The sequence below is a fragment of the Vipera ursinii genome, assembly GCF_947247035.1.
Source record: "Vipera ursinii genome assembly, chromosome: 2".
Classification (NCBI taxonomy): domain Eukaryota; kingdom Metazoa; phylum Chordata; class Lepidosauria; order Squamata; family Viperidae; genus Vipera; species Vipera ursinii.
Window position 1 is genome coordinate 269316240 of NC_139513.1, and position 72089 is coordinate 269388328.

General features: G+C 40.1%; 1 long non-coding RNA gene across 1 annotated transcript; it reads right to left on the reverse strand.

Moving 5' to 3' along the window:
- Positions 1-31257: 31257 nt before the first annotated feature.
- Positions 31258-38080, reverse strand: LOC310636810. The gene is made up of 3 exons (XR_014491798.1): positions 38035-38080; positions 32692-32740; positions 31258-31364 (listed from the first exon to the last, which is right to left on the reverse strand). It is a non-coding gene; the product is annotated as an uncharacterized lncRNA (long non-coding RNA).
- Positions 38081-72089: the final 34009 nt, after the last annotated feature.

Below are 72089 nucleotides of genomic sequence, written 5' to 3' on the forward strand. Positions count from 1 at the left end.
TGTTTTCCTTGAGCATCCTGTCCTGATTTTAATTGCTGTTCCTGCAGGATCAAAGTGGTGGGTTTTTTTTAAGGGTATGCTTATAATAATTCATCAGCTCATAGGAATTTCATGTGAAAAGCCAATTTCAACAAACTTTATATGTGTGTCGAATTATACACTGAACCAACCAAGTCAAAGGGATGTCATTCTAATTTTATCAGTTCCATACAGCCCCCAAAATGACCTTTAGAGAGCATGAAAATAGTTTCCTCCATAACAGAACAGAGAATGATACTGTTGCAGATTTATCCGATAAATTTTTTTGAGGCATAGAAATCTCACTAACCACTTTGTTTATCATTCTTTCTCATAAAAACATAGGAAAGAAATATGATATGATGCATCTGATGAAGAAGGAAACCACAGTAAAATGTATATATTTTATTAAATGCAGATACAAACTCCATTTTGTCTGATTTAGTTGTTATTCCCTTTCATTCATTGGTTTCTGTGGCTTCCTCGACAAACTTTAAGTATGGATGAAATGGCCATATTTTAAAAAAGATCTAAGAGTACAGCTATAAGGGAAGGATAGAAAGATTGTTAAAGCAATGATTCATGGTAAGAACTTGGCTAAGCCTGGAGATGAGAGAATAATGTAACATAGGCAAATATTTCTGATTCCCTTCTTTGCAATTAAAGATCTCTCTCTCTCTCTCTCTCTCTCTCTCTCTCTCTCTCTCTCTCTCTCTCTCTCTCTCTCTCTCTCTCTCTCTCTCTTTCTGGGTGTGTGTGTCTGTGTTTGTGTGTGGTGTGTGTGTAAGATGTGTGTGTATGTACATATGTTGTTATTGTTAGTTGCAAGGCTTTTTTTCTCATACAACGCTCAGAACGGAGTTCCGGCACCTTTTTTGGATGGAACCTTGCAGGGTAGGCAAGGCGGGTTGTATGACATGTGTGAGTTCCGGCACCTTTTTCTTTTACAAAAAAAGCACTGGTTAGTTGCGAAGTCATGTCCGACCCATCATGACCCCATGGACAACGTTCCTCTAGGCATTCCTGTCCTCTACCATCTTCTGTAGTCCATTTAGGCTCACACCGGCTGCTTCAGTGACTTCATCCAGCACACCTCATTCTCTGTCGTCCCCTTCTTCTCTTGCCCTCAACCTTTCCCAGCATTAAGCTCTTCTCCAGTGAGTCCTTCCTTCTCATAATGTTCTGTACCAGCCTGCTACTGGCCCTGCAGAAAAGGCAGGGACAACCCCTCCACAAACGGCAAGAGGCTGGAATACGCTTGCCAAATTTATTGCAACAAAAACAAACAAGACACGAACCAAGAAACAGAAGCTTAAAGAAACATGAACCATCCAAGCGGTTGCCTTCAACACCCCCCTCCTCCTCTGAGTCGTCCGACCCAACTGCCGAACCCACAGGCTGACCCTGAATCACAACACATAAGGTGGCCAAAGTATTTGAGTTTCAACTTCAGGATCTGGCCTTCTAAAGAGCAGTCAGGGTTCATATCTTCTACTGTAGGACTGACCGATTTGATTGCCTTGCAGTCCAAGGGACTCGCAGGAGTCTTCTCCAGCACCATAGTTCAAAGGCTTCAATTCTTTGGTGCTCAGCCTTTCTTATGGTCCAACTTTCACAGCCATACATTGCAACTGGGAAGACCATAGCCTTGACTATAAGCACTTTTGTTGGCAGGGTGATGTCTCTGCTTTTCAGTGTGCTGTCTAGATTTGTCATGGCTTTCCTTCCCAGGAGCAAGCGTCTTTTAATTTCTTGGCTGCAGTCCCCATCTGTGGTGATCTTGGAGCCCAGGAAAATAAAATCTGTCACTACCTCCATTTCTTCCCCATCTATCTGCCAGGAATTGAGAGGGCCGGATACCATGATCTTGGTTTTCTTAATGTTTAGTTTCAACCCAACCTTTGCACTCTCCTTCTTCACTCGCAAAAAGAGGCTCTTTAGTTCCTCTTCACTTTCTGCAATTAGAGTGGTATCATCTGCATATCTTAGGTGGTTGATATTTTTCCCAGAAATCTTAATTCCAACTTTTGATTCATCTAGCCCTGCCTTTCTCATGATGTGCTCTGCATATAATTTAAAAAGGCAGGTGACACTATACAGCCTTGCCGGACTCTTTTCCCAATTTTGAACCAATCAGTGGTTCCGTGTCCAGTTCTCACTGTTGCTTCTTGACCTGCATATAGGTTTCTCAAGACACAAATAAGATGGTCTGGTACTCACATCTCTTTAAGAACTTGCCACAGTTTGTTATGATCCACACAATCAAAGTCTTTAGCATAGTCAATGAAGCAGAAGTAGATATTTTTCTGGAACTCCCTAGCTTTCTCCATGATCCAGCGTATGTTGGCAATTTGATCTCTAGTTCTTTTGCCTCTTTGAAATCCTGCATGTACTTCTTGTAGTTCTCGATCCACATAATGCTGGAGTCTAGCTTCTAGGATTTTAAGCATAACTTTACTAGCATGTGAAATGAGTGCAATGGTGTGATAGTTTGAACATTCTTTGGCACTGCCTTTCTTTGGAATTGGAATGTAAACTGATCTTTTCCAATCCTGTGGCCACTGTTGAGTTTTCCAAATTTGCTGGCAAATTGAGTGTAGCAATTTTACTGCATCATCTTTTAAGATTTTGAATAGCTCAGCTGGAATACTGTCACCTCCACTAGCTTTGTTGTTGCTAAGATTTCCTAAGGCCCATTTCACTTCACATTCTAGGATGTCTGGCTCGAGGTCAGTGACCACCTCATCATGGTTATCTGGGATGTTAATCTAGTTCTTGTATAGTTCTTATGTGTAATTTTGCCACCTCTTCTTAATCCCTGCCTGTTAGGTCCCTGCCATTTTGGTCCTTTATCATGCCCATTTTTACATGAAACATTCCCTTCATCTCTCCAATTTTCTTGAAGACATCTCTAGTCCTCCCTATTCTATTGTTTTCTTCTATTTCTTTGCACTGTTTATTTAAGAAGGCATTCTTATCTCTTCTAGCTATTCTCTGGAATTCTGCATTCATTTGGGTATATCTTTCTTTTTCTCCATTGCCTTTTGCTTCCCTCCTGTCCTCAGCTATTTGCAAAGGTTCCTCAGACAGCCATTTTTCTTTCTTGCATTTCTTTTTCTTTGGGATGGTTTTAGTTGCTATTTCTTGTACAATTTTGTGAACCTCTGTCCATAGTTCTTCAGGCACTCTGTCTATCAGATCTAATTCCTTAAATCTATTTGTCACCTCTACTGTATATTTGTCAGGGATATGATTTAGTTCATACCTGAGTGCCCTAGTGCTTTTCCCTACTTTCTTCAGTTTAAGCCTAAATTTTGCAACGAGAAGCTCATGCTCTGAGTCACAGTCAGATCCTGGTCTTGTTTTTACTGACTGTATAGAGCTTCTAAATCTTTGGCTGCAGAGCACATAGTCAATCTGATTTCTGTGTTGACCGTCTGGTGATGTCCATGTGTAGAGCCGTCTCTTGGGTTGTTGGAAAAGAGTGTTTGCTATGATCATCGTATTCGCTTGACAAAATTCTATCAACCTGTGCCCTGCTTCATTTTGTACTCCAAGGCCAAACTTGCCTGTTATTCCGGTTATCTTTTGGCTTCCTACTTTAGCATTCCAATCCCCCATGATGATAAGGACATCATTTTTGGTGTTGATTCTATAAGGTGCTGTAGAGCTTCATAGAACCGGTCAATTTCATCCTCTTCAGCACTGGTGGTTGGGGCATAGACTTGGACTACTGTGATATTGAAAAGTTTGCCTTGGATTCAAACTGAGATCATTCTGTCATTTTGGGGATTGTATCCCAGTATTGCTTTTCCTACTCTTTTATTGACTATGAAGGCTATTCCATTTCTTCTGAGGGATTCTTGCCCACAGTAGTATACCTGATGGTCATCTGAATTAAATTCACCCATTCCTGTCCATTTTAGTTCACTGATTCTTAAGATGTCAATGTTCAATCTTGTCATCTCTTGTTTGACCACGTCTAGCTTGCCTTGATTCATGGATCTTACATTCCAGGTTCCTATGGAGAAAAAATCTTTACAGCATCGGACTTTCCTTTCACCATGATACATCCACAGCTAAGCATCCTTTCGGCTTTGGCCCAGTCGCTTCATTCTTTCTGGCGCTACTAGTACTAGCCCTCTGCTCTTCCCCAGTAGCATATTGGACACCTTCTGACCTGAGAGGCTCATCTTCCAGTGTGCTGCCACCACATGGCTGTGTGGAGAAATCACCATGTGGGCAGTCAGACCCTCCTACCCTATGATGTATTTCCTTTTCCCTCCCCTTTCTGGGATGGAGTTCCTCCTCCTTTGTCCCTAGAGAGTCCATTCTCTTTTAGCCTGAAGACATGGGGTAACTTGCAGACTCAATATGCACTTCCTGGGAATACTACCATTTTTTAACCTTAGAGATACCTTGGAAATATCTTGGAAATGCTGTACAAAGGTCATCTGAATGCATCCACCTATTGTATTCAACTCTACATGCAATAAAGGTATTTCTATATGATAAAAGGTGTCTCTACAAGTTCAAAACTATCTGGAGAGATCTGTTAATGTTAATGATATCTGTTTATATAGACCATAGAAGTCTTAACAAGAGATTAATTAAAGTACAACAGTTTCGATCCAGAATATCCAGTGTCATATCTTTTTTCCTTTTTTCCTTTGCTACTGTCCATGGGGTTTTCATGGCAAAGATACTGGAGTGAGTTGCCATTTCCTTCTCCCGTGGATCACGTTTTGTCAGAACTCTCTGCTATGACCTGTCCATCTTGGGTAGCCCTGCAAGGCATAGCTTATAGCTTCATTGAATTACACAAGTCCCTTCACGACGACAAGGCAGTAATCGATGAAGGGGGTATGTACATATATGCATACATAAATAAATATACTAGTTTGATGCAGTAGTGAATGGCTTAGAAACCAGGAGATGATAAGTTCTAGTCCTGCCTTAGGCATGAAAGCTTTCTCACCCCAACCTACTTCACAGGGGTATTGTGTGGTGAAAAAGAGGAGGAATGAGTTTTAGGTATGTTTGCTGCCTTGAGTTACTTAGAAAATAATAAAAGTGGGATAAAAAATGTTTGTGTCCTTTCTTACATATCCTGCCTGCTCATTTTACAAAAAAATATGAATGGATTTTGATTGCATGATTTAATATCTTTTTTGACACCTTCACCCACCCCACCCCAAGACATTCTCACATACTAAACTTGCAAAAGCTATGATTCATTTGCTTCAAAATGGAATTAACATAAAGGGAAGTGCTTATTGCATAGAAACATATAGCTGGTAATAAGAATACCAGACTTTATTGTGAACTTTTTTGAAAGGAACTTAAGACAACCAGATAAAATATATATCACATTATCAGGTGTTCTGGGATTCAGCCGGTTCGCACCAGTTCAGCAGAACTGATACCTAATTTTTTGTTGAGTTCGGCTATCCTGTTAGCATAAATCTGTGAGGCATGTCAGACTGGTGATACCGCCGCCACCATGAAGAGTGTTGTTGCAGTGATGTCAATGCGATGTGCATCATGCCGGTGATGACATCAATGTGACGCACGCCACACTGGTGATGACAAATATGCAAGGCGCATCGCGCCGGTGATGACAATGTGGTGATGACGAATATGCAAAGTGAGTCACGTGGGTGATGAAGATGAACAGAATGTGTTGTTAAATTATTTGAATCCCACCACTGATTTTCAGGCAATTGTTAGAATATCACTGTGTATTTGTTGGAATATAAACATATACATCTTGTCTTCTGAATTTTAGATGATGTATATCAGCCAAGAGTCCTATTTTTATGGAAAGATCAGTTACACTTTGGCAAGAACTCACAGAATAATAACAAACACCTAGGTTAGCAGCAGCAATAGGTGCCGTCTTCTGATAGCTACCAGAATCACTGAACTCCATGTCCGAGATCCATCAAAATAATGCAATTCCACTCACTACACACCCCAAAGAAATCCCAGACTCTTTTTTAACTCAAGCCCTATATTCTTCCAGGTACATATCCAATGTTTTCTGGTGCTATCCCTGGATCCTTTAAAATATTAATCCTAAGACTTCTTGTTCCTTCTGTAAACCTCTTAAAATACATGATATCATGGCCCCTGGCTCAATCCCTAGATCTCTTCAAGAATTCCATGGTAAACCTGGCCTGACAATTGTATCATGTTCTATGAAGCTGATATTAGCTGTTAGAACAGGACCATACAGCATGTATTGTAAATGGAAGACAACTAGCCAAGGGTCACAAGAAAAGCCTCCATCAGCAGCTCTGCAGTTCAAATCCATTTTCTTCCCTATACAATTCTTCAGGTCTTTTCATTTAAGAGAACTAAAGGAGATCACTTTTAATAAGATGATAATTGCAAGTCAGCATGAGATGAAAATACAGAGGTTAAACTGTCAACTGTGTCAGAACAAAGCTTTAAATAGATCCTTCTAAAAATCACTATAAACTGTTTTTTCACTTTTCAAAGTCTTTCTTCATATACTTTACAAAGACTGATGCACAGATCAAATTTTTCAGAAGCACAGGATGTATTTCTAAGGCATTTAAAAAATAAACGAAAATAGGGGGAGTGGATCTCTAGAGATCCAAATAACAGGAGAGAGAGAGAGAGATTAAGTTTGTAAACAGCACACAATAAGATGACAAAACTTAATTATTCATATTCAAGTAATCTGTGAATCATCAGCAGATCTGCAAGCATTTCTCCCCCCCCCAACTCTCTCTCTCTCTCTCTCTCTCTCTCTCTCTCTCTCTCTCTCTCTCTCTCTCTCTCTCTCTCTCTCTCTCTCTCTCAACAATTTGAATGATTGATAATGTTTATGTTGATGGTGACATTACAGTCCCTGCTTCTACAATTGCTCTGCAAAAAGCAGAAAACTGGCATGATTGGTATCTTGGGACATGTCAATGTTTTTAATACTTGCTAAGCAAAAATCTGTCTCTTAAAGCTGGGCAGGCAGGCTTCATTAAATATGAATTATTCATGATAGAAGTCAGCAAATCTGCAGGTCAAAGCAGACTCACTGTTTCAGAGTAGGGATGAACAGACCTCTTCTAGAATCCCTATCCAGCAATCTCTGGATCCTCAAACAAATCAACACAGAGCTTCTTACTTGACGTACAAATGATTAGGTTCAAATTTTCCTGTTTCAGACACATTAAACAAAGGAGTAGCTCTGTGGAGAAGACTTTAATGCTGGGAAAGATACGTTTACGTTTACGTTTACGTTTTATTTAATTTATATACCGCCCTTCTCCCTGGGGACTCAGGGCGGTTCACAGGGCATATAAATAAAAATACAGTACTATACAAAAGTTAAAACAAAGATTAAATCAGTGCCCAATTAAAAAAACAATAATGCAATCTAAAATGACAATTTAAAACCCAGCTCCCCCATCAGGCCAGACCGGCCAATTCAAACAAATGGGTCTTCAGACCACGACGGAAAGTTCGGAGGTCCGATGCCGTCCGGAGCTCCACCGGCAGTTGGTTCCACAAAGCCGGGGCACCCACAGAGAAGGCTCTCCCCCTGGGGGCCGCCAGTCGGCATTCCCTGACCGGAGGCACCCTGAGGAGGCCCTCTCTGTGGGAACGCACAGGGCGGAGGGGAGTTGAAGCCGGCAGCAGGTGGTCCCCGAGGTACCCCGGACCCATGCCATGTAGGGACTTAAAGATCATAACCAAGACCTTGAACCTCACCCGGAAGACAACTGGTAACCAATGCAGCTCGCGGAGCAAAGGTGTAACATGGGAGTACCGGGAAACTCCCAAGACAACTCTCGCGGCCGCATTCTGTACCAGTTGGAGCCTCCGAGTGGTCTTCAAGGGAAGCCCCATGTAGAGAGCATTACAGTAGTCAAGGCGAGAGGTCACGAGCGCATGAGTGACCGTGCACAGGGCATCCCGGTCCAGATAGGGCCGCAACTGGCGCACCAGGCGAACCTGGGCATAAGCCCCCCTAGTCACGGCCACTACATGATCTTCTAGGGTAAGCCGTGAATCTAGGAGGACTCCCAAGTTGCGAGCCCTATCCACGGGGGGTAAGAGCTCACCCCCCATAGAAAGAGATGGAACATTTTGAATGTCCCGGGATGCCGGAATGCACAGCCACTCAGTCTTGTCAGGGTTGAGCTGAAGTCTGTTCCTCCCCATCCAGACCCGAACCGCCTCCAGGCAACGGGACATCACAGCGAGGGCATCACTGGGGTGGTTTGGGGTCGAAAAGAAAAGTTGGGTATCATCGGCATATTGATGATACCCAACTCCAAAACCACGAATGATCTCACCCAGCGGTTTCATGTAGATGTTGAACAGGAGAAGCGAGAGAACCGACCCCTGAGGAACTCCACAAACGAGAGACCTAGGGGCCGATCTCTGCCCCCCTGCCAACACCGACTGCGAACGTCCCAGGAGATAGGAGGAGAACCACCGAAGAACTGTGCCTCCCACTCCCAATCCCCTGAGACGCCGCAGCAAGATACCATGGTCGATGGTATCGAAAGCCGCCGAGAGGTCTAATAGGACTAGGACAGAGGAATATCCCCTGTCCCGAGCCCTCCAGAGATCATTCACCAGAGCGACCAATGCCGTCTCCGTGCTGTACCCGGGCCTGAAACCCGATTGGTAGGGGTCCAGATAATCCGCTTCATCCAGGACCAGAGGGAGCTGATGCGCCACCACACTCTCAACAACCTTCGCAAGAAAGCGAAGGTTGGAGACTGGACGAAAGTTGTTCAATACAGCTGGGTCCAAGGCAGGCTTCTTGAGGAGAGGTCTCACCACCGCCTCCTTCAAGACGGTGGGGAAATAACCCTCACTCAAAGAAGCAGATATAACCGCCTGGAGCCAGCCTCGTGTCCTCTCCCTAGCTGCATAAACCAGCCAGGAAGGGCACGGATCCAACAAACATGTGGAGGAGCTCAGCCTCCCCATAATCCTGTCCACTTCATCAGGGGTCACAGAATCAAACTCTTCCCAGATAACATTGACAAGACCGCCCGTGTCCTGATCGCCTGACTCTGCCCAGCTGGAGTCCAAACCGGTCCGAATCCGAGCGATTTTATCCGACAGATGTTGACTAAATTCCTCGGCACGACCCTGCAAGGGATCCTCCCTCACCTCCTGATTAAGAAGTGAGCGAGTCACCCTAAACAGGGCGGCCGGGCGATTATCTGCGGACGCAATGAGGGTAGAGAAGTAATTACACCTCGCCACCCTCATCGCTGCGAGATAAGACCTAATATAGGTTCTTAACCGCAACCGGTTGGGTTCGGATCGGCTCGACCTCCAACAGCTCTCTAGGCCCCGTTTCCGACGCTTCATCTCCCGGAGCTCCGCGGAGAACCATGGAGCTCGCTGGGATCTGCGCCGGGTCAGGGGCCGCAAGGGTACAACCCGGTCAAGTGCCTCAGTGGCTGCCCTTTCCCAGGTTTCCACTAAGGCATCCGCCGAGCTGTGAGCAATGGAGGCAGGTGGGGACCCCAGCGCCGCTTGGAATCTATCAGGATCCATTAAGCGTCTGGGGCGGTACCATCTAATTGGTTCCGTATCCCCACGGCGGGGGGTGGCAAAACGGAAGACCATCCGCAGGAGATGATGATCGGTCCATGACAGGGGCATAATAAATGGAGAGCCCCCACCAAGATCATCCAATCACCGTCTAGATAAAAAAAATCAGGTCAAGAGTGTGGCCTCCCTCATGAGTTGGTTCAGAAATTACTTGCGTCAGGTCCATGGCCGTCATGGAAGCCATGAACTCCCGAGCTAGCTCAGATGAGCCTCCCAGGGATGGTAGATTGAAGTCTCCCAAAACTATAAGTTTGGGAAACTCAACCACCAACCCTGAGAGGATATCGAGCAGCTCGGGCAGGGCTGCCGCTGTACGACTAGGCGAAATGTACGTCAGCAGATAGAAGGAAAAATAAGAAAAGGACAACCAGCAGCATGGTGAATGATTCAATTATAACAGCAATGAGTAAACCATTGGAAGAACTGAAAGACCAGCCAAACAACATATTACCCTGGCTGAAAAAAAAATCTATCTATGTATTTGCTAAGAGTCAAAATAACTTTATGGCACATAGTCAATCTATCTATTTTTATTGCAGTTTTCTGTTAAAGGTCAGATCTTTTAATATTCAGGAAAAACTCCTATTTATCTTGGGATTCTGATCATTTTTAGCCCTGATTACTTTTGAAGTAGGAAAGTGGCTATCTACACATGATAAAAAGCAGCTTCTCTATGAACTTGCAACATGCTAGAATTAAAATATGGTGTACCCATTAAAAGTTTGCTTCAAACCCGGACAATTGTCTGCAAATGCCAAATATATTGAAATATAGAGCGAAAGAGCTGCATCTAACATCTTCGCTTGGGATCAGGTTGTTCAGTGGCAATGGCTTATATAAGCAATTAACAAAATAGCTCAACCATTGGAAATGTAATTTGTATCTTTTTTTTTGTATTGGCCAATGATAGCATGTGCTTTGACTACAATATCTCCTGCTAGATTCATGCCACCAAACAAAAAACAAAACCCACATCAAATAATTCAACAGGTACAGAGGTGAGCTGGCAGAATAAAGGTGAAGACCCAATAATCCTTACCCCACTGCATCAGAATCAAATGTCATATTATTTAAGAGAAAAAGAAAAAGAAAGGAAAGGATTTGAACAGAGCACTCTAATCTTAGAATGCAAATGATCACCATCACTGACAAATAACATGCTTTCTAAGATGTCTTGCTAAGAAAATGTGTGTATTTTAAAGGAAGCTGTTGGCAGCAGCAGATGTAGCAAAGCAGGGGGTGTCACAGCAGGAAGTGTAAAGTCTATCTTGAGGGGGGGCTGTCAGTGTGTGATCTGCAAGGATTAGTGAGCACATTCCAATTTCCACATGATTAACCTTAATTCGGAGAAAGAAGCAAATGATCACACTTAGAACCTGGCATATCCACCCACTCTGCTCACTGGCTATCTGCCTGGAACATGCAGAAAGAAGTATAAAATCCATTAAAACCACTACAAGATCAGCGGAGCAGAATAAAAATAAAACCGCAGTAAACATTACACAATATCAATAAACTAATGTATAAATTAACTAATTAATTACAATTTAAGATTGTCTTCAAGGTAGACCAGTTCAGGAAACAAACTTCATAAGAAATGCTGGAATTCTGTTTTGTTTTATATAGAGTATAATAACAGATTCTTGGCAGCCTGATAGTGTAGACCAGGGGTGTCAAACTGCCGGCCCACGGGCCGAATCCATCATAGCAAAACCACACCCACCCCATTGCCAGCAAAGGCAACAAAGTCACAATATGTCATGACATGTCATGTGACATTGTGAGTTTGACACCCCTGGTGTAGACCAAGAAGAGTCAAGGCAGGGCCATGTTAAGCTTCTTTCTAATGCCTTCCCTTCCCAGGCTTAGGTCATGTTAGCTATCATTATGTGCTTCTCCAAAGTCATTTCTATAGTTCTCTACACAGATAGTGCACAGTTATTCCTCAAAGACCCTTAAGAAGACATTGCTCTTCACTTTCTTTCCAAAAGACCATCACCAAATGGGCTGCCATAAGTTCTCAAAGTTCCACATATGGGTGCCACATTCTGGTTTAATTCCCCCTCCCCCATCCTAACTAATTTGAGAAATCACAAGCAGCTTTTCCTAGAAGAATACCTTTGGATGGTGATTTTAGTTGGAGTGGAAAGTTCTAATGTTACCTAGTGTCAATCTAGACAGATCATCCTTGCTTAATGACCAGTTGTTTTATAACTGTTCAAAGTTTAGACAGCCACGAAACAGCTTCATAGCCTGTAAAGCCTGACCACACATCCTATTGTCACACAACCCTATGTCAGGCAGGTCAGCTTTATGACCAGTTGTGACATTCCACAGTCATCTGACTGCAATTCATTATTTCTTTTTATGGTTTCCAGCATTTTTCTAGGAAAGAACACCCACTCAAATGAATGGGTTTATTTAACAACTGCTACATTTGCTTAACAATCACTGCATTCATTTAACAACCACCATGTTCACTTAACAATCCCCACAAAAAATTCCAGAAAATTACTTTTGATCACTTGTGTGCCTTGACATATAATTAAAATGACTTACAAACACAATTCCAGCGTTAATTATGGTTGTAAATTGAGGATTACCTGTATAACATTTTGAATATCAAAGCTGGCAGAATGAAATTACATCATTAAGCTAATTGGTAAATAATCAAAGCAGGCACACAAGCAAGTATATGAGCTGTTGTGCTTTAGAACAATTGTATGCTTCAAGGATAGTCTCATGCAAAATGCAGAACTCTAATGCTTTGCAGAAATCCAACGCAATTCTTAAAGTACTGGCCTTTTTTTTCTTTTTGAGCTTTGTATGAAAGCCTGGAAAAAAATCAGCATGTTATAATAAATAACAGCATTTCTTCCAATTCTTTTTCGAAATATGCATGGGCATTATAAAGCTCTTTGCTGTAAAATATCTTAAGTTTTTTTTTAAAAAAAATGGAAGCTTGTTTGGAAGAATATACCTTCCCTGGATATTAGTAAGCAGCAACATAAGCAGCTAAAGGAATAATGGGTATCATCTTATCAGCTCACTTTCTGGTAAATTGGTGCTTTGTGACTGGTCATATAATCTCATTATCCTGTTCTACATTAATCCCAACCCATAGCACTTCTTTTATTCAAGTGCCATTAGACCTTGTTAGATCTGCAAAGGAATCACAAAGGAGTTACCAACCTTAAAGTGTTCAGCAGTTGTTCCTAAGATTAGAAGTATGGAGCGTGTTATTTTTGTTGTGGGTCAGTTTATATCTTCTTCATGATCTGATAGACATCAGTTCACCAGGTTTGTCCATTAGTAACTGCTTCTTTGAGTAAAGGTAAAGGCAAAGGCTTTCCTTCCAGTTGTGTCCGACACTACGTATGGTGCTTGTTATGTACTGGGCTCTTGTGTTACACCACGTGGGTTGCTGGAGCAGCTAACGGCTCTCCAGCAACCCAGACTAACTGTCTCCTGTCCTGCAATTGGCTAGTCCCAGGCAGCAATGGTTGGTTCAAACCTATTGGCTGCCGCCTAGGGGCTAGACTATATATTGTGGCTGGTTGCAGCCCTTGCTTCAGTACAGTTCCAGCAAGAAATAAAAGTATGAGTTATCCTGTACTCAGCCTCGCATCGTCATTCCTGCACCCAAGAACCCACTATTTAACAGTGCTCATCTCTGTTTCTTGGCCTAAGGAGCCAGCATTGTCTGAAGACATTTTCCATGGTCATGTGGCCAGCATGGCTATAAGCCAAAGGTGCACCGAATGCTGTTACCTTCCCAGTGAAATAAAAGCTTCTTTGAGTACTTGGAAGCTTTTCTTTATGTCCTCTGTAATGGTATATGGTCACTCAATCTTTTGTCAGGTTAAATTATATTTTTGCCCCTGCATTAAGTGTCCAAATATATAGGATGTAACTTCATTACTTCACTGTACAGTTTGGTTTTACTTTACCTAGTATTGAACAATTGGTTATTCTTGCAGCCAAGATATTCTCAGTAGTCTTCTCCAGCCGAAAGGCTTCCATTTTTTTTCTTCATTCAATCTTTCTGTGATCATCAGAAATTTAAGAGCCACATACTGTACTACCATTGGATAAAACATGACCTGGACAATATGTATTTTGGTCATTAGTGTGATATTTCTGCCTAATATTATTTTATTTAGATTTATAGCAGTCTTTCTCTCAAGTGGGAAACATCTCTTGATTTTTGCCTTTAAAAAATGATTATTCTCCCCAATCTTTTATAACACTTAAGTATTGCTACTAACAACCATCATGTTTGCTTGATGATCACTGCAAAAAAAAGTTGTAAAATTGGTTTGATCACATGAGGACCTGCCTAACAATCATTATGATATATGACCGTAATTGCCAGATTCACTTACAGTCATAAGTTGAGGACAGGTTTCCTTTTTAAAAAGACTGTTTGGGGTGAGGTTGCCAATAGACTCTAGTTTCTTATTTATTTATTTATTTATTTATTTATTTATTTATTTATTTATTTATTTATTTAATTTGTATACCGCCCTTCTCCTGAAGGTCTCAGGGCGGTGAACAGGGCAATACATAATAAAAACAAGATACAAAAATTAAAAATTATTAAAAAGTAATTAAACAGCAATGCCTGTAATAAATTAGTACAAATTAAAAGTTAAGACCAATTTATGAAACCCAACCCCATCCCATCAGGCCAGGCCAGCTCGTTCAAAAAGGTGGGTTTTAAGATCGCGCCGGAAGGAGCGGAGATCAAGCGCCATCCGGAGCTCGACCGGAAGATGGTTCCATAAATCCGGTGCGCCCACAGAGAACGCCCTCCCCCTGGGGGCCACCAGTCAGCATTCTTTGACCGGTGGCACCCTGAGGAGGCCCTCTCTGTGGGAGCATACTGGGCGGAGGGAAGTTGACGCCGGCCGCAGGTGCTCCCCAAGGTATTCCGGACCCATGCAATGTAGGGCTTTGTAAGTCATTACTAACACCTTGAACCTCACCCGGAAGACAACTGGAAGCCAATGCAGCTCGCGGAGCAAAGGTGTGACATGGGAGTGTCGGGAAACTCCCAACACAACTCTCGCGGCTGCATTCTGTACCAGTTGGAGCCTCCGAGTGGTCTTTATATGAAACTGTTTCTTCTATGATTTTTGTATCTCAGGACTCATTAATTACTGCTAAGAAAAATGCTATATTGCAGCCAGTTTGAGGCCCCGGGATGGAAACCTTTATAGTTTCACTCTTTTGAAAAATGACAGGAAAAACAGCTTAATTTGCCATAAGGAAGTGGCTCTCGTAACAGTTTCCTTTTCTTGTTTTAATTTTCATGCTGTTTTACAGAGTCTCCAGATTTGATCAATGCAGGAAATGGGGTTGAGGAAAGCAACTTAAACTTTATTTTGCAGGCTACGTCTCTGCTAAAAACTGCTCTTGTCAAATCCTGCTGGGTTGAGCTCAGAACAAAGGGGAATAATACATTGCATCATGTTCCTTTCTTCTTTTTCTTTCCATTCTGCTTTTGGCCTCCTGCTATACTTCCAAGCTTATCCACAGGAAGATAGCTAATCCCTGGAGATGTCTGGTTATCAGACGAAGACAGAAGTTCAAATACTTTTCAGTTTGCATCTATCAGACTATCGCCACAGTGGGTGTCTAATGTTGGCAAAAGGTTGTTTAGGTTATAGGCATTGAGTTATGAGCAGGTTTCATCTCTGCAGGTACTGTGTATTTGATTTATAGTAATGGATCTTCTGCACGTTTCTCTTGGTAATACATTCAGAAAGTCTGGTTAAGGCAGAAATAGAATTCCAGACATTATAGGTTGTACAACTTGTATATACAGGATGTATGAAGATATAAATACCAAAGCAGAGTACAAGTTTGGGGAAAGTATATCAATTTGTGCCAATAATTTTACATTAATTTACAAATCCAGCCTTCCAGATATTTTTTAAACAGAATCTTGTACCACCTTCAAACACTGAATATGTGTGATGATGATCTTTCAGGCATAGTTCAGCAACAATTGGAGGACTTCAAACTGTGCACTTATTACTATATAGGATTTCAATGGCTACATCTTCTGTCCAGAAGGATACACTTTTATACATCATAGCATTTTTTGAACGTCTACCATATAGTTGAACAAATTGCTCAGAAATGTATAAATACATTTTTAAAAAGGTATTGCTATCTGTATTGTTACAGTGTGAAAGAGTTTTTCTGTTATCTTCCTAATTGTAATAAATGTATTTACTTACTAGCTAATGTTCATTTACCCAATATTTTCCAGGATTTCTCCTTAATAAGGCCAAGAGAATGCGAAGAAATGAAATACATAATGTCAGCATTCTCCCAGAGCACATCAGTAAATTTACATGCTCCAAGAAGTCATTCCTACATGAACTAGTCAAAAGCTAAAGTCATTCCTACATGAACTAGTCAAAAGCTAAAGCATCTTGGAGTTGATATAGATAAATAAGTTATTTTACTGCATACAAGAAAGAAGCTTTATGCAAAAGTTCTGCTCATTATAGAACACAAGCCTCAAGCCCCTGTTTCTTTCTTATTCATCTTTGATGTAGTTGTGGATGATTTCAATAAAATTAAAAAATATATTTAAAAAAAGAGAATATGAATGAAGATCAGGAAAAAAATATTTTTATGTTGAAATCAATACATGAAACCATTCTTTCAGCATGTAACAAAATAAGAGGCAACATAAAGGAATAAGATGCCAGCTTAGATGTACGAACCCAGATCTTAACTACAACCAAAGAACTAACAATGCAGCAAGTAACAGGAGAAGTGGAACAACTAAATACTAAGACAGAAGACCCAACTGAGCAACAGATCCAGCCAACGGGAAAATTAGAAAAGAGAGTGACAACATTGAAAATGGAAAATACTTTTTACATAAACCAGAAGAAATTTGAGGAAAAGGAAGAAGAACAGATTGAATACAAGATAAATCTATCAGGACAATTGTGGGACATTGGAGTAATAGGGAGGAGATTAAATGAATATAATTGGGCTAGTCCTTCCAAAAAACCTGTAATTAAATGGTCTTTCTTATTTCAAATAATACATATAATAATAGAGGGAGAACTATTTGAGGATTCAAAAGTATTGACATGGAAGGTTAGTTGGCAAAGGAAAAAAACCAGAATAAGGCTGAAACTAGGGTTTTGATCTAGTAGAAGGGATTTTATACTGTTGATTACTGGGTTGAATATGGTGGAAAATAGATAATTTTTAGAAAATAGAGTAACATTATAATTGAATTGGTAAGATGTATAATAAAATTAATAGACTTTTGATTTAATATGGTGAAAAATAGATAAGTTTTAGAAAATAGAATAAGATTATATGCAAATAGACAAGATGTGTATTTAGAATTTTAGATTTTGTTATAAAAAGGGGAAAATGTAGAAGTTGAGATAAGGGAAACTCTGGTCACCTAAAGCATGGAAATTATTATATACCAAATGCTAAATTGAATATTGAGGGGAAATTAAAGCCTGGGGAAAAAGCAAAAACAGGACATTGATTGTGTATAAGGATTGCATGCAAACATAATTAAGATATGTATAAGCTAAAAACTATTGATAAATGTAACAAAGATGGTTTTACTTAGTTGATAATAATAATAACTATATTAGCTCAATATGAGATAGTAGGTATTAAGGGAAAAAGAGAATAAATATTTGATGTTGTAACTTGAGATTTGTGCTAAAGATTTGTGTATGTTATTGAATTATTGACTACCCAGCCATCACGTTGCTTTTTAAATGTTTAACTGTAAATTAGAAAACTAATAAAATATTTTATACAAATTACCCCACAAAGAACAATTAATATCATTACATCCAATTTTTCACATCAAACAGCAGAATTTTAAGAACTGTTGACCAAATGACAGAGTTTCTCCCTAATTATGTGAATATAGTTAATCTGAATGTTTAAAGTGGAACACCACCCTTGGAAAACATTGTCCATCTAAGGAATGCTAATAGGGATTAACACCACGCCCATTCCAATAAAAATTCCTTTTCCAAAATGTCAATATCCATTAAAAGGGAAGCTTCTGGGGATGTCCAAAGTTGTCCTCCCAAAGTACAATAGCAGTTTCACAATTGTATTTATTCCTTCATTCATTGAATTTATTTATAGGGCCACCCAACTCAAACTGTGTGACTCTGGGAAGCATGCAGCAGCAAAGAAACAATAAACCAAAAATAACCACATAACATTTGAAACATACCCAATATATAAAATGATAAGCCAAATCCATAATCAAACAACCAAATAGAGACTTCACTCAACTGGACCAAATGTCTGCAGATGTCATGTTCATAAATTTCCCTTTTAAAGATACTCAGGTCCTGCTGTGTTTGCATTCACACAATTAACATTCTATCACAAGGGGTCACAAAGGCTTGAAGAAATGTTATGACTGAAATCTTGAGTTACGTCTTGGGGATCCATGGCCATAGTTCATGGCCACAACAGGTATTTAAAGGGGGTCTGTGGTGAAGAAAAGGTTGAGAACTACTGATCTATCTCATTTGACTCTAAACAAAGAGTCTTGATACTTCTGAAATGAATAAATTATTTGCTTTGCAAACCTAATAGCATCTTAAGCCACAAATACATGGACTTTTTGGAGAGATTAAGGCTTTGTTTCTCAACCTCAGCAATTTAAAGATGTGTGGACTTCAAATCCCAAAATTGGCTGGCATGGGAATTTTGGGAGTTGAAGTCCACACATTTTATAGTTTTTGAGGTTGAGAAAAACTGGATTAAGGGGAAAGCTCCAGCACTGATAGTTTGAGTTAGATAACACAAGAGTCATCTGCTTGGTATGAGATAATCACCATGAAATGTGAATGAGTGTTTGGAACAGATTGCTTAGAATAACATGCCGGTTTCATGAAAAACCATCTCCCTTTGAATAAAACAGTTAATGAGCATACAGAAATATTTCACAATGAAAAGCAGAATTACGGCAAGAAAAATTCATTAATTCAAAACATTCCAAGCCCACCCTTCCTCTCCATCCCATCCTTACATAAATCCATGTGGAGCAAAAAAAAATGGAAGATTGGACAAACAAATGACTCTGTTCTATGACAGGTTATATGGGATCTAGTCCATAAGCTCACTAATAGAGAAAGACATTTGAGACTTCCACTGAGCAACAAGTCTAATAAATAAAGAGATTTTTTTTTTTGCTGAATGCATGGCCATTTAATTCAATAACATCCTGTACATCATGAGATCATCACATAAATGAAAAATGAATATGTGGAAAAGTTAAATCCACATAGTACATCACAGCCTTTTTTTCCTCCCTCAGGAAAATAGGCACTAGGGCTTATATATGCCATGTTTAAGAATGCATAAGAGCCAGGGGAGCATTATAATCTGAAAATTGCTTTAAAAAAGCATCATGGAAATAAGCATTTCCTTATTTTTAGAATTAATTAGAAGCCAATCAGTGAGTATTTATGTATGATTTATACAATGTTTAGAAGATTTTCCAAAAGGATACATTAATTTAGAAACACAGCTATACCAATCTACTTTAAAATAAATATTACATTTTTGAAGTGAATGTTTCCTCACCATTTCCTTTACTGCAGCCATTAAAACATTTTTAATATTAAAATTAATGTTTCTTTTTTTCCTTTTTCAGTCCAAATGCAAATCTACACTCTGGCTTTATCATCTGTTTTGCATTCAAGCAGGAAGCAAAACCCGCCAAGATTTATGCCCTTGATGGAAGAGTAATACGCTTCCATTTTCTGTCTACCACTCAACCTCTTTATGAAACAAAATAATGACACCCTATCAGTGGTTTGGCAAACATATCCTTGACTTATGGTAAATAATCTATTCTAGGATGATTAAAGCCCTAGAGACGAAAACACATGAAGAACAGTTGCACAATTTGGGAATGGCCAGTCTAGAGAAAAGAATAACTGGCGGGACATGACAGCAGTGTTCCAATATTGAGAGGCTGCCACAAGGAGGAGGGGGTCAATTTGTTTTCCAAAACACTAGAAGGTAAGAAAAGAAACTATGGATGGAAACTAATCAAGGAGAGGAGCAACCTGGAATTAAGGAGAAACTTCCAAACAGTAAGGACAATTAACCAGTGGAACAGCTTGCCTTCAGATGTTATGGGTGCTTCATCACTCAAGGTTTTTAAGAAGAGACTGGACAGCCACTTGTCTGAAATGATATAGGGTCTCCTGCTTGAGCATGGAGCTGGATAGAAGACCTCCAAGGTCCCTTCCAGCTCTATTCTGTTCTGTTCATTAATGAAGAATTTCAGTGGATCATAAATAGAAGATGGTGTTTGACAGATTTTATTTCAGATTTTGATAGTGACCAATTTCATTCCAGAATCAAGGGTTATCCACTATGGAGTCAGCTGCTTTATCAAAAATTTGTATGAAACAAGAGCATCTCTAGGATTGTAAGCCTTCTTTAAAATGATGAAAACAGCAATACATTGTTGTAGTGCAAACTCTTCTGTTCTGTTTTTTTCTTCTCCTCCATTTATTAGTTTTCCATTAAAAAAACCTCCCTAACAATCTCATCAGATACTGTAGCAACACTGTTTTTCTATTTAGCCTGGACTTAGCTGGAATAACCATGTTGGGAATTTTGTTCTAATATCTTCCACTCCCCCTTCATGGATTACTGCCTTGTTGTGGCGAAGGGGCTTGAATAACTCAATGAAACTATGAATTATGCCACGCAGGGCCACCCAAGACAGACAGGTCATAGCAGAGAGTTCTCACAAAACGTGATCCATGTGAGAAGGAAATGGCAACCCACTCCAGTATCTTTGCCATGAAAACCCCATGGACAGTACCAAAAGGAAAAAAAGATATGATGCTGGAAGATGAGCCCCTCAAGTGGGAAAGTGTCCAATATGCTACTGGGGAAGAGCAAAGAACTAGTAGTTCCAGAAAGAGTGAAGCGACTGGGCCAAAGCCGAAAGGACACTCAGCTGTGGATGTATCTGATGGTGAAAGGAAAGTCTGATGCTGTAAAAATTTAGTCTCCATAGGAACCTGGAATGTAACATCCATGAATCCAGGCAAGCTGGATGTAGTCAAACAAGAGATGACAAGACTGAACATCGACATCTTAGGAATCAGGAAACTAAAATGGACAGGAATAGGTGAATGACCATCAGGTATACTACTGCAGGCAAGAATCCCTCAGAAGAAATGGAGTAGTCTTCATAGTCAATGAAAGAGTAGGAAAAGCAATACTGGGATACAATCCCCAAAATGACAGAATGATCTCAGTTCAAATCCAAGGCAAACCATTCAATATCACAGTAGTCCAAGTCTATGCCCCAACCACCGGTGCTGAAGAGGATAAAATTGACCGGTTCTATGAAGCCCTACAGCACCTTATAGAACTAACACCAAAGAATGATGTCCTTATCATCATGGGGGATTGGAAGTCTGAAGTAGGAAGCCAAAAGATAACCAGAATAACAGGCAAGTTTGGCCTTGGAGTACAAAATGAAGCAGGGCACAGGCTGATAGAATTTTGTCAAGCGAATACGATGGTCATAGCAAACACTCTTTTCCAACAACCCAAGAGATGGCTCTACACATGGACATCACCAGACGGTCAACACAGAAATCAGATTGACTATGTGCTCTGCAGCCAAAATGGAGAAGGTCTATACAGTCAGTACAAACAAGACCAGGAGCTGACAGTGGCTCAGACAATGAGTTTCTCATTACAAAATATAGGCTTAAACTGAAGAAAGTAGGGAAAAGCACTAGGGCACTCAGGTATGAACTAAATCATATCCCTGACAAATATACAGTAAAGGTGACAAATAGATTTTAAAGAATTAGATCGGATAGACAGAGTGCCTGAAGAACTATGGATGGAGGTTTGCAACATTGTACAAGAGGTAGCAACTAAAACCATCCCAAAGAAAAAGAAATGCAAGAAAGAAAAATGGCTGTCTCAGGAAGCTTTGCAAATAGCTGAAGACAGGAGGGAAGTGAAAGGCAAGGAAGAAAAAGAAAGATACACCCAACTGAATGCAGAATTCCAGAGAATAGCTAGAAAAGAATACCTTCTTAAATGAACAGTGCAAAGAAATAGAAGAAAACAATAGAATAGGGAGGACCAGAGATCTCTTCAAGAAAATTGGAGATATGAAGGGAAAATTTCATGCAAAGATGGGCTTTGCATGAAACGAGCTTAGCATCCCAGATAACCATGATGGGGTGGTCACTGACCTCAAGCCAGACATCCTAAAATGTGAAGTGAAGTGGGCCTTAGGACAGCTGAGCAACAACAAAGCTAGTGGAGGTGTCAGTATTCCAGCTAAACTATTCAAAATCTTAAAAGACGATGCAGTAAAAGTGCTACACACAATTTGCCAACAAATTTGGAAAACTCAACAGTGGCCACAGGATTTGAAAAGGTCAGTTTACATTCCAATTCCAAAGAAAGGCAGTGCCAAAGAATGTTCAAACTATCACACCATTGCACTCATTTCTCATGCTAGTAAAGCTATGCTTAAAATTTCGAAGAGGCAGAGGAACTAGAGATCAAATTGCCAACATTCGCTGGATCATGGAGAAACTAGGGAGTTCCAGAAAAACATCTACTGCTTCATTGACTATGCTAAAGCCTTTGATTGTGTGGATCACAACAAATTGTAGCAAGTTCTTAAAGACCATCTTATTTGTCTCTTGAGAAACCTATATGCAGATCAAGAAGCAACAGTGAGAACTGGACATAGAACCACTGATTGGTTCAAAATTGGGAAAGGAGTTTGGCAAGGCTGTATATTGTTGCCCTGCCTATTTAACTTATATGCAGAGCATATCATGAGAAAGGCAAGGCTAGATGAATCAAAAGTTGGAATTAAGATTGCCAGGAGAAATATCAACAACCTAAGATATGCAGATGACACCACTCTAATGGCAGAAAGTGAAGAGGAACTAAAGAACCTCTTGTTGCGAGTGAAGAAGGAGAGTGCAAAAGTTTGGTTGAAACTAAATGTTAAGAAAACCAAGATCATGGCATCCGGCCCTCTCAATTCCTGGCAAATAGATGGGGAGGAAATGGAGGTAGTGACAGATTTTATTTTCCTGGGCTCCAAGATCACCGCAGACGGGGACTGCAGCCAAGAAATTAAAAGACTCTTGCTCCTGGGGAGAAAAGCCATGGTAAATTTAGACAGCACACTAAAAAGCAGAGATATCACCCTGCCAACAAAAGTGCTTATAGTCAAGGCTATGGTCTTTCCAGTTGCAATGTATGGCTGTGAAAGTTGGATGATAAGAAAGGCTGAGCGCCAAAGAATTGAGGCCTTTGAACTATGGTGCTGGAGAAGACTCCTGCGAGTCCCTTGGACTGCAAGGCGATCAAGCCAGTCAGTCCTAGAGGAGATCAACCCTGACTGCTCTTTAGAAGGCCAGATCCTGAAGTTGAAACTCAAATACTTTGGCCACCTTATGAGAAGGAAAGACTCACTGGAGAAGAGCCTAATGCTGGGAAAGGTTGAGGGCAAGAGAAGAAGGGGATGACAGAGAATGAGGTGGCTGAAAGCTGAAGCTGTAGGCGTGAGCCTAAATGGACTCCAGAAGATGGTAGAGGAAAGGAAGGCCTGGAGGAACGTTGTCCATGGGGTCGCGATGGGTTGAACACAACTTAGCAACTAACAACAACATCTTCCACTCAGTTTTTCTAGTAGTTCAAAGAAGAAAAATGGTCCGAATTACTATAATGCCAACTTAATTACTTAATTGTTCAAGTATCATACAAGAATTCAATAGAAAAGCTCAATATAGAACTCAGGGCAATGTCAGATAAAATAGGTAATGAAATTAGGAAAGAAACAGACATTGTAAGTAACACCAGCTGCCTGCAATTAGTGCAGGTTCGCATTCCACCAGGCTCAAGGTTGACTCAGCCTTCCATCCTTCCGAGGTAGGTAAAATGAGGACCCAGATTGTTGGGGGCAATAAGCTGACTTTGTAATAATGCCGCTGGGGGGGGGGCGAAAGCCCTAATAAGCAGGCATATACATAGAATGAAGGCTATTGCTAAGCACATTGGTTTGTGCTTAAATTGTAAGCCGCCCTGAGTCTTCAGAGAAGGGCAGGATATAAATGGGATTAAAATAAAAAATAAAAAAAAAATTGTCAGAAAACCTAGAATAGTTCTATGATCTTTCTTTACTTTCAAACATGTATCCTATTGATAGTGTATTATCAATTAATTAATTATATGTGAACAAAGTTTAGATATCATGCCAAATCCTTATAAAAATCATTATGCTATAGTTGTAGATGTAGAAATTGGTCTGGTGAAAATATAGAATACTTCCTGAAGAAGAACAAATTGCAGCACACATGGATACAACTGCAATGGAACTTGCAGTTGAACTCTACAGCCTGGGGGCCAGCAGTTTTCTAGCTGTTGACTAAGTTCCTGTGATATCAGAGAGAACATAATGTGGAAATGGCTCACCAAAACCATTGCCAGCTGATCAGCATATCAGTATAGTGCTCCTGAATAAGATCTGTGCAAAAGATTACTATTGCAAAGCCACAATTGCCAACACATATCTAAACAACACTTTCTCTAATTGTTGCAATTTTCTCTTCTTATGTTAAAGTCTTGTGCTTCATTCAGAGTGAGGCTTACAAAACAGAAACAGAAATCTCTGTCTACTGGTCACAGAATTTTTGTCATGATCCAACTCAAACCACATTTTGGTCTGAGTTAATAATGTCAATGTTATGGAAAAGGACTTTATTTTCCACTTCTTAGCCAGAAGCAGATAAATCTAAATTGTGTCTCCAAGCCCATGATTAGGTTGGAAGTTCCTTGTCTATGATTTTATTAAAACAAGTCCTTTACTAAGCCAAATTTCTATACTCAAGAAGCAGCCCTGTTTCTATAGTAGAGTTCTGTCCTTTATCTAATACCCAAGAAGGAAATCTCAATCATCATAGATCTATGAGTTATCTTGACAAGGCAAATAGGTGAAACTTAACATTTGTGCAAGGGATAAAGATTGATGACCTTTTAGGTAGCAAGTGAAAGAAGACAAAAGGTACAAGAAATATTGTTCTGAGAAACTAGTCCTTTCCCTCTCTAGTTTTTCCCCAATACTGACTGTTTATGTTTATAAAGAGCCATTTATACGGTTACATAGTATCCTGTAGATCTGGTATGAGGAAAGTGTTATATCCCACTCTTACTAGACCGTCAGGAACCTCTGATCTCACCACCACCACCACAAATATCACCTTGAAAGCTGATATTTCAAGTTTAAAGAGGAAAGAGATTCTCTCCATCACCACATTTATTTGGCTATACCTCACTAATCCAATGTGGCATTGCATTTACCCAACCTGGTTTAAAATAATTATCAGTGGCATCATAATACACGAAAATACATTTCCCACTTGCCAATTAAGTGGTAAAATGCCTTTTCTTTCTTCTCTCAGTCCATTAGTAATTTGTAATGTAATGTAATGTAATTTATTTTCTGCATTTGGGCACTAGGGTTTAATTTGTTTTCAATTTCTGTATTTTGGGCATTTTGATATTTATGTCCCTGTTCACCGCCCTGAGTCCTTCGGGAGAAGTGCGGTATACAAATAAAATAAAATAAATATATAAATAAATTAGTAAAGAGTCAATTCCATACAGTCAAGACATGCCAACTCTGAGCTTTACATATTTAGCAGCCAATAAGCACATATTCTCACTGGGAGTTCTGCCAGCTACTGTCAAACATGATTAAAGATTAAAAAATAAAAAACAATCATTGCTGTCGCTTGTCCCTTGAACTAAAAGGAGAAGGTGACAATGACTGTCCTATTCCAAAGCAATGCTTTAGGTAAGAGCAGGTCTGTCCTTGCACTTAAATTCTTGAAAATACTATTTATATGCACTGAATTCTATATTATTATAGACACTCTGTGCTTATGGAGAAATATCAATTGGGATGGGATGTTCTCTTATTTCTTCATTCTACTTGCCTAACTAAAATTCCATCTTGAAGTTATTTATTTATTTATTTATTTATTTATTTATTTTATTTATATGCCATCCTTTCCCGAAGGACTCAGGGCGGTTTACAGGGTGATTAAAACGAAAAATACAAAAGTTAAAAACAATTTAAAAAATTATATCAATCCCTGAACAAATAAAATCCCCAGTTAAAATTAAAATTCTCAGCCTGGGCCAGAGAGCTCGAAGAGCCAGGTCTTCAGGTCCCGGCGGAATGAACGGAGGTCAGGGGCAGTCCTAAGCTCCACTGGCAGCTGGTTCCAAAGGGCAGGCACACCCACTGAGAAGGCCCTCCCCCTGGGTGTTATCCGCCGGCAATCTTTTACTGGCGGCACCCTGAGAAGACCCGCCCTTGATGCCGGCAGCAGGTGTTCCCTCAGATATCCCAGACTCTCACCATTTAGGGCTTTATAGGTCATCACCAGCACCTTGAATCTCACCCGGAGGGCAACCAGGAGCCAATGCAGCTCGCGGAATAGAGGTGTTACATGGGAGTATCGGGAAACCCCCATCACAATTCGCGCGGCCGCATTCTGCACCAGCTGAAGCCTCCGAGTGGTCCTCAAGGGCAGCCCCATGTAGAGAGTGTTGCAGTAGTCTAAACGGGAGGTCAAGAGCGCATGAGTGACTGTGCGTAGGGCATCTCGGTCCAGATAAGGTCACAACTGGCGCACCAGGCGAACCTGGGCAAAAGCCCCCTTGGTCACGGCTCCTATATGATCTTCAAAGTTGAGCCAGGAGTCAAGGAGGACACCCACATTGCGAGCCCTATCAATGGGGGTAACACCTCACCCCCCCATCGTTAAAGGTGGAATGGTCTGGTTAACCCGAGATGCCGATATGCACAGCCACTCAGTCTTGGCAGGATTGAGACGAAGCCTGTTTCTCCCCATCCAGACCTGGACCGCCTCCAGGCAACGGGACATCACGGTGAGGGCATCGCTGGGTTGGTTTGGGGTGGAAAGAAAAAGTTGGGTATCATCAGCGTACTGATGATACCCCACCCCGAAACCACGAATGATCTCACCCAGCGGCTTCATATAGATTTTGAACAGGAGGGGCGAGAGAACTGACAAACAAGAGGTCTTTGTCCTCCCGTCATCACCGACTGCGAGCGGCCCAGGAGATAGGAGGAGAACCACCGTAAAACGGTGCCTCCCACTCCCAACCCCCTGAGACGCTGCAGTAGGATACCATGGTCGATGGTATCAAAAGCCGCTGAGAGAACTAATAGGACCAGGACAGAGGAACAACCCCTGTCCCGAGCCCGCCAGAGATCATTCACCAGCGCGACCAATGCCGTCTCCATGCTGTACCCGGGCCTGAAACCCAATTGGTATGGATCCAGATAATCAGTTTCCTCCAGGAACAGAGGAAGCTGATGCGCCACCACACTCTCAACAACCTTCGCCAAAAAGTGAAGGTTGGAGACTGGACGATAGTTATTTAAAACAGCCGGGTCCAGGACAGGCTTTTTGAGGAGGGGTCTCACCACCGCCTCCTTCAAGTCGGCAGGGAAGACACCCTCCTTTAAAGAAGCAGTTATTACTGCCTGGAACCAGCCTCGTGTCTCCTCCTGGGCTGCATAAACCAGCCAGGAGGGGCACGGATCCAACAAACAGGTGGTGGTGCTCAGCCTCCCCATGATCCTGTCCACATCATCAGGGGAAACAGGATCGAACTCAGTCCAGATAACATGCTCAAGACCGTCCGATTCCTCCACGTCAGACTCTGACCAGTTAGAGTCCAGACCGGCCCGGATCTGAGCGATTTTGTCTGCCAGATGATGACTAAACTCCTCGGATCATCTCTGTAAGGGATCCTCCCTCACCTCCTGGTTAAGGAGAGAGCGAGTCACCCTAAACAGGGCGGCCGGGCGATTATCTGCAGACGCGATGAGGGCAGCGAAGTAATTAGACTTCGCCGTCCTCATCGCCACAAGATAAGACCTTAGAAAGGATCTTAGCTGCAATCGGTCAGATTCGGATCGGCTGGACCTCCAACATCTCTCTAGACCCCGTCTCCGACGCTTCATCTCCCGGAGCTCCGCAGAGAACCATGGAGCCCAACGGGATCTGCGCCGGGTCAGAGGTTGCAAGGGTACAACACAGTCAAGTGCCCCGGCGGCCGCCCTTTCCTAGGCATCCACCAAGGCATCGACTGGGCTGTGGGTGAGGGTGATGGGTATAGACCCAAGCACCATCTGGAACTGTTCCGGGTCCATTAGGCACCTGGGGCAGAACCACCTGGTCAGTTCCACAGCCCAGCAGTGGGGGGTGGCATAACGGAAGACCAGCCGCAGAAGATGGTGATCTGACCATGACAGGGGAACAATGGTTGGTGAACCCCCTCCCAGATCATCCAACCACTGTCCAGACAGGAACACCAGGTCGAGAGTGTGACCCCCCCACATGAGTCGGGCCCTGAATCACTTGGATCAGGCCCATGGCCATCATGGAAGCCATGAACTCCCGAGCTAACTCAGACGACCCTCCCAGTGAAGGCAAGTTGAAGTCCCCCAGAACTATAAGCCTGGGGAACTCCACTGCCAACCCTGAGAGGGCGTCGAGCAGCTCGGGCAGGGCTGTTGCCACACAGCTGGGCGCCAGGTATGTGAGCAACAAGCCCAACTGAGCCCGAGGGCCACATCTCAGGAGGAGGGACTGACTCCCGGCCATCTGGACAATGGTCGTCTCCCGCGGGCATAAAGTCTCCCGGACAACCACCGCCACCCCACCACCGCTACCCTGAGCCCGTGGCTGGTGTAGCACACAGAAACCTGGAGGGCATAACTCGGTCAGAGGAACCCCTCCCTCCGAGCCCAACTAAGTCTCCATGATGCACACCAGATCCGCACATTCTTCCTCGATCAAGTCCTGAATGAGGGGAGCCTTGTTAACGATGGATCTGGCGTTAAAATAAGCCAGCCTAAGCTCAGGGGCCTGATCACCCTCATCCCTGGACAAAAGGGTGCTAACCGGAGGGTCAGAGTGCGCCACTGCACGCAGACAGCAGGGGCGCGATCCCAGATGTTGATGTGGCCCTCCATGCAACCACCTGCTGCCATTCCCTATCGTCGTGGGGATTTGAAGCCCCACCCCAACATTCACAGAACCAGCAACCACCTTCCCCAACCCCGTCTCGTCGGGACCCCTAACAGGCCCAGACTGAGCGCCGGTTAATAATTCCCTCCCCACCCTACTATCCCTCCCCCTCCCTAACCTTTTAAAATAACCAGCTAAAAAAGTATCAGGGGCCTCTTAACGTGTCTCAACACAAGGCCCCTGTCTAAGCCCAGCCACCTCTCGGAGTCCCAACAATTGGGCTCGTCATTAAGGGGAGTGTGGAAACAGGCGGATGGTCGTGCCCAAGAGGGAGGAACCCCCCTGAGGGCATACAGATTAGCTCCAGAGTAACGGTAACAAACCATGCAACAATAAAATGTCCACATAGGGCAAAGATTACAAATATTTACAATGGGTGGTTCGATGTAATGATGGTATTCAGATGGAATAATATTGAGTCCGGTGGGTATGTCTCTCAATCCACTAGTCCAGCTCAGCTCTCACCTGGTAGATGGCGGTCAGGAAGGAAGCCCCAGCCGTCCTCTCACTCCGGCTGAGGAGTCCAACCTGGGGTGGAGAGAGCAAAGAGTCCCGGGCCAAGCCTACCCCAACTGGTCTCTCACACCAGTGGGGCGTTCGATAACCAATCCAAGACCGTCCTCCCACCACGGTCAGGTCCAGGCCCAAACCAGACTGTCAATGGGGAGGTCTTGATCCAGCCGAGCATTAAAACGGCCATAATAGCTGCCTGCCAGCACAGGAAATAAGCCAGGCCGCTGCCGATCTTCGGGCAGCCGGCCACTGTCGCCATTCTAGAGGGGGGGACAGAAACAGCCTCTCCCACAAGCGTCCACCCGCTAGTCCAGATGATGTTCCAGTAGCGAGCAAAAGGTGAGCAAAAGTCATTCCCAGCAATGATTTAAAATCCAGGCATTCCTCAACAAGTCCACCGCAGCGGGGCAGAAACCGAGGCCAATGTCCGGGCCTAAAAGCCACTGTCACCATCCGGAAGGAGAGGGAGGGCTCCGCGCTGCTGAAAACGGTGCCAGCCAGCTGACAGCTCCCAATTGAGTTTCCAACTAGTAAAGTCGGTGAAATCGTCGCTGCCGCCCCTCCGTACAAGCGGAGGGTATCCACGGTGAAAAAAACAGAGGAAGGATGCCTGCAGCAGCACAGCATTGTTCTCCAGACCGGTAGGCCAGTAAAACGCCGCTCTCCGAAGGGGGGAGGGGGTAGTATTGTTGTGAGTAGTGTTATCCTGCTTCTCAGAAAATCAAAATTCCTTTGAGTCATAGTTCTTAATGTGGACACCCCATAATCCAGATAAGATGCAGCTAGAAATCCTGGATTTCAGCAGGGCAAGAGCAGAGGCCCTTAGGACATTATTCAACTGTTTGGTCAAAGAAGTGGAAAGTTGAGTTCAGATTCAGAAAGAACAATTGGAGGCTGTAGAGCAGTACTCTCCAAATTAGCAAATTTAAGATGTATTCCCAGAACTGTCCAGTCTGTGCTTGAGTTTGAGAAACGCTGCTCTAGAACACAGAAGAGGGGTTTATGTATCCACAAGGTGTCTGTTCAAGGCTTTAATTTATTTAGGATTTTTTAATTTATTTTTATTTAGAAGACAAAACTTTTAGAAAATTAGACTGCATTCATTTGACAGTCACTTTTAATTTCCATTATTGTAACAGAATTAATATAAATTTCTCAAACACCAAACTCAACATGAAACTTTACTTAAATGTATACAGTTAATAAATCATTATATCTAAAACTAAGAGCAGATTGTTTTAGCTATGATGCAAAGACAGCATAGGGTAGGATTTATATATAATTCAGGTAAATGGGACTTGGGACTTGTTGAGGACAAATGTTTATTATCAGGACCTAAATAGCTGAGTCAGCAGTTGTGAGAAAAGCTCTTCTTTCTTTTTATACGCTGTAATCATGATTAATGTCATTTGAACCAATAATTATAGCAATTTTGGCTCCCCTGAATTTTTTTTTTAAACATAGGATTTGTCCAAGTGCTGGCAAGGATCCCAGCCTCTTTCATGTGTATTGCACACTTTTGTAATCTAAAATCTAGATTGGATTTAAAGAACTATTTTGCAGTTTCTCAATTCTCATAACAACAGACTTATTATATCATTTAATATCTTGACTGTACTTCAATCAGTATTATATATTTGCTCAGAGCATTGCAGAAAGCAGCAGAAGTAATTCATTTAGAGAGGAGAGGAAAAGTACGAAAGCAGAAGAATAAGAGACCAGCTTCCTTGAATCCATTATTTTCATGTTTCATATGTCACTGAAATGATCTGCCCTTGCTGTTAAATTCTGGGTTGTTGTTTTTTTCTGATTTAGATGCTAGGATTAATTTGTGTTTTATTACATCAGCCTTCCCTAACCAAGGGCCTTCTGGTTGTCTGGATTCAGTTCTCAAAATTCCAGCAGAGGAGTGAAATCTAATATATCCAGAAGGCCTCAGTTTGGGGAAGGAGATCTTAAACATGATTTAAAAGGCATGAAAGATCTATGGTAACAACCAGAAATGTTTTGCTCCTTCTCCAGTAGTTCTAATATTAAAGATCTAAGAATCTAGAAAAGAAAGGTTACATACAGTTACTAAAATAGCCTGTATTTAAGCAATCTGAACTTACAACTGACTAAGATGAGATGGAAAACAGCTGCTAAGTACAGCTCTTCTTTTTTTGAAAATAAGACTGAAATAAAAAAATAAATGCAAATTCCACGCACACTTTGCTTGTCTGCAGTTAGAAGAGCTCTCTAGGTCAGGGGTGTCAAACTACAGCCTGCCGGAAGCTGCGCTCACCCCATTGCCAGCAATGGCGAAAAGGCTTCGATACGTTGCGGAACGTTGCGGAATGTCACGTGATGTTGCGAGTTTGACATGTCTGCTCTGTTTGTTATGTATTGAATATATATAAAGTTGTGTTGGTCCATGCTAAAGTGAAACTAACTTAACTCCAACTGCTTGCAAAGCTAAAATGAAAGTAACCTTTAGATGACCCTGACTGTTAACTCCAATTGTTTTGGAGGGAAACTGAACATATATATTTGGGCAGGTTTTTCAAGTATTATGATTGGTTAAGGCCCTGTGGGTTCAGAGTATAAATTGCAGGCAATTGCCTGCAGTTCTCAAGTTCTAGTTGGAGTCAATAAATGATGTTGTAATTATGCTGGTCTGCTCCTTGCCTACTGAAGCCCACTACACAAAACTGTTCATATGTTTTATGCCAATTTGGACTTGATGTCCAGAAAAGAATGTTGAAAATAAATATGAATGTTTAGTGATCTAGTGGATAGAGAAAATTTGCTGGTGACCTGAAAGTACCTCCAAGGCACTGGGGTTGCCCCAAAAAACAACATGCATAAGAAAAGCAGTTGTGGGGGAAGGCGGGTGTTGTTCTGTTTTTTTGTTTTCCAGCTGTTTGCATAGCCCGCAGTTTGATACTTTGAAGCTGCTACTATCTAAGGAATATTTTGAAAGGAAAGGGGGAAATTCCTAGTCTATTTTATACTTCATGGCATTTTCACATCTGTTCCCCAACAAGTCTGTCCTATTTTTGCACAGGTTTATGTACTGCGTAGATATGACATGTAAGCCTGTGTTTGAAAACATGTACTTTATCAAAATGCACATGTCAAATGGTATGAATTATAGAGGTTTTGTTCTTGAACAGAGGAGCTGTTCTCTAAACATTTTATCAATAAAACATTTTCTGAGACATGTGGGTCAAGTAAGTTCTGATCAAAATGAGCAAAAAATCAAATTTCCTGAAACTCTCTAGTCAATAGTTTGGATTGTTGATAACTTATGCATGATACATCTACATCAGTACTATTGTGACAGATTTACATATTAATGAAAAAAATTCAACCATAGAATAAATATGTTTAATACCCATTATACTTCATATTTGCTTTCTTGGTAAACTATATTATGCAGAGCACTGAAAAGGAGAAAAAACACTAAAATTAAAAAATTAAAAGCAAAAGGAGAGCACAGGAGATTAGTTTATGTTCACAGCGGTTTTCTGTTCCTGTAAATAACCTATTTCTCATCTGTCTGTCTATCTATCTATCTGTCTGTCTGTCTATCTATCTATCTATCTATCTATTCATATATTGCCTTTTTCTTCTGTTATTTAAACTTTTCAGCTCTCTTTCTGAGGATCACATCAACTCCATTCAGCATTGACTTTTTCAGTCTTCCCTTTTCTTACAACCGATTAATTCTTGCTTCATATATTCAAGTCCTCATTCATCCTGCTTGCATAACCAAATCACCTTGATGACCCTTTTTCATACTGGTCACTCATTTTTTATTGCATCTCTTTCAATCCAGCATCCATTCATTCTTGACCCTACATTTCTTGTTTTACCATACACTTCGTAGATTTCTACTTCATTCAATTTATTCTTACATTTGCATTTGATCTACCCAACTATTAATAGAGATGCAGTCAACATTCTGGAATTATCCCATTATTCAGTTTCTGACTTTCTATTAAAGAATTTTATTAGGATAGTTCTCTAAGTAATACATGTAATAATGATGCTGAACACATATGAATTGTTAAGTGCCATCTCAGTTTTTTTTAACAAAGTAGGCATTCTGATAAGTGAATTTATGAGATACAAAAATGATGCCTGTGTGTCCAAAAACTTTAAGTAGAAGAGGTTAGCAAAAACTAATTATATGTTACAAATAAATAGTCTGGAAGTGTCACAAATGGAAGAAACCAAATTATCTGACTTGAAGATTTATGAACTTTATGTGTGAAATCTGATTGAGAGATTCTGGGACAATTAAACCAAGTCACATGTTTTATACCCATATTATAATCCATCTGAATTTCCTTCACTATGTTGTGCTTTAAAAAGTATAAAGGAAGATTTGCTAAGAATTTACTCTGAAGTGTTTACTGTTTTTGTTCTGCCTATGTGGCTACAACACATTCTCATTCCTTGAGAAAAAGAAAAGCTTTTTCTTTTACTGACCTTCTGTACATTTGCTTTTAACTTAATGAAATTTACAGCCAATAATCCAGGATCACTGTGGCTCTAGGCTGTGACAATTTATCTGTGCTACTTTTTGGCAATAGGAGAGAAATGCCTTTCACACATATATTATTTTAGATCAGCTCAAGGTATCCAGAGTTATATTTTAGACTTTAAATAAAAGTGAGATTTTGATAGGAAGGGGAATGTTAAATTTAACAAAGCCTAAGAGCTCATTTTAGATAAATTCCTGGTTTAAATCATACAAAAATAGGTCAATATATTTAAAAGAGTTAGTTCTGGTAATTATGGATTGTTTGATTCAAATTTAATGCTCTTTCATGGAAGGCAAATTTCAATTGCACAAGGGCCTTTTACATTCTAGAAAGAGTACAAAGAAAAGCAACAAAGATGATCAGGGGACTGGAGGCTAAAACATATAAAGAGCAGTTGCTGGAATTGGATATGTCTACCTTAATGAAGAGAAGGACAAGGGGTGACATGATAGCAGTGTTCCAATAACTCAGGGGTTGCCACAAAGAGGAAGTCAAGCTATTCTCCAAAGCAGCTGAAGGCAGAAGAAGCAATAGATGGAAACTAATCAGGAGAGAAGCAACCTAGAACTAAGGAGAAATTTCCTGACAGTTAGAGCAACCTGCCTCCAGAAGTTGTGAATGCTCAACACTGGACGTTTTTAAGAAGAGACTGGACAACCATTTGTCTGAAATGGTATAGGGCACGGGTCGGCAACCCGTGGCTCTGGAGCCCCATGCTGACAAGCTTATTGGGCCGGGCTCCTACCTTTGCTGCGTCTCTACTGATTCTTCTTATTTCTAGGCATTTGATTATCCAGTCATGTGGCAGAGAGTCAAATGCTTTTTTGTGGTCAATCCATGCCACATTCTGGTTGACCTTCCTTCTCTTGCAGTTTTCCAAGATCATTTTGTCTATTAGGAGTTGATCTTTTGTTCCTCTGCTATTGGGGCAGTTTCCTTTCTGCTCAGGTGGAAAGAGATTGTTTTCAACTAGATGCTGTTGGACTGCATCAGCTACCACACCAGTTAGCAATTTGAAAGTTGTTGGTAAGCAGGTAACTTAGATTTATTTAGATTTATTTGATTTTTATACCGCCCTTCTCCTGAAGGACTCAGGGCGGTGTACAGGGCAATAAATATCAAAAATACAAAATACAAAAGTTAAAAAACATTAAATAATTGTGCCCGATGCAGTACATTAGTTAAAATCAATGTTAAAACCCCAAACCCATCAGACCAGGCCGGCTTGTTCAAATAAATAAGTTTTTAGATCACGTCGGAAGGAGCGAAGGTCGGGAGCCATCCGGAGCTCAACTGGTAAGCGGTTCCAAAGGTCTGGCATGCCCACAGAGAACGCCCTCCCCCTGGGGTCACCAGTCGACATTCTCTGACCAGTGGCACCCTGAGGAGGCCCTCTCTGTGGGAGCGCACTGGACGGAAGGAAGTTGACGCCAGCAGCAGGTGTTCCCGTAGGTAATCCGGACCCATGCCATGTAGGGCTTTATAGGTTATCACCAGCACCTTGAATCTCACCTGGAGGGCAACTGGAAGCCAATGCAGCTCACGGAGCAGAGGTGTAACATGGGAGTATCGGGAGACCCCCAACACAACTCGCGCGGCTGCATTCTGCACCAGCTGAAGCCTCCGAGTGGTCCTCAAGGGCAGCCCCATGTAGAGAGCATTGCAGTAGTCTAAACGAGAGGTCACGAGCGCATGAGTGACTGTGCGCAAGGCATCCCGGTCCAGATAGGGCCGCAACTGGCGCACTAGGCGAACCTGGGCGAAGGCCCCCCTAGTCACAGCTGTAGTTGTGACCTGTAGTTGCCTGGTGCTGCCCCTTTTGCTGGATCTTTCATTATCAAGTAGTTTTTCCCAGTTGTTAGCCACTTTTCAATTTCTTCTCCTTTTAGTATGTTATTGAACTGCTTGGAAATGAGTGGGTATATAACAGTTAGATGTTTCAACTAAAAACCATGCAGTTCATCATCTGGTGCTGACCAATTCTTGATCTTCCTTGCTCTTTTTTCTACCATTTCAGTTGTTATTTCTAGTTCTTTCATTTCAACTTCTGTTTTATTTGCATCCACCTCTTTTAACCAAGCTGCATCCTTGTTGTATTTCTTTGGGTTATCCCATATCTGCATCCAGAGCTGCACTGTTACTCCCTTGTCAGGTACTGACTAATTCATTACAGCTTCTTCATTGATGTATTGGTAGAAATGTTTCTGATTGGATTGAAATTGGAGGTTCTGCCTATAATTTGCAATTCAAGCTTCATATCTGCTGATCTTCCTGGCTATAGCTGTTATTTGCTGCTTTATTATTTCCAGTGCTTCCTTGATCTTCCTTGTTTCTAAGTGGTATTTCTTGATTAGGTATTCTTTGATCTTTTTGTTCTTCAGCTTCTTTTCTTTCATCTGTTCTAGCTTGCTTGCATCTGATCTTAATTTGCTTCTTTTATTTTCCAGCCTAACCTTCCATTTTTGTGGTGCACTGTTTGTTTGTTTTTCTTCTTTGTTGATTTTGCATCCCAGGTATTCAGGTATAACTGCAACTGTACTGTAAATTAGTTGGTTTGTTTCTTGCAGTAAATTGGTGCTTATACTTGATATTGCAGTATTTTCATCTTTTAATGCTTGTGCTTGCTGTTTCTGTCAACACTGCTAACATCGAATGTTTCTTTAGTTAGAGAGTTTTGTTTTTCCTGAAGAAGAGGTGCCTGGTTTCCAAATGAGAACAGTTGTATATCTCTGCTGGATTCCTCCATTGCCAACTCCCCCTGGTTTGCCTCTACATTCTGAGTTACTTCTGGCAAGGCTTTTATTTCTTTGCCCTGGGTAAACCTTTGCAGTTCATCCAATTCTGTTTCTGTGAATACTTATTTTGTATTATAAATCAGCATTGGTCTGCTTGTCTCTGTTCTGTTATTTCTGATTCTGGATGTCGTTCTTTCCAGAACTGGTTCTTGTTGGACTTGATCTGTAATAAGAGATCATTATTTTTTTGTTTTCAATCACTGTGTATTTGCGACTGTAAACACCTTTTCTTCCAGTAGTTCTGCAGCTGCTGGCCCTAGTTGCTCAGCCAACAGTCCTGAGTCCTGTAGCCCATTTTTCACTAGATATCCAGGAACTCCAACATCTAGCATGGTCCTTGTTAATCCAGGCAACATCTGAGCCGGTATGGCTTTCTGAAATTTACCTCTCACCATATTTTTTATAGAAGAGACACTCTTTGTATGACTCCTCTGATAAGACCTGTCCAGTATGGTTGAACCTCTGGCATAGCTCTCGTCTTCCTCAGAGTACACAAGCCCCACAACCACGTCAAGGTAGTGCCTCACTGGGGGGGGGATGATGATGATGATTAATTATTATTTTCCAGGAAATAAGGATGCCAATAAGAAGATTCTTGTAAAAATTTATATAAAACATTCTTTTAGATTAAAGCATACAGGAGACCCTGATTACTCTATTCATAAAACTCTCCATCATAATACAGTACATGAAATATGGTTGATACCCATAAATCAGCAAAAAAAATCAGAAGGAACACATGTGGGATTATTTTCTATCGCTAGCATAACTATAAAACTAGCTCTAGAAGCTAGTACTGAAGGCATTTGAGTGCCAAAATCTCAGAACTAACCTTGTGATTCCCAGTATCACCCAATCAAGGTTTTACAAGAACAGTAGCTTTCCTCTTCACTTAGTCCTTGAGATGGTTCTGATGAGTTACTATGCTCCAATAAAGCCAATGAGTCACAATTGTTTAGATAAGAATTTCTGACAGATTTTATTCATGCGTAGTTTTATTGGATTTTTGTTCCAAAGACTTGGTTTATCACAGCTTTATCTAAAACTAGAGCAGCCAATCATTGTCCCAACCTAAAATTCGCTCTGAAATCTTTTACTTAACAAAGTAGCAATTGACTCAGTGATCTGATGTCATCCAAATATACACAAATACCAACATCTGCATGCCATTTCCTCATTAAGCAATCCTTTCTAGGATTACCCAACACTGATCTCTCTCTCTCTCTCTCTCTCTCTCTCTCTCTCTCTCTCTCTCTCTCTCCATCCATCCATTTATATCTATCTATCTATCTTTTGCTCTCAGAAGCCAGTGACTTCCAAAGTTTGTCTAGATACATGAACTTTATTAACCCCTCTACAAAATGGAAAAGGCCTATAGAATAAATTGTTTACACTGGATAAATATGATGCAAGTCATTTGTGAAACAGCAGATCTGCAACTACTCCAAACATCTGTTTGTTTTGGATATTTCAGGCACAAGTTGAATGTTTTGGTTTTTAATTGTGAGTTGTTTTGTTGGTACCCAAATATACTGTATGAAAATGAACTTTTGAGTAAAGAAATTACTCAACAGCATTCAGCTTTTTCTTCTCTCTTTTAGAGTATACCCTTTTAGCAAAGATCAAGTAGTGGTCAAAATCAAGAAGAAAGTTTTAACATAGATAAATCTAAAGTGCTTCTTCAAGTAGCAGAAAACAGATGGGATGCACCTGGTTTTACAGCAATACATATGAACAAACTTTAGCAATTTTAATAAGCTATTAACCGAATGGGAATTAGCAATGGGTCTTTAGCTAAAAAGAACACCAGGAAATCTGATCATGAGAATTTCAAATTACACTTAGATTAATTATATTAAAATAAAGAGATTCTTATTAGAAATAATAAAAAGCATGTAGTCAGCCCATTGCCTCTTTGAAATTGGGCATTGTTGACGTCCAATGTTTCACAACTAGAAATTGATATTCTAAACTCTGCAAAATTGAAACATGTGCACATTTTTTTATCTTTTCTAACTTTTTCTTAGCATATATAGTTTTGCATACAATTTTGCCTATTTAACCACTTTTGATATGAGTAGCCCTATCCAGAATATATATAAAAATATAGATCCCATTCTTCTAATACAAATCCATCACTCTTTTAATACATACTATTTATGAGCAACATTCCCAAACATAAGCTCTTTTTTTATTGTCTTTGAATTGTTTACTGTGTTTGGAGCAAGCCAAAATAGGGAGGCTGAACATGGCCTGCTTAGGTGACCAAAATGAGCTAAGTGTGTAGAACTGGTTAATTCTTATATGAGAAACTATGGTGACATTAAAGATTATAGGTAAGAATGAGAAATATTTATTTTTTTTTTAACTGTGAAAGGAAGCAATGGCAGGCTAATCCATATTACTAATGGCAGGCTACATCCATATTATTGGCAATAAAACTCTGTAGACCAGTGTTTGTCAACCTTGCCAACTTTAAGATATGTAGACTTCAACTCCTGCTGAGGAATTCTGGGAGTTGAAGTCCACACATCTTAAAGTGACCAAGGTTGAGAAACACTGCTGTAGACATTTCTACGAAGATGCCAGAAGTAAAGTTCATTTCCAGTTGCTCTTTTTTTAACCTATTCACTGCTTTTCTTCTGAGGAATACATCTTGGTTGAATTGTTCTCACTGAGCTATATGATGACTTTCTTTTATATTCCTAGCCAACATTTTTCAATTGACACAGACATTAATAAGTTTTGCAAAGCAGATAACAGACCCTAGAATAAGTACATTTTTTTCTGGAAAAAAAATAGGGGATTGCCTGTTCTTGAAAGAAGCAAAGAATTCTGGTATTTTAGCTGGATCTCAAAGAGAAAACAGGAGTGCTATGTGATAAATCCAGAAGTAAAAAGTATTTAGTACATCTGGCCACCTACAGATTTTAATAAGTCTTGACTGATCTAATACTTACTTCAGGATTTTGTATACATATATAGATACTGCATATACAGTATCTGAAAATTAATTTTAGTTTATAGTTGTAGGCATCTTAGGTAATTGTTACCACTGTTCAGTGTTGATTCAGACATGTACATGAGGATATGTATCTTCTTCAGGGTATGTACAGTATGTTGTCAATAATATACAATGAAAGAAACTTGCAGCTACCTTATTGGTTGATGTCCTCTTTATATGCATCCTTCAAATTGCCCAGCAAAGATGCCACACCTGCAACTATAAATTGTGCATTATCTTTCCAGTGTCACCACTTTATACACAAATCTCTGCCCCAAGGTGCCAAAATTGATGGTCAACTCAATTTAAATGAATGGAAATAAAAAAGTAGAAAATTTAGAACCTGAAAAACAAACTTTTTGTCAACAAAAAATAACAGATGATTATTGTTTCAATCAAGTGATATATATGAATTCAACTTTATGTTCTTAAGGCATAGTCTTCTTGAGCTAATAACACATTCTTTTAAACTGGTAATGAAAAGAATGCTTGTGCCATCTAGTGGTTTGCAGAAAAATTACCCAAACTGTATCCTACAAAATTTTCATAAGGACATTTGCATTCATGAAATGCAATGCTTATAGTAGCACAATGCCTCCCCCAGTTCTGCTTATTTATCCATCATCTATGGATCAATATAGCTTCAGCAACTCCCATGTCCTCACATGACCTGAGAAATCTGCACTATGGCCAACTCGATTGCCCTTTTGTTTTCAGTAAAGAAATAGAAATCAACTACAAAATAGATTTCTAGAGCCATCAACTCTAAAGACTTTTCTGAAAATTTTTAGATCATTTTGGTAGTCTCTATATTCTTTGCCCAATCTCTCAACTGAAGTTTCAAATAAACTTTCCACAATACACTACCAAGTTGGGTACTGCAAAGTTCTTGAACTGCAAGCTTCAACGTAAGAGAGCATTTCACACAAGCTGTGCACGTTTGAGTCATGATTTGGAAGCACTGCTTTGGATCCCAAAAGTGCAACCCTCTCCTGCTATTCATTAAAACAGCCTAAATTTGTTCTGGCTTTCATGAAATCCTGATGAAAGGGGTGGGGGTAACTGTTTAAGTTTAAGTTCAGCATTATTTCCACAGAAATCGGGGGGGGGGAATTGGACTGTCCAAAGAGCTTTTTCCAAAACATGTTTGACGCATGCATCGTGCTATTTCATGCCAACAAGATAACAAAGTTGTGTGCAAATTCTTTTGAACATTATCCAATATTTAAGCACCAGCTGTTCCTGATTCCAATATGGAAGTATTCCAGTTGCTTTTATATTTTTAAAAAGATCTGCTTCACTAAGATGAGCCCCTCATTTATTTCAATTAGTTTTAACTCTATCTTTGGGCTACAATTTTACAAAAACTCCATATTAAAAAAAATGAGAGGCAATGTTATGCAGATTACTTTCAGGGGTATCAACAGTGTTATGTATGCAGGCACCTGCATAGCAACAGCCACCAGGGGGCGTTGGCCTGGACGGTTTCGGCGGGAAACCCAGTTTTGGCGGGAAACCTAGGGCCAACCCCATTGGCTGTCCACTTACCTGGCTAGGTATTTAAGGAGGCCAGGTAGCCCTCATTCCCCAGGACCCACTACACAATAAACAGGGAGTCAAAAAAAAGGCAAGAGGGTGTCTAGAGTCATGTGATCAACATCTCCCCTTTTTTAACGCATGCTGCACATGCAGTACATATACAAAGAGGTGGGACTTCAATCATATGAGCACCATCTGGACTTTATGTCCTCCTCCCCTTCCCCCATGCCCCTGATTGCTTTATGAAGTTACTTTGGAAACTTTGGAAATGCTGTGGAAACATAATCTATGGTATCATCAGAGAAAACTATAAGGATCTTTAAGTACTTCAAAAGGGAAAAGTTTGAGTCACTTGGAAAGAAATTCCATGATTTGGAAACTGCTGATAGAATCCTGGCATAAGCAACATACAGTATAGTGAATGAAAAGCCACTCCATACTGCATTCTAAAACTAACCATCTACAAAATATTATTTCACCCAGCAGCAGATGAATGCTAAAATTGGTGGTGTCAACCTCCACTGACAGTTCCCCATTCATCAAGCTCCAAGAAAAAGACATCTATCACAGAAACCAAGCTCTTTACATATCAAATATAGTACACGACCCATATCTAAGATTTAATTATATATGACAAGATGTAATTTCAAAAAAAATATCACCTATAGTTTACAGGGCCTGGAAAAAGCAGAAAAAATATACATTTGTAATATTCAACTGAAATAAGTAAGGAACAAAAAGAGATAGTTCAGGAAATCTTTGTGAATGCACAGAATGTCTTCAGCTCAGTTCAGAGTTACAAGAGATATAAAGGAAACAGAAGAACAAGGAGATATAAAGGTAAAGGTAAAGGTTCCCCCGCACATGCGTGCTAGTCGTTTCCAACTCTAGGGGGCGGTGCTCATCTCCGTTTCAAAGCCGAAGAGCCAGCGCTTGTCCGAGGACGTCTCCGTGGTCACGTGGCCGGCATGACTAGATGCCAAAGGCGCACGGAACGCTGTTACCTTCCCACCGTAGTGGTCCCTATTTTTCTACTTGCATTTTTACGTGCTTTCGAACTGCTAGGTTGGCAGAAGCTGGGACGAGTAACAGGTGCTCACTCTGTTATGCGGCACTCGGGATTCAACCCACCAAACTGCCGACCTTCTGATCGACAAGCTCAGCATCCTAACCCACTGAGTCACCGCGAAAGGGCTGTGTCTGATGCTAGAAGACAGTAAGATGACAGACTACAGGGAGGTTGCAGACCTCCTAAATCCCTATTTTGCTTCCATTTCTCATCAGAGAGGAACAGTGCTCAAATGTTTTAAGCAGAGAAATAGGAAGATAGGAGGGAATAGCAGCCCAAATTGAGTGAATAGGTACTTGAGCAACACTTAGCTATCTTGAAGAAGTTTAAATTTCAGGACCAGATCGATTAAATTTGACAGTCTTGAAGAAGCTTGTGAATATAATCTCAATGGCCCTTTCTTTGACCCTTGAGGGTTGGAGAAGGACAGATGTTGTTCCCAGCTTCAAAAAGGAAAAAGAATCTGAATCAGATTATGAAGGAGTTTATTTGCAGGTAGTTGGAAGAAATATACTGTTTGGCATGGTTCAGCATGATTTTATCAACAACTCAAACCAAACCAGCCTGAGTGCCCAGTTTAGCTGACTACAAAAATGTTGACATAACAAAACATCCAATAAAGGCTCCCATGGAAGCAGAAAGGATGGTAACATGTGGAGTAGATTATGCTACCATTAGATAGATACAGAACTGGTTGAACTGTTGTTTCCAACAGGATATGAATTATTCTACCTCAAGCTGAAAAGATATGTCAAGTAGCATAACATTTGCTCAGTTCTAAACCCAGTTCTATTGAACATATTCTGAAATAAACAGCATCATGTTTATTTGAATCCTTCTCTAATTTCCACAATGAGCTCAAATATCAAGGATAGTTTCCAGAATTTGATTCAAAAAAGGGCTTGCTTTTGTGGGGCATGTTTTATAGCCATACGATCTCCCTTTCCTCTTCCACCCTCAGAGAAGCTTAGTTTAGGGCTCAACAAAGGCAGGTCACAACATTAATGAGGACTAAGCATTTAGCAGGCAAAAGGCACATGCTATGACAAAACAAGGGGAACAATGATCTAACTGGGGTTAGAGCTGGAAGTTTGTTATCTCATAGCTCACAAGAGTATATGGGAAGAAATAGCTTGACTCAACAGCCTCTCTTTCAGGTGTTAAATGAAAAATGTAGTTCACATAGGCTCAAGACTAATCACACTTGATAACAGTATAATTGAAAAGTGTCTGAATGGATTTCTAGGCTGAACATGATACAAGAGTGTGAAATAGGTCCAAAAAGAGCAATTGCAACTAGGCTGCATCAACAGAAGTATAATGTCAAGATCAAAAGAAGTCCTTTCAGCTCTACATTAAGCAGACCATAATTAGAATAATACCTCACGTTCTGGCCCTCACACTTAGGAAGTACAGTGACAGCCTGATGTGCAGAAGAGAGCAATAATGAACTTGAAAGAAAAAAACATGTGAGAAACTGTTGGAGGTGTTGAGCGTGCTTAGTCTGAAGAACAGAAAACTGTGATCAAACAGAATAGTTGTCTTCAAATATTCTCTTTAAAAGGTCCTAATGTGTGGAAAGGTAGAAGGAAAGAGAGGAGGATGACCAGCAGCAAGAGGGATGGATCCACTTACAGTGGCCATGAGTGCACTATTGGGAGACGGATTAGAGGTAGATTGTCATGGAGGAAATCTAGCTATGTGGAGTTGAAAACAATTTGATGGCACATAATCAATTAGTCTTCAGGTATCTGAAGGGCTGTCATGGGGAAGACAGATTAGATTTTTTTCAAAAGAAAAGTAAGAATGAATGAGCTTAAGTAACAAGGGAATAGATTTTGGTTGGAAATCAAGAATTTTCTAGTGGTAAAAGCTTTTCAGTAATAGAACAAATTGCCTTGCAAAGTGGTGGATTTTCCTTTGCTAGAGGTGCTTGAAAACAGGCTGGATGGTCATCTGTTGGGAATATTATAACAGTAGGTTCCTGCATTGTGCAAGTGGGGTTGTGCATGTGAAGTAGGAGATATCCAAGGCCCCTTCCTATCTTTACATTCTATGATTCTATTAAACTACTTTGGAAAAAGAATCAATACTTATATCCTGTCAATCAATCTTACTTTTTGTAGCAAAAATTGCAATAGCTAGACAAGATTAGATAGATAGATAGATAGATAGATAGATAGATAGATAGATAGATAGATAGATAGATGACAGAGTGAGACAGACAGACAGCCATCACCACATGCTACTTGCATACAATGATCTTTCACTAGCAAGAAATAATCACAGAATATTGCATCCATAAGCATATTCCTACTCGTTATAATCATCCTCCTTAAAAATATAGGGTTTTGCTTCCTCCAGAAGCACCGGAAATTTCATGCAAATTCCATATGCTGACAAGATGGATGAGTCAACATATTTAGGCTATTTCCACTTTCACATCTGGAATATTAACAAAAGGAAAAAGAATAGGATTTGGTATGCTTTTTTGTGGGTTTATTCATTCAGAAGCCCATGCTGTCAGACCACAGATTTGCACTGCTGTTGTGACAGTGGTAAGGAAAGCAGGAAATACCTTTTAAAAATCAATATGGATTTTGTATTATGCTTTTTATACGTCAACCCCAATCTGTATTGCAAACATAAAAATATATGATTTATTTGTTTTTCAAAGCATTTGATTAGTTTTATTTTCACAAAAACATAGTACAAAATGCTTTGAATATGACCAGGGTAAAATCTATTTCTTCCTGTTGCCTAATCCAAATAGCTTCCCAGTTCCCGACAAGCCCCTATAATCCCATCTGAACCAAAAAAATTGGGAATTGCAACATAACAACAAGGTGGGCATCTGCAACATTCCTTCTTGTGCCAGGGACCCTACAATGTCCCCAGAAATGCTGCCCCTCTTTCTTGTGGGGATGCAATAGTTATTGCAATAAATTTGGTCCATTCTCTTCAGTGCTTTTTTTAATTATTTTTATTAATTTAATTTGTATACCGCCCTTCTCCCGAAGGACTCAGGGCAGTGAACAGGGCAATACATAATAAAAACAAGATACAAAAATTAAAAATTATTAAAAAGTGATTAAACAGCAGTGCCCGTAATAAATTAGTACAGATTAAAAGTTAAGACAAATTTATAAAACCCGACCCCATCCCATCAGGCCAGCTTGTTCAAAAAGGTGGGTTTTAAGATCGCGCCGGAAGGAGCGGAGATCAGGCGCCATCCGGAGCTCTGTACTTCTAAATTATCCATGGAAGTGACGTATATAAGAGAGCCATTCCTATTTTATTTTAGTCAGACTTCTATTGTGAATATATCCAGTTACTTTCTCCATTGCCACATACTTTCCCATTTTGATTTCCCAATCTTATACCATCAGCTAAGTTTCTCTTTTTCAATATTGGCCAATTATTTTCAGAATTCCATGAATATTTTAATATATTTCTTCCAATACACTTGAAATGTTTTACATGACCACCATAAATGATAAACTGTTCCTTTTTTGTTATGGTACTTCCAGCATTTATTGTTATAGGATTTCTCCATACTGGTAATGGTAGATAGAGTTATATGACATATATATAACATTTAATATGGATTTTCTCTTAAAGTATGACTTGGAGTAATTTTTTCTTGAATTTTTTTTCTGTAACATTTCCATTAATCTACAGTGATTACTTTTTCAAATTTTGTATCCTTTCCATCATGCAAGTTTTTATTTGTCCTATCTCTGTAACAATTTATAAATACGACTTAATAAGTGATCTGAGTTTTGCATAAGTATTTTAAATTCTTACTTCTCAAGGCCCTGGCTTTTTTTAAGTTTGCTTTTTATCTTTCAGAGTGAAAAGGATATGATAGTGATGTTTATGATGAGACTAAAGGACTTATCCTTTCTTTTAAAAGAGTCAAGATTTTTAACAAACGTTTCTTTTAATACGTCCCCTCCTATTATTTTCTTCTTTTCTTCCATTGTACTTTAGCTAGGCTTGCTCCTTCTATAATTGACCTATTTTCCTGAAATCTTTTGCATTCTATTGTCCATAATAGACAATTTTCCTTGTGATACAGGATACAGTTAGGAAATGTGAGATTTCTCTGCTAGACATTCTAAAAAAAACAAATCCTAGAAAAAAAATTCAAAATTTGAGTGGGGAATATACAAGCAGTTCTTGACTTACGACCACAACTGAGGCCAAACTTTAGGTTGTTAAGCAAGACATTTGTTAAGTGAATTTTGCCCCATTTTATGACCTTTCTTGCCATATTTGTTAAGTGAATGACTGCAGTTGTTAAGTTAGTAACACGGTTGTTAAGTGAATCTGGCTTCCCCATTGACTTTGCACATCAGAAGGTCACAAGGTTGATTACATGATGCCGGGACACTGCAGCTGTCATATATGTGAATCAGTTGCCAAGCGTCTGAAGATGCTACAACGGTCGTACATTTGGAAAACGGTCATAAGTCACTTTTTTCAGTCCTGTTGTAACTTTGAATGGTCACTAAATGAACAGTTGTAAATTGAGGACTACCTGTATATAAATGGCAAAGACTAAATGAATGGAACATTTTCTGCAGCTTTCTCAATATGCAAGGGCACAACATAAGGATATCCACTTTCCTCTTTATTATTTTTAATTGGTTAGAAGTCCTGGTAGACAAGTTCCAAGAAGATATGAAAATAATCAAGATCAAAATTCAAGGAGAAGTATACAAGATGAAATGCTATGCAGATGATGTACTACTACTAACAACTATGCAACCACAAATGCCACTCAACACTTGATAAAACTAAAAGCTGCTTTTCTGAATACAAAATCAATGGAAAGAAAACTAAGATAATAACAAGGCATTTCCCTTTTTAAAAAACCCACTTTTTAAAGGCCCTGACTGTGAGATAACAAGACAACCAGCGAAATATCTAGAATTCTCTTTGACAGGATGCAATAAAGTTATTTTTCAAGACAGATATAACAAATTATGAGAAGAAATAAACCAATATCTTGAAAATTGGAAAAGTTTTTAACCTTTTTGGCTAGGATTTATCACAACAATAAAAATGAATACATTACCCCAAATGAACTGTTTAGATACTGCTGACCTTACTGTGATGTCTCCTAGTTCAATTGCCATTAACTCTGAACAATGGATTCCAAATGAATCAACATGATAAAACTGTATCAAAAACATACATTCTTCTCTTTCCACTTCCTCTGCTGTACAGATAACAGATGTTTAATTTCACTGGAAAAATACATAGTAAAAAAAGAAGTAAACTCTCACAACTTGTTATTGAACTGAATAGAAAGCGGATATATTACTATTTGTCAGGTTTTTATAATACATGGGAAGAAGGTCTTTATAGTTATTTCTAAAATCAAATCATCACTTTGGGGGGAGGGAGTCCATATAAAACTTACAAGATGAGCAACATACCCATGTATTGATTCTCATCCCATATTTTAAAATCATAAAGTATTACTTTTAGTGAATTCCAAAATTCAGCTTGAACAAGAGTAGTATCGTCCAAACTAAAGATGTTGATATCTTTGTGTTTTCATTTGCTTAATTCTGATGGATTAGCATTGACTAAAAGCAATAGATCAATTCACTTTAAAACTGAGCTTTGTTTTTTACAAACATCAGGCTCTACCGCCAGTAAATCATAACAATAGCAACAGCATCTAATATTCCTAGGACAGACATGTCAAACTCGCGATGTCATGTGATGTTGCACAACTTATCAGAAGAGTTTTGCCATTGCCAGCAATGGGGTGGGCGTGGCTTCTGGATGATGCATTCGGCCCGCAGGCCGGCAGTGTGACACCCCTGCCCTAGGATTATAATCTTTCATTATTGTAGCACTTTCTTCTTATCAGCTGTGTTTTCAAATCCACACAAAAAAAATCCTACTTCATTTTCAGGAAAGAAAGAAAGAAAGAAAGAAAGAAAGAAAGAAAGAAAGAAAGAAAGAAAGAAAGAAAGAAAGAAAGAAAGAAAGAAAGAAAGAAAGAAAGAAAGAAAGGAGAAAAGAAAAGCCTTCTTCTTATACAGATGTCAAGAATGGTATAGTTTCCCTTACCTGAAACATCATGGGGTGGGCAGGGTTGATGTCAGGGTCCAGGCACTTGATTGTCTTTCAAACAAAACTAAACTTCTGAATCTGGTATTTCAGTTGTTGAGGAGCCAAGTGTCAATTGGTAGAAGACTGGAAAGTTCTAATCATCGGCTACAACCATTTTTTGAAAACTCTGCATAGAATGTAGAAACCATGGGCCTAACCAGTCAAGGTGCTTAATTCATGTTGGTTGCAATCATTCATATAGTCCTGTTGCCCAAGTCTTGGCATTGCTTAAAGTGATAGAATCACAGTGGCCTTAAAACCGCTTGGGACTTGCAACTTCCTGTCTCTGCTGACTGTTGTTGTTGGAAGCCATCAGGAAGAATGAGGAGGTGCTCACTTAATGACCTATGATCCTCATTTAATATCAGTAACACAGACTGCAGGGAATACAACTACTAAGCAATGTGGTCACATGATGTTACACTTTATGACCACATTATTTAGTGATGGAAATTCCAGTCCCAATTGCCATTATAACCCAAGAATTACTTGTATGTAAGAGCACTAAGTGAAAAACTATTCAGGAAACAGTGTTGAGATGATTGTCAAATCCTATAGTTACATCAGGTAAAATCTCATATATCCAGTAGCACCAAAACTCAAGAATAATATGATGCACCTGTCCTACAGTTCAGGGAATTGAAATCCCACACATTTGGAAGGCACCATGATAGAAATCTGATAAAATACAAAGCCTAATTCAAATCATTGTGGCTTCTATTACTTGGATTTCATGCACATTCTCAAATCATCCAAACAGCTAAGGAAAAAAAGCATTTTCTAGGCAAGCAACATTCTCAGGAGCTCATTTCACACTAGATATATGCCTGGAAGAAGCCACATGCTGTTTGTCTTGCATGCCTGGGCTATCTTAACTATCAATCTGGTGGTTAACACAAAATATCATACTTACTTTTAACATGGTAGTGTCACAGATTTGTTTAGTTTTTGTATTGGACTTCTATTCACCAGATGTTGTGGGAGTTTCATCACTGGAAGCTTTCAAGAAGAGACTGGACTGCCATCTGTCAGAAATGGTGTGGGGTCTCCTGCTTGGGGGAGGATGGACTGGATGACCTAAAGCAGGGGTGTCAAACTCGCAACATCATGTGACGTGTCTCAATGTATTGCGACTTTTTTTCATTGTTAGTAATGAGGTGGGCGCAGTTTCGGGATGACGCATCCGGCCCGCGGGCTGGCAGTTTGGCAACCCTGATCTACAAGGTCCCTTCCAACTCTGTTATTCTAATTCTAATTCTAAATCATCAACACTGTTCTCAAAAGATGTAGAAAGGCAATCACAGAAAAATGAATGAGAGTAGTGATGTTAAAATATTTCTGCATTTCCAGTATTCGAACCCAAAACAAAGAGTGCTAGCAATTAAGCAGAGACAGTGATAGTAAAATCAGGTGACACACTGCGATTTGTTGGGAGAAAGATGCACAGGTGGTCCTTGCTTAACATCCCCTTGTTCAGTGACAGTTCAAAGTTCTCTTCTATTGGTAGTTCAAAATTATGATGGCACTGAACAAGGGGTACTTATGACTGCCCCTCATTTTTGTGGCTTTCACAACATCCCTGTGGTCATGTGATTGTGATTTGGGCACTTGGCAGACCAGTGGTTGCAAGATCCTGCAATCACTTGATTACCATTTGCGACTTTCATTGCCAGCTTCCTACAACATCAAGGGGGAAGCTGCAGGAGGCTACAGATGTTGATCATGTCACCATGGGATGCTGCAACCACATGAGTTAATGACAACAACTGGAACTGCTGGAACTGTCATTGTTAAGTTGGCACAGACTTTGTGCCTAATGACTATGTTGATTAGAGATGAAGTTCTCCATCCAATTAACATAAGTAAGCAAGGACTACTTTAGCATGACCTTGAAAAATTTTATCTGCTTCAGTCCATTACTAATCTATCCTTCATGCAGATTCTCCAGAAGGTATGGAACCCTAACAGATCTCCATAGGAGTAATCAGCCAAGCCTGCTAGTATAACTCATGTCAAACCAGGATCCAAAGACAGAATAAAAGAAACCTAGAAAGCTGAGTGAATGTTAATTCATCATTTGTATCCAATTTAACCTACATTCTAAATTTCTGACGTTGTCTTGTAGTTCCAGACACTTTGAGAAAACTTTGCTTAGTTGTTACATTAAAAAAAAAAGCAATGAGGTACAATAGGAGCTGAAGTTTCCCCTAGATGCAGCTCTATTACGAGTAACCCAGATTGTTGGGGGCAATAAGCTGACTTTGTAATAATGCCGCTTGGGGGGGTTGAAAGCCCTAATAAGCAGGCATATACATAGAATGAAGGCTACTGCTAAGCTTGTAAGCCGCCCTGAGTCTTCGGAGAAGGGCGGGATATAAATGTAATAAAAATAAAATAAAATAAAAATAAATTATTATAAAAAATTTGAATGCAGCAGTGTGAAAATTGAATCCAATTATTAACAGGAAACTTTATACAACATAGGAGCTGTTTCCTGTCTCTCTTGCTGTTTCATCAGATAAAGACTATTTTATCCTTACCACAATACCTCAATTCATTTACATTTCTAATTTTCTGCCACCAGCAACTGTAAAAAGAAGTCTCATATCCCAAGTGCTATACAGTGCTTGACTTACAACCACAACTGAGACCAAAAGCAAGACAGGGAAGGTTACAAATGATCACATGATCCTGGGACCCTGCAACTGTCATAAATACATCTCACCCAAATTTAGATCATGTGACCATGTGGATGATGTAAACGTGAGAACTTTTTCCAGTGCTGTTGTAGCTTTGCATGGTACAAATGGTTATAAGTTGAGGACTACCTGATTTCAAGAGCAAAGGCAAAGTGAAGGAGATAAGAAAAACCCATTTTTCTCAAGATATAAGACTTGTTCTGCCAGGCATTTGCTCACAGTGCCAATAACACATACCCAAAATGAGGGTTGTTCTTGAATGGAGGGAACATTATGAACACATAAAAACAGCTGTAAACAAGGTAGACATTTTTGCAGCTATTACCAGAAATACAAGTAACTGCTTGCTGTTTTACAGGCTGATTTTTTGAGCTTTTGGCGTTTGCTGGTTGAAGTTCCTTTGCGCATTATTGTAAAATAAGCAGAGCTGATGATGGCTCTGGGGCCTACTCCTTTCTATTCCAAATAATGTAAGATATTTCGGATCACTGACATCTCCCCCAAACTAGATGTAGACAGAAATTTGGACCAATGGAATACCATTTCTACACTTGTAAAGAGCTCTCAGAACAACTCTCTGATTTTCAGCGGTGCCACCATTCTTATATATCATTGTTTCTCAGCCGTGGCAGCTTTAAGATTTGCAGACTTAAACTCTCAAAATTCCTCAGCCAGCTAAGGAATTCTGGGAGTTGAAGTATGATTGATACCCAAATTAAAGGGAAACCTAAACTTCTGGGAGACAATAAAAGTAGGAAAAAAGGATGTGCTAGCATGAGGTTTGACTCAGTCTAAGCTCTTCAGAGGAAAATGTTTAACAAAGCATTTCATGTGGATCTTCTTGAAAAAGACATATTCACATAAACTTAAAAGTAGACCTTAACTTAGGGTGGTTGTTTACCAACTGTTCAAAGTTACAACCTACCTGCAAAAAGGGAGCGTCAACCGAAGTTCCAACAGTTGTTTCCCCCCTCCATGGTCATTTTACCGCACTTGGTGCACTTAACAACATAGCCAAATTTATAGTCACGTGCCCCAGTTTTACAACAATTTTGTCTGCACATTATTTCCAGTTTTCAGCAATATTTATTTTTATTTTAATCCCATTTATATCCCGCCCTTCTCCGAAGACTCAGGGCGGCTTACAAGCTTAGCAGTAGCCTTCATTCTATGTATATGCCTGCTTATTAGGGCTTTCACACACACACCCAAGCGGCATTATTACAAAGTCAGCTTAATTGCCCCCAACAATCTGGGTCCTCATTTTACCTACCTCGGAAGGATGGAAGGCTGAGTCAACCTTGAGCCTGGTGGGATGCGAACCTGCACTAATTGCAGGCAGCTGGTGTTACTTAATATCATGCCATAGCAAACAATGGATTCACTTACAACCACCATGTTCACTTAACAACCTCTGTAGATAAGGTTATAAAATCAGATCTGTTATATGATTAATCGGGCAGGCTCCATTATGGTCATATCTCAAGGACAACCTATACATGGAACAGAAGAAACTATGGGCTGCTGTGTGCATCTGCAGCACTGTAATTGCACCAGTAATGCCAATCCCAAAAGGAAGTGCGTGGACTTCTTCAAACAGCATGGAATTGGAAATGAATTATGTGAAGCTATTTTCTGCAGACCAAAACTTAAAATAAACAGATGCCCTCCAGATGTAGTGAACAAACATTTCTGGGAGGCTTTCATTTGGTGAAGTCTGATGTAAAATATGCTTGCAACCAAACCTTCCTATTTTGACCTCAGACACATGTGCAGGAAAGAGAATCAATGTCTTTCCTCCTGGAGGGGGCCTTTAGGGATTACTTGACATTTCCCGAAAAATAGAGGAAATAAGACTCACTAGTCAAAGAAACTAGCAAAGTCAGAACAGGATTCCAAATATAAAGCTTAATATTAGCTTGATGTAAAAGACTGGTGTCAATTAGGAAAACCTTGAATTCTCCAGCATCAGATAACATTTGCATTTCGGAGGAATCCATATGTTAATCTGATACAACCTTGATAACATAGAAGACAGTCAAACTAGAGTCTTGAACTTTAAGAGAGCTAATTTCAATAAACTTAGAGAGAGCTTGGGAAGGATTCCATGGATAAGAATCCTCAAGGAGAAAACAACTCAAGAAGTTTGGGAAATTTTGAAAAGTGAGATAATAAAAGCCCAGTCTAGCACAATACCAACAAAGAGGAAAAATAATAGCTCTCAAAAGAAACCAGCATGGCTGAATAAAGAACTCTCTCATAAATTGAAAGATAAAAAGGACAAGTATAGAAAGTGGAAAGAGAGGCACATAACTAAGTCAGAATATCAGCAAATAGCCCGAGCCTGCAAAGACGAAGTGAGGAAAGCTAAGGCTCAAAATGAACTAAGGCTTGTGACCAAAGCCAAAAATAACAAAGAGCTTCTTTCAACATGTAAAAAAAAAGTGAAGGAAATGATTGGTCCATTAGTGGGTGAAAGTGGCAAGAAGATGACAAGCAACAGGGAGAAAGCAGAACTATTTAACTCATTTTTTACATATGTCTTACACAAAGAGAAAAAACAGTCCAACCTATCAAAAACAGTACCATAAAAAATAGATTAGAAACACAAGTTAAGATAGGCAAGAAAATGGTAAGTGAGCACCTGTCCAGCCTAGACGAGTTCAGATCACCAGGACCAGACGGATTACACCCCAAGGTTCTCAAGGAACTGGCAGATGTGATCTCAGAACCACTGAACTATATTTTTCAAAGATCCTGGGGCACTCGGGAACTACCAGAGGACTGGAAAAGAGCTGATGTAGTTCCCATCTTCAAAAAAGGGAAAAAATGGATCCAGGAAATTACAGACCTATCAGCCTGACCTCAATACCTAGGAAGATTCTGGAAAAGATAATCAAATAACACCTAAAGGCAAACAAAGTCATTACTAAAAGCCAGCATGGGTTTGTCAAAAACAGATCATGCCAGACAAATCTTATTGCATTCTTTGACCAAGTAACAAAATTAGTGGACCAGAGGAATGCTGTGGATATAATTTACTTGGACTTCAATAAGGCATTTGATAAAGTGGATCACAACCTACTACTTGATAAGATAGAAAAATGTGGGTTAGATAGCATCACCACCAGATGGATTCGTAGCTGGCTGACTGGCCGTACTCAGCGTGTGGTCCTCAATGGAACTTCATCTACACGGAGGGAATTTTGTAGTGGGGTTCCCTAGGGCTCTGTTCTGGGCCCAGTGCTCTTCAACCTCTTCATCAATGATTTGGACGAGGGGATAGATGGGGAACTTTGCAGATGACACCAAGCTGGCAGGAATAGCCCAACACTCCAGAGGACAGGCTTAAGATACAGGAGGATCTGGACAAACCTGAACACTGTGCACTATCTAACAAATGAAATTCAATGGTGAAAAAAGTAAGGTTCTACATTTAGGCAAGAAAAACTAAATGTACAGGTATAGTATAGGTGGTACCTTGCTCAATAGTAGTAACTGTGAGAGGGATCTCGGAAACCTAGTGGACAATCACTTAAATATGAGCCAGCAGTGTGCTGCAGCTGCCAAAAAAGCCAAGACAGTGCTAGGCTGCATTAACAGAAGAATAGAGTCAAGATCACGTGAAGTATTAATACCACTTTACAATGCCTTGGTAAGGCCACACTTGGAATACTGCATCCAGTTTTGGTCACCACGATGTAAAAAAGATGTTGAGAGTCTGGAAAGAGTACAGAGAATAGCAACAAAGATGATTAGGGGACTGGAGGCTAAAACATATAAGGAACGGCTGCTGGAATTGGGTGTGTCCAGTTTAATGAAGAGAAGGACAAGGGGGGACATGATAGCAATGTTCCAATATCTCAGGGGCTGCCACAAAGAGGAGGGACTCAAGCTATTCTCTGAAGCACTCAAAGGTAGGACAAGAAGCAATGGATGGAAACTGATCAAGGAGAAAAGCAACCTAGAACTAAGGAGAAACTTCCTGACAGTTAGAACAATTAACCAGTGGAACAACCTGCCTGCAGAAGCTGTGAATGCTCCAACACTGCAAGTTTTTAAGAAGAGACTGGACAGCCATTTGTCAAAAATGGTATAGGGTTTCCTGCCTGAGCAGGGGGTTGAACTAGATGACCTCCAAGGTCCGTTCCAACATCATCATCATCATCATCATCATCATCATCATCATTATTTTATTTATTTATTTTATTTTTATTACATTTATATCCCGCCCTTCTCCGAAGACTCAGGGCGGCTTACAAGCTTAGCAGTAGCCTTCATTCTATGTATATGCCTGCTTGTTAGGGCTTTCACACACACCCCAAGCGGCATTATTACAAAGTCAGCTTATTGCCCCCAACAATCTGGGTCCTCATTTTACCTACCTCGGAAGGTTGGAAGGCTGAGTCAACCTTGAGCCTGGTGGGACTTGAACCTGCACTAATTGCAGGCAGCTGGTGTTACTTAAGGAGGCATTAGCCCACTGCTCCACCAAGGCTCATCATCATCATCATCATCATCATCATTATTATTATTATTATTATTATTATTATTATTATTATTATTATTATTATTATTATTATTATTATTATCTGACATCAAAAATGAATCAGACATGTTTTGATTCTTTTGTTGATTTCTGAATTTTAATGGTATTTTCCTCAATTATAAAATGTGGTAGAACTTTAAAACTTTAATTTGGCCAGCAAAACAAATTGATATGATAGATGGTTTCATTTTGACCACTTCAAACATCATGATAGATTTCTGCTCCATAGAGCAATTTTGTGGTCTCAAGATATTTCCTTTCCACTTTCCCCCTTAAAAAACCAGTTTTCCAACATCCTGCATTACTTATGGATTGCCTCTACCCAACTGTTTCTACCCATCCTACCCAGTCGAGCAGAAGGGGCATGGTCTGGATCTAATGCACTTAGAAGTGTTGGCTAGCCCAGAAAGAAGGACTTCCCCACCACTACTTCATGGAAGATTATTCCATCTGAGATTAGACTAGTTCCACTCTGAGGGCTTTTGGTCAAACCCTGAAAATGTGTTTATCTGCCTGAGTCTGTGGTTTTATCGGCTTTGGTGATGGTTGATTTTATGCTGCATTTTTGTTTTTATATTGGATATTTTATCAGCTTTATCTATTTTCTCACTGGCTGCCTAGAGCCACATGTGAGATGGGCAGCTGTATAAATTGAATGAGTAAATAAAAATCTTATCTGGATTGTTTAGAAAACAAATATAAATAAAATATTTTTGCAGTATTCATGAGCTTATGAAATCTATGGTGGATTAGGTGGACTGTAGAGGTAATCACACTTTTATTCTGTAGCTATAACATTTCCAACAATTCCTTACAGCTAATTGAACACTTTCATTGCCTTCCTTAGTGTCTTCAGACACTAACGTCTTCAGACAGTCATAGTCTTGGTAATAATGGGCAACCTTTGCTATATCTCATTAACAACTGGCACATTTACAAGCTATAAATATTCCAAATCATTACCACTTACCACAGAACCTGATTAAGAATCCATATAATAATAGCACAAATCATTCTACAGTATATTGTTGATAGTCCTCATTATCAAGACAACCATTAAGCAATGAGTATATTAAGAAGACTCAGCAAGGACTTCATTAGCAGGATATCTAAATCAGCATGATAAAATATAGGGAACCTTTAGTGAAAATAAGACGCATCCATCTTGGACATTGCTACTTTCTTATTAGGGCTTAATTACCAACCTGCCTTCAAAGCATTAGCTTTGACTTTTTCTTTATATCACATATGTGGAAATTGCCCTGTTTAGGTCAAGAAAATGAAGCATAGTTGTCAGTGCTATTTTATAAAGAGCTGTAGAATCAGAGTGCTGAAAAGAATTCAAATCAAGCTTCAGGATCTCATGGAAATGACAATAGGATCCCACTTAGTAGTCTGACCCAAAGCTTCAAAACATTTGTGCCATTAGAAAAATGCAACCAGTGGCAGTCAGAAGAACTGTGTCTTCTCTGTCTGTGCAGATCTACAGTACAGTACAAGATATGCACTGAATTTATGTACAGACAAAGCTAAATACTAATCACTTCAGAGGCTCATGATGGTTTACAAAATAGCAATAATTGTTTTAATTTTGGACCAACTGCAGCTACCAAGTAGTAATCTACCAAGCAAATGTAGACCATGTAGACTGTGTCACAAAAGCCTAAAGGCATGATGATAGTGGTGGCATGAGTTTAATAATGATGATGATGATGATAATGATAATGATGATAACAACAACAACTTCATTAGAAGGACGTTGGAGGTCTTCTAGTCCAACCCTCTGCTCAAGCAGGAAACCCTATACCATTTCAGACAAATGGCTGTCCAGTCTCTTCTTAAAAACTTTCAGTATTGGAGCATTCACTGCTTCTGGAGGAAGGTTATTCCAATGGTTAATTGTTCTAACTGTCAGGAAATTTCTCCTTAGTTCTAGGTTGTTTCTCTCCTTAATTAGTTTCCATTCATTGATTGTTGTCCTGCCTTCAGGTGTTTTGGAAAATAGGTTGACTCCCTCTTCTTTGTGGCAACCAATGAGATATTGGAACACTGCTATCATGTCACCCCTAGTCATTCTCTTCATTAGACTAGACATTTTTTCAAACAGACAGCCAGTTTGATCTAATGGTGAAGGCACTAAGCTAGAAAACAGGAGATTGTGTGTTCAAGTCCCTCCATAGCCATGAAAATCAGCAGCCACTCTCTCTCAGCCCAATGTTCTCCAAAACATCCACACCACTCACAATCATAACTGATTCTCTCTTCCCTCCAGCACACTCCTCTATGGTGCTCAATATTTATGCTCTCACTGAAGAATAGGTAGCCTCCTTCTGCTCCCTGCTCCTCATTCAAACAGCAGCTCTTGTTTCATCTCTCAGGCCATCCATTCTACACATGCAATGCTATCACATCATCCTGGAATAACAGCAACGGGCCCAACCATTAGTGTCTGTTATCTACCACCAGCCTCCACACCAAACCCATGAAGTTTCAATCTCTCTACTCCAACTTCTTCCTTAGATTCCTGACTCTTCCAGGACCCATCCGTCGTCATGCCATAGAATATCTTCTTCATTCATGTCCTCCAATCTTCTTCTTTCCTTACCATGCAGTATCTATTCTTGGTCTTTATGGCTGCCCAGAGGCCAATGGTAGCTGTGGCTATTCTCCAACTTTGCTTCCATCTATTACTTCTATTGCTACCCAGTGACAGAAAGGCCATATACAGTCACTTTGCGTCTCCAGGTTCTTTCTCCAGACACAAATTTCCTCTGACTTTCTTCAGCTTCCCAGTAAACTCTGGCAATTAACCTGTTTTATTCAACACACTAATTTATCCAACCCTACCTACCATTTCTCTACATGTCACAGCTTCTTATCACCTCCAAATCTTCATATTACACTCATTCTAGTCCCCAGTCTCTCTACTCCAGACACAATATTATATATTTATTTATTTATTATTTATTTATTATTTGGATTTGTATACCGCCCCTCTCCCGAAGGACTCGGGGCGGTGTACAGGGCAATTAAAACACTATATACAACACATAATATATAAAAATTAAAATAAATTAAACAAGTAGCCCTGAACAATAAAACACATTCTAAAATTTTAAATTTTAAATCTAAAATCCCAGTCCCTCAGTCCAGGCCGGCAAGTTCGAATAGCCAAGTCTTCAGGTCGCGGCGGAAAGAGCGAAGGTCGGGAGCCATCCGGAGCTCAACAGGGAGCTGATTCCAGAGGGCAGGCACGCCCACAGAGAATGCTCTCCCCCTGGGGGCTGCCAGTCGACATTCCCTGACCGACAGCATCCTGAGGAGGCCCTCTCTGTGGGAGCGCACAGGACGATGGGAAGTTAACGCCGGCAAAATGTACTCATTTAAATAACCCGGACCCATGCCATTTAGGGCTTTATAGGTCATCACCAGCATCTTGAATCTCACCCGGAAGACAACTGGTTTACAGTAACAATCACTCAGACTGCCCATATTCTGATGCCAAGGCAGACAAGCCAATCATTGACAACTTAGAGGAGCTATTTTAATTAAACCTTTGTTAATTAAACATCTGACTTTTCATAATGTTTTCATTGATATAAACCCAATGTGGCCAAGACCCTTGTAGACAGACAGGTGAGAAGTTGAGCAGTGAGTAACAGAAATCAAACCCGGGCATCTCCAAAGATTAGACAACCTGCTGAAGTTTATTCTCCCCAGTCCTTTGAGCATTCAGGGGCAGGTGTTGAAAACAAAAACATACTCTTTGGAGATTCAGCAATCTAGACCAGGAACTCAAAATAATGTTCAAAATAAAATGTTTACCCAAAGAAGTAAACAGAACTGGCAGCAGTAATTTCACACTTGTTCTCTTGCTGTTGAACCTTCCAGTCTCAGCTATTGGCATATTGGCATCTCAGGGGGTTCGGAGTGGGAGGCACAGTTCTTCAGTGGTTCTCCTCCTACCTTCTGGGACGTTCGCAGTCAGTGTTGGCAGGGGGGCAGAGGTCGACCTTGAGGCCTCTCGTTTGTGGAGTTCCTCAGGGATCGGTCCTCTCGCCCCTTCTGTTCAACATCTATATGAAGCCTCTGGGTGAGATCTTTCGTGGTTTTGGAGTTGGTTATCATCAGTATGCTGATGATACCCAGCTTTTTATTTCAACCCCAAACCACCCCAGTGATGCCCTCAACGTGATGTCCCATTGCCTGGAGGCGGTCCGGGTCTGGATGGGGAGGAACAGGCTTCAGCTCAACCCTGACAAGACTGAGTGGCTGTGCGTGCCGGCATCTCGGGAAATTCAGATTATTCCATCTTTTACTATGGGGGGTGAGTTATTACCCCCCGTAGATCGGGCTCGCAACTTGGGGGTCCTCCTAGATTCACAGCTCTCCTTAGAAGATCATATAGGAGCTGTGACTAGGGGGGCCTTCACCCAGGTTCGCCTTGTGTGCCAGTTGCAGCCCTATCTGGACCGAGATGCCTTGCGTACAGTCACTCATGTGCTCGTGACCTCTCATTTAGACTACTGCAACACTCTCTACATGGGGCTGCCCTTGAGGACCACTCGGAGGCTTCAACTGGTGCAGAATGCAGCCGCGCGAGTGATGTTGGGGGTCTCCCGATACTCCCATGTTACACCTCTGCTCCGCGAGCTGCATTGGCTGCCAGTTGCCCTCTGGGTGAGATTCAAGGTGCTGGTAATGACCTATAAAGCCCTACATGGCATGGGTCCGGATTATCTACGGCAGCACCTGCTGCCGGTGTCAACCTCCCTCCGTCCAGTGCGCTCCCACAGAGTGGGCCTCCTCAGGGTGCCTCCGATCAGAGAATGTCGATTGGTGGCCCCCAGGGGGAGGGCGTTCTCTGTGGGTGCACCAGACCTATGGAACCGCTTGCCAGTTAAGCTCCGGATGGCCCCCGACCTTCGCTCCTTCCGACGCGATCTAAAAACCTATCTATTTGAACAATCCGGCCTGGTCTGATGGGTTTGGGGTTTGGGTTTTAACATAGTTTTAATTATTGTATTATATTGGACATAATTATTTAATCTTTTTTAACTTTTGTATTTTGTATTTTGATATTTATTGCCCTGTACACCACCCTGAGTCCTTCGGGAGAAGGGTGGTATAAAAATTTAATAAATAAAATAAATAATAAATAAATAAATAAATAAATAAATATAAGCAACTCTTTATTTTGATGGTCTCTGACCTCTTTTTTCCTCCAAGAAAGACTTTGCTGCTTTGAGGAACCAGCTCACTTCTCTCCAGACATTGTAGAATGGTAGGGGTTTGCTTGTACAGACCTAATAAGGATAATCCAAGAGGTGCTTTCTCATTTTTATTCTTTGGCATCAACTTCTTCTGAACCCCTTTATATGCTCCTTCAACAGAGCAGCCTTAATTTTCATCCAGAACTGGATTTGCAGATACTCATATTCTGCTGCTGTGGATTACTTGAATGAAGGTTGGTGTTGTCCCTTCACCACACCTAGCTGCATTTCTTAACTTTTTCATGTTCTGTGATTCTCAGAAGTGAGAGAACAGTGAAAGAAATAACTGTTGTTTATTTGTTTAGGATGAAATTCATATGGTTGCCCAACTGGACCAACTGCAACTCTAGGCAGCGTACAGTCAACAAAAAAGCATGTAAACAATGATAACAATTTATTAAATTTATTTGTCACCTGACTCCCAGAGGCTCTGGGTTATTTACAAATAGTTAAAACTAAACAAAGAAACAAAAGCTGAAAAATAACACAACCAAAGAAACAAAAGAACCATTACAGTTAAAACAGCAACACAATTAAATTATTGTTCCTAATAAGCAATTGCAATGTTTGCAGCTCTTTTAAAAATTTAGAAGCTCAAGAAGAAAAGAGGGAGGCCTAATTAAACAACAGAGATTAATGCCATAAGAAGCTTGAAAAGGTATCATGCAGATACATGAATGGTGACAATCAAATTCTGCCCAAACTAAGGAATTAAGGAGAATTATATAGCAGCAATATAGCGGTCAATATAGCAGCAAAAGTATTACTCTGGAATAGCAACGGTTCATTTCAACTTGCCACTGAACAGTAGATGATGAATAAAGGGGGCTGAAAATCAAGGGTTGCCAAAAACATGCTCTAAACTGGACTCCTTTCTGAATAGAATAGAATAGAATAGAATAGAATAGAATAGAATAGAATAGAATAGAATAGAATAGAATAGAATAGAATAGAATAGAATAGAATAGAATAGAATAGAATAGAATAGAACCTTGGAGGTCTTCTAATCCAGCCCCCTGATCAAGCAGGAGAACCTATACCATTTCAGACAAGTGACTGCCTAGTCTCTTCTTAAAAATCTTAAGTGATGGAGTGCCCACAATTTCCAGAGGCAAGCTGTTCCACTAATTAATTGTCCTCACTGTTAGGAACTTTCTCCTTAATTCCAGGTTGCTTCTCTCTTTGGTCAGTTTCCAACCATTGTTTCTTGTCCTGCCCTCTGGTGCTTTGGAGAATAGTTTGATGCCCTCTTCTTTGTGGCAGCCCCTCAAATACTGGAATACTGCTATCATGTTGCCCCTGTTTCTTTTTTTTTCAGACTAGCCAAACCCAAGTCCCACAGCCATTCTTCATATGTTTTAGTCTCCAGGCCTTTGATGATTTTAGTTGCTCTTCTCTGAACTTTTTCCAAAGTCTCAACATCTTTTTTGTAGTATGGTGACCAAAATTAGTTGCATTATTCCAGGTGTGGTCTTACTAGGGTTTTATAAAGGGGTACTAGTACTTCACATGATCTTGGCTCTATGGCTCTGTTTATACAACCCAGGATTGTATTCGCTTTTTTGGCTGCTGCTGCTGCACACTGCTGGCTCATCATCAAGTGATTGTCAACTAGGACTTCAAGTTCCCTCTCACAGTTACTGTTTTTCAGCCAGGTCTCGCCTAATCTGTACTTGTACCTTTGATTTTTCCTGCCTAAATGTAAAACTTTGCTTTTCTCCACATTAAAATTCATTTTGTTGGATAAGGCCCATTGTTCAAGTTTGTCAAGATCTTTTTGGATCCTCAGCTTGTCTTCTGGGGTGTTGGCTATTCCTGCCAGTTTAGTGTCATCTGCAAATTTGATGAGTTCCCCTTCCATTCTCTCATCTAAGTCATTGATGAAGATATTGAAGAGTACTGGACCAAAGACGGAGCCTTGTGGTACCCCACTGCTTACTTCTCTCCATGTGGATGTAGTACCATTGAGGACTATTCGCTGAGTACAATCTTGTGGCACATTTAGCAAAATCCAGTTATAAACCAACTGTAAATGTCACAAAAAATGTCCCAAATCTCAGTGTATTTTTGACATTCCTTGGAGCCTATCAGAATAGAATGGAGTCTGATTTCCCAGGTACCATGTGAATGCCTTCTGGCTACTTTTCCAGTCTGGAATAAAGACCCAGAGACACTATAAATCAAAGATAATAAGATATAGCTTAGTTCATTTCCATAAAACAAAATTTAAATTCTAATGCACTTCCACTGTTCCCTAAATTTTATTTATTTTATTTTTATTTTTATTCCATTTATATCCCGCCCTTCTCCGAAGACTCAAGGCGGCTCACAAGCTTAGCAGTAGCCTTCATTCTATGTATATGCCTGCTTATTAGGGCTTTCACACACCCCCAAGCGGCATTATTACAAAGCTTAATTGCCCCCAACAATCTGGGTCCTCATTTTACCTACCTCGGAAGGATGGAAGGCTGAGCCTGGTGGGACTCGAACCTGCACTAATTGCAGGCAGCTGGTGTTACTTAAGGAGGCATTAGCCCACTGCTCCACCAAGGCTCATAAATTGATACATATTTCCTGGATCTCCAGTTCCAATTTTCTGGAGGGTAAAACAAAGGAAACTGGAGCTGCCCCCAATCAGTTAGCCTGCTAATTCCATCCTGGGATTCTCAGAATTCTATTTAATTCACCTTCTGGGTTTTTTTTGTTTTGTTTTGTTTTTGCCAAATTCAGGAAGGCCATAGTAACATGGAAACAGAGGTACACTCACTCCAATGTTTCATTCTACATCTCCATCAGTAACTTACCAAACTACTAAATGGGACATGGCAGGTTTGTATCATTAGACTCCCCCTCAATTCTTTTTAAAAACCCAAACACCTTTGGTCTCATAAGTTTAGAAATTAATCCTGTCCTTCAGAGTCTAGCACATTGTGTTTTACTAGGAGTTGATACCTCTTAATTAGCACTAGGTTTTTATGAGGTTATGAACTTATTATTAAAAGGTGTTGTTGAGAGTGTTAAGAACAATTCTTCTAGAGGCCCAACTTTTACCAGAGTTAGTTTTTTAAAGGATGCCTGTGATGGGATGTAATGAATACATGCATTTCTGTTCCATCACAATACATATGAATATTTAGATCTCTAGAGCAAGTGAAACTGGGTGTACAAAAACTTCCTAAACACTAAAAAGTAAAGACTGGCTTTCCTGAGGTAGACCAATTCCATATGGTCTGTTTCTGCTGAGGCTTCCAGATACATCTTTCCAATTCCTGTCCCAGTTGGTTTGCTGTCTTCTCCCCTTCCCCCTCCCCCTCCCCCTCTCCCTTCCCTACACACAACTTATTTCCAAATTAGCCACTTTGCACCATTTGTTAATGCCTCTATTTTTGTAGGAAGCCCTTCCCAATCTGATGGCCCACAGATGTGTAGGACATCAATCTCATCTGCAACACATCTGGAGGGCACCAAGTTGAAGCAGTCCTGTCTATTTACCAATATTTAAATCATCTTAGAAAAGTTCCCTAATCTCTCCAAAAGCTGTATCCTTTTTCCCCTGTATCCTTTTGTAACCTTCATACAACCTGTACATACTAGTAAGCAACTCTATCCATATTAGTATAGAACAGGTGTGACCAACCCACAGGCAATGGGCTGCATGCAGCCCTGAACATCTGGGAAAGAGGCCCCACAAGATTGTAAACTTTTAACATTATTGTGTGGTTCATATACATTAGCTATATTTTATATGCAGCCCAAAACAATTCCTCTTCACTCAATGCAGCCCAGACAAGCCAACCATGGTATAGAGATAAAAACTGTCTTTAGATACAAAATTCTTTTTCAGATGGCCTAGCTACCAACACACCTAACTTTTAGGCATATTTTCAATCCACCTATTTGGCTTCAAAGCAAGATACAGGAATCCAAAGTCCAAAAATGGCTCCCTAGAGCTTTGAGTCGAAATTGTAATATGATCAAAGGAAACTCTATGGTTAATATAATTCAATTTAATTTTAAGGTTAATCAAAGGGGTTTTTTTCTGGTTCTATCTCCACTTGATGTGGGCCCCACACCTAAGAATTGACCTTTGACTAATTTAAAGGAAAAAAGGTGGATTGGCAGAGTAATAGCATTTTGGCCCAAAATATTATGGACCAAGGATCATGAACTGTCTTTTTATTAAAGGTTTCTTTTCTAATGAAAGCATTTTGACTGCGTCAAAGACTTAATTTCCAGAAAAGTTTACAACTACCCACAAAGACTATATCAACAATGAATTGCCTAAACTAAACACAAATGAGTACAATCCAAAAACTTTAGGAAAATGACATCTGAATCATGTTGATTTGAAATATAAACAGGATATTGCTCTTTCAACTATAGTACTGTTTACCAATTCACATGCAAGTAAACTGAGCGGTATTTTAAGGTTAACTCGGACAGCAGCAATAATTCTAATTATAGTACTCTTGCATATGCTTATAGTAACAGAGTAACAGATTCTTGATTCTGAAGCTCCAATTTACCCAGTGAATACTAGAAAGAATTGTCTTCCAATTAGCTTTCACCCAACAAAATCCAACTCTCTGTTGCTGTTCTTTGAAACACTGTAGAGGAAGGCTTCCTTGTGTAATGGCTGTCTGAATGTAGTAGTGATGGACTCTGGTCAGGGTCTTCACAGATGGAGGAAATGTTAAAAAAATGGCAATTACAATTATGCAAAATTTTTACATTTATCATACAAAGGATGCATATAAAAATGTGGCCCTTATCTTGACCATATCTGGCTTGAAAACTTCTAGATTAAGTGGTAGATCATTGCAAAGAAATTGCATTGTATTATCTATTCAGAGGGACGCGGTGGCTCAGTGGGTTAGGACGCTGAGTCTGTCGATCAGAAGGTCGGATGTTTGGCGGGTCAAATCCCGAGTGCCGCGTAACAGAGTGAGCGCCTGTTACTCGTCCCAGCTTCTGCCAACCTAGCAGTTCGAAAGCACGTAAAAATGCAAGTAGAAAAATAGGGACCACTACGGTGGGAAGGTAACAGCGTTCCGTGCGCCTTTGGCGTCTAGTCATGCCGGCCACATGACCACGGAGACGTCCTCGGACAAGCGCTGGCTCTTCAGCTTTGAAACGGAGATGAGCACCAGCCCCTAGAGTTGGAAACGACTAGCACGCATGTGCGGGGGAACCTTTACCTTTACCTTTATCTATTCAGAATACAAATGAGAATATCTGCACAGATTCTAAATTCATCAACCACATCCTAAAGTGATTCATCTTTTATCAACAGAATACTTAATTTTACAAAGAAGTAGGTTTACCAGATTTATTCCAGGATCAGGTTACTTATTTACTTCATTACTCTCACTTCAAGAAATTGTCACTACAATTAAGTCCATGAAATTGGGAAAACTCTTGTCCTTAATGGTTTCCAATTGATTGATATAAAAAAAATACTTTTGTTTCCTAGATTTTTAGGACAAATGTTTGAAATAAATCCCTGCCTTTTAGTTTTAATGAAGCACATACCACATGTTGGGTGAATATATTTTCTAATTGAAGACCTATTTCTTTGATAATTTGTTGCACAGACTGATCCTGCTGAAAATAATAGTTATCACCTACAAAACCCTCAGCTGGATGCATCATGCCAAAACCACGCCCACCCCATTGCCGGGAATGGGGAAAAAGTCCCAATATGTCATGCGATGTCACATGATGTCACGAGTTTGACATGCCTGCTCTACAGTATAGCATTGGATTATATCAAGGATAGCCTTTCTAATATTAGATGTGCTCCTTCAGCAAGAATATTTCAAGAAAACCAGCTTAAAGTCAACATTCTAAGCAGGTTGGGTGATCGGATTTCTCCATTATAGTCCTTGCCCTTTTTATTTATAGTTTAATTTCCAGAGTCTTTTATCTCTTCCCCTAATTCATATGCTGGTTAATGCTAAGTCTGATCTTTTAACCTAACCGATCCTTTATGATGTTTTAAGTATATGCCATAGCCATTTTTCTTCTTTTGGTGATCAATATCTTCTTTTGGTGTTCCAATATCTCAGGGGCTGCCACAAAGAAGAGGGAGTCAAGCTATTCTCCAAAGCACCTGAAAGCAGGACAAGAAGTAACAGATGGAAACTAATCAAGGAGAGAAGCAACCTGGAACTAAGGAGAAACTTCCTGACAGTTAGAACAACTAACCAGTGGAACAACCTGCCCCCAGAAGTGGTGAATGCTCCAACACTGGAAGAAGAGACTGGACAGCCATTTGCCTGAAATGGTATAGGGTTTCCTGCCTGAGCAGGGGGTTGGACTAGATGACCTCCAAGGTCCCTTCCAACATCATCATCATCATTATTATTATTATTATTATTATTATTATTATTATTATTATTATTATTATTATTATTATTATTATTTATTACCTGCCCATGCATCATTGCAGTTCAGAATATGTATGAAAAAAGGTGGATAACTATAGAGAGCCATTAGGCAGGACCTTGGGGAATCAGTGGAATGAGTTACAAAAATAAAAACATGTTTTAAGACAAGGGAACTAGGAACATGTAGGAAAGAAACTCATACTGGTTCTGGTCTAACTGTCTGAGGTATAAGAGGGAGGAAAGAGAAAACACAGTCAAACTTTCAGGATTCTGTTACTACAGTTTATCTCCATAAAATCCAGTTCGAACTTCTGGAGTCTGTTTCCTGACCTGGATTATCTTGAAAGGTTGACAATGACAGAATAGTTTTTGTACCAGTTGAAATATGTGTGGGACTCTTTTGGAATTTAAAAAAAAATATTTAGAATCACTAAGCAATTGGAGATTATTTAATTATCTCTGAAATTTATGCTTTCACTGTGAAAAAAGCTGATAAAAGACTTACCTCTGAGCACCAGGATTCCAATTCAAACTGGCATTTACCTACGGCCAAACATATTTTGCACTGTCAAATGCACAAAGGGAGAAGAAAAGCCATATTTCTTAAAAGACAACATTGGAGTAAAAAAAAAACTACCTCCCTCAATAACCATAGTAATACTGCTCTTGGTCAGCAATCATGGTGATGGTGCAGGGTTGTGGAATTGCCCTCAAGACACCAGAAAAGAGAATAAGCAGTTCACTCCAATATTGCTGATAATGCATTTTAAAAGCTAAGATCTATGCATTACCAGACTGAAATGCTGTGAATCGGCTGTTGCGCTGTTATTTAATCATTCTTTGGAAGGAGACTTCATGGCTATCATTAAACATGTTATTGTGCTACGCAAAGAACAGCTCTAGATAACACAAACCAGGGCTGTAACATTTTCTGAAGTTGATAATCCATTATTTACCAGATTTTTATTGAACTGGGAATTCCATAATGTTCACTTAACCATACAAATAGTCACACATTCTAAACCACAAATGGTTTAACTAAACTCATCTGATCCAACCTTTGATCAGGAAAGCAGGAATTGCAAAGGAAAATAAGGCATAAGGCATAATGTACTGTGCATTTTACAAAATCATAGCTTTAGCACCACCTGGTGGCTAACTGGGATTTTGTTCCCCAATAAAATGCAAGAGTGCCAAATACCCAAAGATCATCAGTTCAAAAAACACAAAACTGTTCTTATTAACACCACAGAATAATTCCTAAAGCGAAAGACACCAATCTAGCAAATATAGATACAATAGTTCTATTTTATATGGAAAGATAGGCCATCAAAAATTTAATTTTCTAAACTGAGAAATTTGTTAAAGGTGGTTTTCATTTATCAGACTTAAAAATATTACATTATCATCTGTATTTGTGGGATGACTTAACTGAATTGGGCTGACTTGGAAAGTTATTACTTATTTCCGTTAAGATCTTGGCAATTACTTGGATCATAGAGCAAAAAGCAGCTTTTCTTTCGTGGTTTGAGGGCATATACTCAGGCCCTAAAAATAGATGTAGTTAGATTTTGTTGGGAAATTTTATGATTAGTTAACTTCAAACTCTTACTTTATTTGAAAAATAGGTGCTAAAATGTTTTGTTAAAAAAAATGAGCAGTCTGGAATGGTAATTTAAAATCAATTGATTATGAATTATTATTTTAAGGAACATCAAAAGACTACAGATGTATTTCCCTAATTCACAACAGCAATATTATTGACTGAAATATTTGATAGTTCAATTTAGATCAGATCCCCTAATCTGACACGTCATTTGTTGTGAAATTGACATCATCTTTATCAGAAACTAAATTTTAAAATTGAAATTGTTGACATTTATGATTTATAGAAGAATTGGAATTTGTAATGGGATATCAATGGATACTTAAGAAATGTTAAATTCATTCTTTGGACTTGAGTTGAAATTATCAAAATATTTTGAGTTTATTGGGTGCTCCAAACAATCTATCAGAGAGGTAGATATTGTGTCTAATGTAGATATTGTTTGTTCATGATGTAAGATGATGTAATATTGACACTCTTTCGCAAGGCCCTTAAGACATGGTTCTGCCTATGGGCCAGGGGACCCCAGAGTGATACGGAACTATCAAGTGGTTTGTCTGACTGTTATCACTAGCAGGGTAGGGCTTTATTGGATTTTTGCACTGGGTTTTTATCTTTGTAAGCTGCCCCAAGTCACCATCAGTGAGTTGGGTGGTCATATAAATTTTCTTAATACATAAACAATAAATTTGAGAATATGTTAAGTCATGTCTCTACCAGATGACTTGGGGCCCTGATGGGGTATATCACACTAGAGCAGGGGTGTCAAACTCAATTTCACTGAGGGCCGCATCAGCATTGCGGTTGCCCTCAGGGGGCCGGGTGGGTGTGGCCTGGGTGGGCATGGCCTACTGGGTGGGCGTGGCTAGAGTGTGTATGGCCTACATACTTCTTTTTTGGCTCCCTCTATTCTCATTTTTTATTATTATCACTATTTTTATTTTTGCTCTTTCTTTTTTTTTTCTTTTTGCTCATCTACTACTTTTGGTTCCCTTTACTTTTTACTACCTCTACATTTTTTGATGGTTCGTCTCTCCTAACTATTAGGTTACAAAACTTAACCACTGGGCGGAGATACCACACAATTTGAAGGAAAAGATGAGTATTTCTAATTTATCCAAACTTGGGAAAAAAGACTCTTCTGCTCCTGCCTCAACTTCTGCAAGCCCAGGCTACCAGAAATCAGTAACCACAATGTTACAACTGGAGAAGACCGATACCCAACAGGATACCCAAGCTATCTTACAAGCAATTTTTTATGCCAACGCTGCCCAGTCCGCCACAGCAACTAAAAACCATGAAGAGTTGAAAAGCGACTGTGGGAACGGCCAGAATTTGGTCTCCCAAGAATTTGGCTTTTGACCTTTCAGCCTTTCCGTGCTTTCCTAGTTGGGCCTCTCTGTAGCTTCAGTGCAGAGCACACTCTCCTGGCTAGGAGGGGGGCCTGGCATGTGGGAGGTTTGGGAAACGCTATGATAAAGACTTCACATGCATCTTATGCTATCTTGTTTTTGTGTGATCTCATAAGCACCTGAGTATCCAATTATTTCTGTGTATCCTGGTTGTGAGAGACTGATGTAATCTTTATTGGAGGTGAATAAAAGTTCAGCGGGCAGTGGACTCTCCAGAATTCTTTTGGAGACGAGGCTGCCCTGCTGGTTCAGGACAACTCTATCGACCCGGGTCTGAATTCCTTTCCCTTCGTCTTAATTCTTTTCCCTTCATCTGGTGTCCCCGCGTGTGAGGCTGTGAGGCCAACTGTAACTACTAGCTTACCTTCGCTCGGCAGGAGCTAAACGAACGCGTTCAACTTTTCATTCCGTCTGAGGAATCAACGAGGTAAGTATGGGGACTTCTCTTTCAACAGGACAGAAAAAACAGGTATCTGATCTTTGGAATTTGTTGACAAGGACTACGCAAACGGTTAAAGTTTATAAGGAGGATGTAGAAGAGCTGGTTAAGATTATTGGTAAGTTATGCCCTTGGTATCCTGCAGATGGATCTCTTAATCCCTATGATTGGCAAGAAATTGGGAAAAATCTGCATCAGGCTGTGACCACTCCAGTATCAGTACTACACACTTGGCAGCTCTGCTATAAAGCTATTACTGAGTGGTCCAATCCTCTCTTGTACCCTCCAAAATTAATAACTTCTGAAGCACCAATCTTATATCCTCCAAAATTAATAATTCCTGAGGCACCAATCTTGTACCCTCCAAAATTAATAATTCCTGAGGCTCCAATCCTGTATCCCCCAGACCCTCAGCCACCACTGTCTCATAATAATTCTTCTCGGCAGTGGAGCTCTGAGAGTCAGCAAAATTCAGACTCTCCTCAGCCTCAAACACAGACTGCTTTTCAGCAAATGATGCAGTCTGCATTGGTCTCTGAAAATTCAGAGGACGTCCAGGAGGCATTGCTATTAATGGCTGTCTGCCCCGTGGTCCAAAATGCTCAAAATCAGCAAGTCCATGAGTCTGTTCCATCTGCAGTTCACAAAGAGCTGAAAGGAAGTGTTACAGAAAATGGGTTGCAAAGCAGTTTCACCCAAGAGCTTCTCCCTGAGAAGGCTCAAAATGAAGCTGCTGCTGATGTTCTGATGGAACAATTGGCATTTGAAAATACTAATCAGAACTGCAAAACAGCCCTGAAAGCAATTGATTCCAAACCCGAGACTACCATTGCTCCAATGATTAATTTGTGTCAGAACATTGAAACTGAATCTCATAAGACAGAACTTTTGGCCACAGCTCATCCAGCCAAAGACAAAAAATGCTTTGCTTACCATTTTATGGATGATATCTTACTAACTGGAAAGCTTTTGCCTGTTAACTGCTTATTAACCTTACAGGAAATCTTGGCTAAATCGGGACTTGTCATTGCCCCTGAGAAGGTTCAAAATAAACCTCCTTTTTTATATTTAGGTCTTCGGATGCTTCAATCTTCTTTTTCTCCTTTTGTTCCGGCTCTGCGCATTCCATCTCATTTCACTCTGGTACAATTGCAAAGCTTTTTAGGACATCTGAACTGGGCTAGACCATTTTTAGGGTTAACTACTGCTTTGTTGCGTCCACTTTTTATTGCTTTGCAAGGTCATTTAACCCCTGACGCACAGATTCCAGTCTCCACAGCGATGCAACATTGCCTTCATCAAATCAATTCTGCCTTTCGCAAAGTTATGATTA